The 64814-nt window shown below is 54.5% G+C and overlaps 3 protein-coding genes and 1 pseudogene across 3 annotated transcripts; 3 read left to right on the forward strand and 1 right to left on the reverse strand.

Annotated features, from left to right (window-relative positions):
* Positions 1-6395: 6395 nt before the first annotated feature.
* On the reverse strand, positions 6396-6989 carry LOC103081598 (60S ribosomal protein L13a pseudogene; annotated as a pseudogene).
* Positions 6990-8021: 1032 nt separating this feature from the next.
* On the forward strand, positions 8022-11254 carry CPLANE2 (ciliogenesis and planar polarity effector complex subunit 2). The gene is made up of 5 exons (XM_007459271.1): positions 8022-8133; positions 9446-9598; positions 10204-10328; positions 10629-10765; positions 11005-11254. Exons 1-5 carry the CDS (start codon positions 8022-8024, stop codon positions 11252-11254), a joined length of 777 nt encoding a protein of 258 aa, XP_007459333.1.
* Positions 11255-16943: 5689 nt separating this feature from the next.
* Positions 16944-30046, forward strand: LOC103076920 (anoctamin-7-like). Its single transcript, XM_082931140.1, is given in 18 exon segments — positions 16944-17095; positions 18008-18065; positions 18141-18251; positions 18348-18530; positions 19002-19038; positions 19041-19144; positions 21693-21830; positions 21940-22038; positions 23992-24054; positions 24600-24690; positions 24787-24891; positions 24894-24976; positions 25234-25335; positions 25380-25480; positions 25696-25786; positions 26295-26426; positions 29067-29184; positions 30018-30046. Coding segments are annotated over 18 exon segments (1797 nt in total).
* A 3307-nt stretch (positions 30047-33353) lies between these two features.
* Positions 33354-42696, forward strand: ARHGEF19 (Rho guanine nucleotide exchange factor 19). Its single transcript, XM_007459272.1, has 15 exons — positions 33354-33768; positions 34191-34472; positions 34647-34755; positions 34831-34907; positions 35226-35488; positions 36311-36471; positions 36576-36728; positions 36974-37103; positions 37249-37323; positions 37498-37587; positions 37763-37923; positions 39851-40009; positions 40329-40408; positions 42018-42122; positions 42539-42696. Exons 1-15 carry the CDS (start codon positions 33354-33356, stop codon positions 42694-42696), a joined length of 2418 nt encoding a protein of 805 aa, XP_007459334.1.
* Positions 42697-64814: the final 22118 nt, after the last annotated feature.

A 64814-nucleotide genomic window follows, 5' to 3' on the forward strand; every position in this document is an offset into this window, starting at 1 on the left:
AAAAAAAAAAAAAAAAAAAAAAAATGTCTGCATAGCAGAGACAGATTAAATTGAGTCCGAGGAAACAAAGCTCTATTTCTTAAATGTCTGAATCAGTGGAGATAAAAACTTGTACTTGCTCCAAATAGAAGGAGAGGAGTCAGATGAAGTGCCTGGGATCCACAAGAACCAAGGATGAGAGGGATTCTGGCAAGTGCTGGAGGAGGGAAAGAAAAAGGTCTTCCAGTAGAGGGAGCAGCCTGTGCGAAGTCACAGAGACCCGGGTGTGACTGGCCTCTCCAGAGCCTCGAGGTCAGTGTGACTGGAGTGGACAGAACTGGAGAATGAATTGGAGATGGGAGACGAGAGGCAGAGCCCAGGAATGGGTGCCCGAACCCAGACAGTGGCAACGACGAGAGATTGGAAACATAAAGGGAGAAAAATCAGCCTCTGGTGGCCAGCTGGATCTGGAGGTGGAGAAGGAGGTGTCTGGCCAGCGTGGGTTCCTGCATTAAGCAGATATATATTACCCACTGTAAGGGGCACTTCCAGGCCCTGCCCCTGCCCTGTGGAACTTACATGTCAGTGGAGGGGCAGGAGAAGGGGCAGACAAATGTGCAAACAACTAAGCAAGACTACTCCAGATGAATACTATGAAGAAAATAAAAATGGGATGTGACAGAATGTGATGGGGTTGGGCTCATCAGAGTGTCCTTTCTGAGGTGACATTTCAGCTGAGACGTGAATGTAAGAAACAGCAGCCACGCGAAGATGGGGGGAAGAGCATTCCATGCAGAGAGAACAACAGGAAGAAAGGCCCTGAGGTTGGTGTGAACTTGACAAGTTCAAGGAGGAGAAGCAAGGCCAGTGTGGCTGGCGTGTCGAAGTAGGGGCAGAGTGCACAGGTGGGCCTTGTAGGCCATGGTGAGGGAGGGGTGTGGACAGCAGGTGCAGTGGGAGGCTGTTAGAGGGTTTTAAGCAGGGGATTGACCCGAGGCTGTCCAGGTCAAGGACACCAGCCTTGCCACCAAGCACAAACCTGTCACATCCCAGCCTAAAAAGAACTCCCTGGCGATGATTTGGCAGCTCCAGCCCCAAATCCTGTATTTAAAGGTAATCTGGGGCTTCCCTGGTGGCGCAGTGGTTGAGAGTCCGCCTGCCGATGCAGGGGACGCGGGTTCGTGCCCCGGTCCGGGAAGATCCCACGTGGCGCGGAGCGGCTGGGCCCGTGAGCCGTGGCCGCTCAGCCTGCGCGTCCGGAGCCTGTGCTCCGCAACGGGAGAGGCCACAACAGTGAGAGGCCCGCGTACCGCAAAAAAAAAATACATAAAATAAAGGTAATCTGGACATTTTCAACCTGCCGACTAGAATCCTCTCTACCCTACTGTCCTGCTTACCAGTCTCTGTCAGAATGTGGAATGCACAAGGGCAAGGCTTGTATCTCTTTCACTGTTGTCTTCCCAGTGTCTGGCCTGGCACCCAGAGTGCTCATAAATATTTGACAGATACCTGTCCTCATCCACTCGTGCCTGGCATGTTTGCCCTGCTTCCTAACTGCTCCTTCAAGCCATTCTTCATGTTGTAGCCATAGCCAGGCAATCAGTCAACACATTTTTATTAATTTTTTACTATATTTCAGACATATTCTAAGCAATAGGGATTATTATGGGCTGAATTATGTCTCCGCCACCCTGGAAAAAGTTCATATGTTGAAGTTCTAAGCGCCAGTGCCTCAGAATGTGATATTTAGAAATAAGTTCTTTTTTTTTTGGCCACACGGCCTGCAGGATCTTAGTCCCCCAACCAGGGATCAAACCTGCAACCCCTGCAGTAAAAGGGCAGAGTCTTAACCACTGGGCTGCCAGGGAAGTCCTGGAGATAAGGTCTTTACGGAGAAGATTAAAGTAAAATGAGATCATTAAGGGTGGGCCCTAAACCAGTAGGACTGGTGTCCTTATAAGAAGAGGAAATTGGACAGGGACTTAACACGGAGGGAAGGTGACATGAAGACACTGGGAGAAGATGGTCACCGACAAGCCAAAGAGAGGGGCCTGGAATGGATCCTTCCCTCTCAGCCCTCCAACGCAGGGGTCCCCAACCCCAAGGCCACGGACTGGTACCGGTCCATGGCCTGTTAGGAACCGGACCACACAGCAGGAGGTGGCGGGCGAGGGAACGAAGCTTCATCTGTATTTACAGCCGCTCCCCATCGCTTGCATTTCCGCCTGAGCTCCACCTCCTGTCAGCATTATGGTGAGTGGTATAGTTATTTCATTATATATTACAACATAATAATGATAGAAATAAAGTGCACAATAAACGTAATGCACTTGAATCATCCCGAAGCCATCCCCTCCTCCCACCATCCGTGGAAAAATTGTCTTCCACGAAACTGCTCCCTGGTGCCAGAACGGTTGGGGACCACCGCGCCAAGGAACTGACCCTGCCAGCACCTTGATCACAGGTATTTAACCTCCAGAACTGAGAAAATACATTTCTGTTGTTTAAGCCACCCAGACTATGGTACTTTGTTACTGCAGCTCTAGGAAATTAATACAGGGATATAACAGAACAAAAAGACAAGGCCCCTATCCTAGCTTATGTCCTAGGTGAGGGAGACAGACAATACATTTTAAAATGTCAGGATCAAGAAAGGACGATGTGAAAGTGAGCCAGGGGTGTGGGGGCATATCCTTGAAAGTAGTGGAGGAAGGCTTCTGTGCAGGAGACCTGAGCCAGGGAGCAGTCATCCATGTGAGGCACTGGGGTGGTGCAGGGGGCTCCCGGGGTGGGGTGTAATGCAGAGGCCCTAAGTGGGAACAGGAAAAGGCCAGAGTCGCTGGAGTGCAGTAGGCCAGGGGAAGAGGGTGGCAGTTGAAATGAAAGCGAGAGGTAGGCAGGGGCCAGTCATGGAAGGCCTGGAAGGCATGGAGTCCGGATTTTATTCTGAGCGCAGTGAAAACTACTGGAAGACTGTAATCATGGGTGTGATAGTAGTGGATTTATGTTGCAAAAAGATCACTCTGGTGCCTGTGTGGCGTCCCCGGGGGCAAGCAGGGAAGCCCTGAAGGAAGCAGCTATAGCATCCGAGCAAGAGACAGGAAGCATGAAGCTGATGGTGTCCCTTCTCCACTTACACTCCCTGGGCGTCCCACCCACCCCCAGCCCTGCCCTCCAGGTCCTCAGGTTTGTGTGTGTGTCCTGCCCTCCTGGGCCACCTGCGTCCCTGCCTTGAAGATCTTCCTTTGGAGGCCTTGTGGAGCCTTGTCCAGGAGGTCCTGCATCTGGGGAGAAGACCAAACCATGAAAAAACGAGTGGATTAATCCGAAGGTTCTACACTAGAAGGGCCTTTAGATAGATGGCCCACCCGTTTCACTTGAGACCCAAAGAGGAGATCCTTATGGGGGCGCACAATTTAGTGGTCAAAGGAGAGAGGAACAGGAGAGAGGAACTCACTAGGCTTCTGAAACACAATTCCAACTACCCCACTCCCAGGCTGCAACCCCCGAGTGGCTTCCTGTCCCGAGCAGTGGTGACCATGTTCAGTGAGGTCTTTGGGCCTTGTTTCAGACTGAATTGCGTCACCCCCACTGCGTGTTAAAGCCTTAACCCCCAATGCAACTTATTTGGAGGTGGGGCCTTTAAGGAGGTAATTAAGGTTAAATGAGGTCATAAGTGTGGGGCCTTAACCTGATATTACTGGTGTCTTTATGAAAAGAGGAGACACCAAGGGTGTGTGTGAACAGAGAAAAGGCCTTGTGAGGCTGCAGCCGCCTGCAAACCAGGAAGAAAGTCTTCACCAGAAACCAACCCTGCTGGCACCTTGGTTTTGGACTTCCAGCTGCCAGAACTGTGAGAAGACACTTTCTGTAGTTTACACCACCCCGTCTGTGGTGCCCAAGCCGATTGATGCAGAGCCCAGCTTCTGAACTGCCCAGTGCTCTTGTTAAATGTTCAGGCTCACAGACCCATCCGACCCCCTGAAGCAGAATCCCTGGGGGTCGGGGCCCGAGAATCCATGTTTTGAACAGGCTCCTGACGCTCACTGAAGTGTCTTCTCCATGAGCTCCTGAGGGCAGTGAAGACTGATTCCCCCCAACCCTCCGGCCACTAGCTCCTCTGACCGCCAGCCTCCCTCTCTGTGCCCAAGAGGACTTCACATCTTATCTGGCCTCCAGGTTAACTAGTAAGCTCACTCTGTCGAGTTGCCCCCTTTCCTCATACTCTCCCTGAGCCCTCCACAAGCCAAGCCCGGGCAGGGCTGGATGTGAAGTCTGGAAACCCAGAGATAAATCAGACCTGAGGCCTGTGACTGAGGCACTCGGGGTCCACGGTGTGAACTCCACACAGCTGTGATTAACCCCAACTCTGGCGGATGCGCTAGGAACTGCAGGAAGGGGAACTGAGTGACCTGGGAGTACAGGCAATGGTTTCAAGCTGCAGAATCCTGTAGGAATGGTTATTAATTTGTTGTATTTCTGCCTAGCTGCAGTGCAGGCAAGTTGCGGGCAAGTGCCCTGTCTCCTCTACCCGCTTGGGGCCTCATAATGGACCTCAATGATTTGTAGGTTCATGGCCCTCTGGCTGCTTTCAGCTTTACTAGGAATGGCCCTCCTAGTGGCTGGGGTCAAAGTTTTAAAAACGCAAGACCCAATCTGGCAGAACAGAGACATCCTTCAGAGTCCAGGAACCCGAGGTTCTGAGCCTAGTTTTCCCACTGACCACCTGTATGGTGTGACTTCAGACAATCCCGTTGTCTCTGAGTTTCCTCATCTGTAAAAGAAAAGAAGGATAATAATATTTACTCCACAAGTTTGTTTATAGAAGTAAACAAGCTAACCTCTGAAAAGCCCCCACCGTCTGGCACTTAGTTGGCCTTCAATAAAAGTTAACTTACAGAGGACTTCTCTGGTGGCAGAGTGGTTAAGAATCCACCTGCCAATGCAGGGGACATGGGTTAGAGCCCTGGTCCAGGAAGATCCAACATGCCGCAGGGCAACTGAGACCGTGCGCCACAACTATGGAGCCTGTGCTCTAGAGCCCACGAGCCACAACTACTGAGCGCGCACGCCTAGAGCCTGTGCTCCGCAACAAGAGAAGCCACCGCAATGAGAAGCCCGCGCACTGCAACAAAGAGTAGCTCTTGCTCGCCGCAACTAGAGAAACCCTGCATGCAGCAACGAAGACACAACGCAGCCAAAAAAAAATAAAAAAAGAAAGTGTAATAGACAACCTGTCAGTAATGACCCACTTTGCGTCCTGTCCAACTAATGGGCATTTACTGAGCACCCATCTTCTGGGTAACAGGCCTGATGCCCAGTGTTGGAAATCTTCAGGGTAACAGGCCTGGTGCCCACTATTGGAACAGTGGAGAAGGGCTCATGGCCTCAGTGCTGAAACGTCAGATCCAGGAGGGCAGGGACTTCTTGTTGCCATTGTATTCCCAGCAGCTGGAACAGGCCAGGCATACAATAGGCGCTCAGTTATTATTTGTTGAATGAGTGACATCAATCAATCAATCAATCAATAAATGAGTGATTGGAGAGCCTCTGACTCATTTTTAAGACCTTGAGCAAGTCCGTTGACATCTCTCAGCAGCTTTTTCCCCATCTGTGAAGCCACTGGTGGTTTGTTTTTTTTTTCTTTAAAAATAATTTATTAGTTTTGGATCACAAGATATAGGGAAGACACAAGGGCAACGCCTGTGACCCCTTGGGCCGTACTTCCCTTCCATAAACACCTAAACTTTTTTGGTTTTGGGGGGGTTTTTTTTGCGGTACGCGGGCCTCTCACTGTTGAGGCCTCTCCCGTTGCGGAGCACAGGCTCCGGACGCGCAGGCCCAGTGGCCATGGCTCACGGGCCCAGCCGCTCCGCGGCATGTGGGATCCTCCCGGACCGGGGCACAAACCCGCGTCCCCTGCATCGGCAGGTGGACTCTCAACCACTGCGCCACCAGGGAAGCCCCATAAACACCTTTTAGAACCCCAGACTCGTGCTGCCCAAGCATTCTCTCACATCCTAACAGCTGCAGAGTAGAGTACTGACCATGTGGGACGCTTAAGCAGACCCCCCTGTAAGCCATGTGAGCAGCCCTTCCAGTTAGGTCTTCCAGCTCACCTTTGCCAGTATTGCAACAGCACTGGTTGTTCGAACTGTCCATGTCCTAAAACTCTCATGAATGAATAGGTCACAGGCAAATTCTGCCTGCACAGCCCTTGCAAATATCTACGCTTTTAAAAAGGCCTTTCTTAAACAGCAGTGGCTAAGGCGCCTTCGCTATACCCAGTCTTCTAAGCCCCAGGCTGCCTGTGGCACCTGGATGGCAGCCCCTGGGGTCCCCCACATCCTAGGGTGGCGATGGAGGAAGGGCAGGCCAGGCCAAGCATGAAGAAGAAACAGTCAATTTTATTGGGCTCAGACTAAGAATCCATGATGGGTCTTGAGGGCCTCTGTGAATCGGTCGATTTTCTTCTCTCTGTTCTTTTCGGCCTGCTTCCGAAGCCTCAGGAGCTGCTGCTTTTCCCGGTAGTGGATCTTGGCCTTCTCCTTTCTCTTCTCCAGTGTAGCAGTTACTGCCTGGTACTTCCAGCCAACCTCATGAGCCAGGCGCCCTAGGTAGGCAAACTTCCGTGTAGGCTTCAGACGCACAACCTTAAGGGCGGCAGGAACCACCATCCGCTTTTTCTTGTCATAGGGTGGCGGGATCCCATCAAACACCTTGAGGCGGTCCAGAGCGGCCTGGCCTCGCTTGGTCTTGTGGGGCAGCATGCCTCGCACTGTCCGCCAGAAGATGCGGCTGGGGGCTCGGAAGTGGTAGGGGCCACGGGAGGGGTTGGTGTTCATCCGCTTGCGGAGGAATGCCAGGTACTTCAACTTGTTTCTATAGAAATTGCCAGAAATGTTGATGCCCTCACAGCGCACAACCACCACCTTTCGACCCAGAAGCACCTGCTTAGCCACGATGGCCGCCAGGCGGCCCAGGAGATGGCCTCGGCCATCAAGAACCATGAAGATGCCCCTCCGCCATCTTCTCTTCGGCAGCCGCCTGGGAAAAAAAGCGCCAGTGGTGTTTAATTCATATCGAGTTCCTGCCGAGCGGGAATAAGTAACAACAATAATAAGTAAACTTACTGAGCACTGCTATGGACCAGGCAGTGTTGTAAAGAACCCTAGGAGGTAATAGTATTTTACCTCCACTTTATGGAAGAGGAAACTGAGGAGCAAAGAGGCAGGGAAGGCTCCTGGAGAAGGGGGATTTGATCAAGTTTTGGAGGAAAGACTGGGGCTGGGACTGAGCAAAGTGAAGAGGATCCATGGCCCAGAGGGCAAGTCCCTGTCCAGGGTGTCTCTGAGCCGGGGTGGCTGCACACATGGACCTACGTGAAACCCGGCAGCCCAACCCCGCCCCCCGCGTCTCCATGACAACAGCCTCCGCACATGCGCCTCAAGCACCGGCGCCTGGGCTGGCGGCTTGAGCCGAAGCCGGACGCAAGCAGGGCGGAAGCTGGCCCGGCGGGCTGGGCGGCGGGAGCGCTGGGCGGGCTTTTAAAGGGGCGGTCTCCACCCGGGCCCATTCGCCCGCGGGGACTGCTGATGGTGAGGGCTGGGTGGGCCTGGGAGTCAGGATCCAGGAGGCAGAGGAGAAGCAGGTCTGTGTGACTCCCCCACCCCCCGGAGGTGACAAGGGAGCTAGGGACTGTGTAAATGCCCTCTGGGGCAATAATGGGATGGCTGTCCCCAGGGAGCAATACGGAGAAGAAAGGACTATGGAATTGCACCTTCTGGGTGATAAGAAGGGGAGGGGGGTGTGTAACCCCTCAGGATGTTGAAAGGGAGTTTGGATTCCAAAAATGTTAGTCTTAATAATGAGAAGGGTAGGGCTCCATAGTTGCTCCATCCCCCAAGGAGGGAGCTGGGGCTCCAGGGGAGAGTCCGAGGGCAGGTTAAGAGGCCTCACAGGTACAGCTTAGAACAGTTACCCTTTCCCATCCCCTACTCTCAGCATTCTACCATCTCCCCTCCCCTTCAGGTTGCCCAGCCATGGCCAGACTACCCGCCCCAGGCTCAGTGATTGTCCCAGACTGGCACGAGAGCGCCGAGGGCAAGGAGTACCTGGCCTGTATCCTGCGCAAGAACCGCCGGCGGGTGTTTGGTAAGTGCCCCCCTCCCCCAGCCTGTCACCTGCCACTCCCTGGGGAGAATGGTGTCCCCTGTGGTGGGGGGGGCGTGGAGCAGAGAAGCAGGGCAGTGAGGGCCTTCTCCACTGCACTCCTCAACCTTGGGGACCCCAGAAGCCCTATCCTGGCGTCCCCACCCCCAAACCTCCTTAGCGTTAATTCTGTCATCAGAGCCATGGAAACAGCCAAAACCCTGCCAGGAACCACTGTCACCAGAGAGGCTGTTGATTGAGGCCTCACCTGGTGGCAGGCCCTCTGCCGGGCACTTTATACAATGGACTCCAATTTAACCTTCTCAACAGCACGTTGCAGACTTGTCCAAGATCCCCTAGTGAGTAGAGACAAGCCTCTTCCATATCCTGTTGTCTCCAGGATAAGGCACTCATGTTCCCCAGGGTGAAGCTAACCCACCCAGGCAAGGTCAGCTGACAGGCCAGCAGAGGGGCCTGGCATCGGCTGCAGGAGTCCAGCTCTGGCCGGGAGAGACAAAACACCAGAAGGCTTAAGACCAGAGAGTGACAGGCAACCCACAATTTAGGACTTTCAGGTCCTACACCTATAGACGGATCATAGCTTAGACTTTATTTTTTGCAAGTTTTAAATCAAAAATATTCAGGGCGGTCCAGTGGTTAGGACTCGGCACTTTCACTTCTGTGGGCCTGAGTTCAGTCTCTGGCCAGGGAACTAAGATCCCACACGCTGCACGGTGGGATCAAAAAACAAAAGAATAAATAAATAAACATTCATGAATATCTCACTGTATTGATTGTAAGGAGTTTATATTAATTAAGAATACTTTTGCTGATAATTCTTCACTGAGGAGAGAATTAGGAAAGACCTTTCTTTTACCTGTGGGAAATCAAGGATATGTGACAGTATTAATAAAAACCATCTCAGGGAATTCCCTGGTGGTCCAGTGGTTAGGACTCAGTGATTTCACTGCCGGGTCCTGGGTTCGATCCCCAGTCGGGGAACTAAGATCCTGCAAGCCGCGTGGTGCGGCCAAAAATAAAATAAAATAATAAAAATCATCTCATGCATCAAACTTTTTTGAAAAATGGTGTTATTTGGAGTAGGCACTGGCCCAGTTCACAGAACACAGGTGTTGCCAGCAGAGCTTCTCCTCCAGGGATGCTGCTTGTATCCCAGGCCTCTGTCATGAGTGCTGTATAGGGAATGGTTGGTTGGCACTGAGGAAGCCCTGAGAGATGAGGTTGTACACCCAAGGTATGACGGGGCAAGTGCACGTTGACTCCCTGACCCCACCTGGATCCCTCCTTGCCCCAGGGCTGCTCGAGCGACCAGTGCTGTCCCCGCCTGTGGCCATTGACACCGCCCGCTACAAGATCTTTGTGTCTGGGAAGAGTGGTGTGGGCAAGACAGCGCTGGTGGCCAAGCTGGCTGGCCTGGAGGTGCCCGTGGTGCACCACGAGACCACTGGTGAGTCCCTCCTTAGGAGGCCTTCCCTGGGGTGGAGAAAAGACTGGCCCTGGACCACATAAGCTGGGATTTGTAACCAGCCTTACCATTTACTCTGCAACCTTGGAAAGTCACTTCACCTCTCTGAGCCTACATTGGCTCCTTTGTCCAAAAGGGATAATAGTACCAACCCCTTGGTGTTGTGGTGGGGTTGGTACTAGCGATAGTGGTGGTAACATGCCTAGCATTGAGCTGGCACAGGGTAGGTGCTCAGAAAACACCGATCTTCCTTTCTTGTTTCCTTCTACTGGATGCTGATTGACCATCATGTTGCAATATCTGAGAGTATTCCGGGACCTTTGGCTTCCCCAGTGCACAAGAGGGAAACTACTTTGTCATGGCTAGGGCTAGGGCTGCCTCTCCCTGGTAGACTGGAGGCTGCTCTGGGGCAGGGCAGTTTCCCCCATCAGACTGAGAATTCTCCCACGTCAGGGACTATGCCTTCCCCATCAGACTGAGGACCCATTAAGGTAGGGACATATCTCCTCTTCCTGTTCCTTCTGGGCCCCCTACTCCTCTCCACCTCCACCTCTCCCATGCTGAGTGACTGACCCCGGCCTCCCCAGGCATCCAGACCACCGTGGTATTCTGGCCGGCCAAGCTGCAGGCCAGCGACCGTGTTGTCATGTTCCGCTTTGAGTTCTGGGACTGCGGGGAGTCTGCGCTCAAAAAGTTTGATCACATGCTGCCGGTGAGCAGGAACGTGGGCCTGGGTGGGTCCAGGAGGGGCTGGTTGCCTGAGGTGGGCTTCTGAGTACAGGCACCTGAGCCTGGCCTGCCTGGTCTGCAGGAGCCAGAAGTGGGCGTGAATGGACTGAGGATGCTGCCTGGGCTGGGAGACCTCTGCCCTGGGACCAGCCACTCCCTGCTCTGGGCCGCAGTTTCCCAGTCTGTGAAAGGAGGGATGGTGCTGAGACTTCTCAGGGCCCTGCAGCCGATAGGTTCTGGTTACAAGCCTCGCATCGGCCTCCAATCAGCCTTTCTATCCCAGGCTTGCCAGGAGAAAACAGATGCTTTCCTCTTCCTCTTCTCCTTCACTGACCGTGCCTCCTTTGAAGACCTCCCTGGACAGCTGGCCCGAGTAGCAGGCGAGGCCCCTGGTGTGGTCAGGATGGTTATCGGCTCCAAGTATCCTTTGGGTGGCCCCTAGGACTGTCAGAGGCCACACTTGGCAAGGCACGGAGCAAGAGTGTCAGGCAGCCTGCCTCTGCCCAGCTATGGGGTCCAGCCCCATGGGCTTTATCTTAAAGGCTGCAACAGGGCCTCCCCCAGACCCTGGGTGTTGGGGGCAAGGGAGGAGGGAGAAGGCTGGGTTTGATGGAGTGGTAAGCAGAGGTGCCCGGACAGGCTCCTTGACCCTCCTCCAGATTTGACCAGTATATGCACACGGACGTGCCTGAGCGTGACCTCACAGCCTTCCGGCAGGCCTGGGAGCTGCCCCTCCTGCGGGTGAAGAGTGTGCCAGGACGACGGCTGGCAGATGGACGCACGCTGGATGGGCGGGCTGGGCTGGCCGACATTGCCCACGTGCTCAACGGCCTGGCAGAGCAGTTGTGGTACCAGGACCAGGTGGCAGCTGGCCTGCTCCCCAACCCCCCAGAGGACCCCCCCAGCTGAGGGGTGGTGGCATGATGAGTGGGCACTCCCCACCCTCAGGTGACCCAGAGCAGGACCCACGGCCCAAGGCTGGGACAGGAATATTGATCTCATCCCGAGGACTGGCCGGAGGGTCCTAGTCAGGGAGAATGGGGGCCTGAGAAGGCTCCCGGCCCCAGAGCACTTTCCTTGTGGAATTCTTGGCAGTGAAGTGGGGCACAAGGCTCGGTAGGGCAGCCATCTGAGGGCATCTGGCTGTCCTCAGGCCTCCTCCCTCTGCCCTAGGAGTCTGGGTTTCTGGAAACTGAGATACTGTATGCGCAAGGCCTGAGGGCTCAAGCATCTCTCCAGCCTCCCCCTGCCCTTCCCCCTTCTGCAGCAACCATGGAGTGTGACTGGGGAGAGGGAGTGCCTCAGCTGGGCCCTGGACCTCAAGTGACTTCAGTCAGAGCTTGTACGTGTTAGTTGAGGTAACACCATCTGCTGTACCAGGTAAACCCTGAACTCTCAGTGGCTTAACTTAATAGAAGTTTTTTTCTTTCTATGTCTCACCTCAGGTGGAGGTGAAGGTGGGTGTGGAGGCCCTGCTCTATACACTGATTCAGAGACTCAGGCTCTGACATCTTCAATGAGTTTCTTCCCAGTTTGTCCTGGGGCATCAACATCCAGTCAGCAGATGGGATGACTGCAGGTGGAAGGTCCCCTAGCAGGTTTCTATGGACCTGGCCTAGGACAGTGTGCCTCATTTCTGCCCACATTCCATTGGCCAGCACCTAGTCACATGGTCACACAGAGCAGCAGGGGAAGTTGGGAAATGTAGTCCACCTGTGTGTCCAGGAAGCAAGCACCTCACTCTGGAATTCCTTTTTTTGACCATGAAGCTGTCAAGCTATGCTTAGGGCAGGGGCCCTGCCAGCCTGGGGGAACCAGAAAGTATCACTGGGCAGGGACTGGGCCAGGTGCGGGGTCAGGGTGTGAGCTGGCAGGAGGCCAGCAAGGACAGGAGCAGGAAGGTGAGTGACCTTGCGCCCTTGACCCATCAGCCAGACACTAGTGAATGCGGGCTAGAGTTGTAGGCACCTGTGGGCATGTGCCTACAAAGCTGGCCTTTATACTTTCTTTCCCTCTCTGGTGACACCCTCTGCAGCCCCATAGATGGACCCCTGGGCAGAGAGCCGGCCTGAGTCTGACCCAGCTGGAAGGGCCCTGGATGCCCAGGTCAGCCAGCTGACCCTCAGAGCCCCCCTCGAGAAAGCAGCTCTGAACACTCCACACTCACACGCATGATCATGTGCCCACACACACCAGTACTTGCCCTAAAATGCTGCCCCGCTTCTCCCTCCTGGCACACACAGGAGGCTCCTGCATGCTCTCCCTGGCTTACGCTCCTACGCTTACTGATGGCCTGCATGGCACTGCTTGTCAGTCTGTCCACCCTGTGCACTGCCTGTAGGTTTGTCAACCTTTCCAGGGCCTAAAGCATTGATTTTAGCACCTTCTTATCCCCAACTCAGGTTCAGAGCTGAGACCTGAGCTTAGCCCACGTCCCAGAGGAGGAATGTTGCTGGGCAGGACCCAGGCCTCACAGCCTGCACAGCCCACCGGCCGACCCCTGCTCCTGGGCCGCAGAGTGTCCCACTGCTGCTTTCAGCTCTGCCTTGGCCCATTTCCCTCTGGTCTTAGCTCCAGTAGACCTTACCCACCAGGCAGAGCAAGGCAGGACCCAGCAAAGGTGGCCTCTGGGCTGGAATGTGACCTTCCGGCTATGGATACCCGTGTGTGTTGTGGGCACCAGCTACCCCACATCCCAGCCAGTTATCTGAGGCCTTAAAGCTTCAGCATCCTTCTTGGGCACCAGCTCAGCCAAGAGCCAGAGGCTGCTCTAGAGAAGTAACCTAGATCCTCCCCACAGCAGAGCAGGGCACTGGTTGGCACTGGTTAGCACTGCTCCAGTCAGAGAATCGACCCCTCACCCACTTTCACCCCAAACCAAGAGGTAAACAATTCCCTTCTCCCTGAGTAAGAACAAAGTGGGGACCACAACGGTGCTAAGACTTGGAGCCGGCCACCTGCTGTCCCAGCGCTGCTTTCTCAGCCCCTCAGAGCCCAGGCCCAGTGCCACTTTAGTATTTTGTAGGCTACCCCCTTAGAGGCCTCCACCGAAGTGCAGAGAACTGGAAGCAGGAGGGAGGAGGGAGCTGCAGAGCCATAATTCTCCTAATAGCTGGTGGCTGTCCCTGCAGAGTGGACTCTGGGCAGGGTCGTGGAGAGCGAATGAGAAGAGAATGTGTGCACACACACACACACACACACACACACACGGACTCAGGCCAGCTTTGTGGGCCTGGCACCTGAGCAGTCCACAGGGCTCTGCACTGGGAGGCCCACACCTGGTTTAATGCTCTGCTGTTGCCATCGTGAAATCCTTAATTTTTCAATAGTTTTCCACTGGACACCACCAATCACGTGGTAGGTCCTGCACAGGAGAGGGTCCAGACTCCAGATAAAGTTCCTCTCTCAGGGCCTTGGAGACAGAGGCCATTCTGTGGCGTGTCCGGAGGCCACCGGAAGTTGGGGAGTTGCCTTCTCCCCATTTTGGTGCCAGAAATTCCACTGTTAGATTAAGCCTTACAACAGCGCAAAGGCAAATACCCTGCTGCTCCCTTTGTGGGCCCTGAGGCTACCTGGAGGGAAGGGGTGGTGACTGTGCCCCCAGGGTGGTTCAGGGGTGAGCCCTGACTTAGAGGGGATCCTTGGGAAGAGGGTAGCCACGTTTGCTCCTCCGCGCCCTGGAGCCCGCAGACTTCAGGGCTCTAGAGGGAAGCTGGTGGGAGGAGGGACTAGCTTCTCCAGGGGTGGGGGTGTGTACGTGCTGCAGCCCAGCCCTGGTGCTGTTTGTCAGGACATCCCAGACCCCTCTTCTTCCCTCCCCAAGCCCCTTTCCTACAGAGGGGGAGTGCTATGGACCGAATGGTTGTGTCCCCCCAGGATGGGTACACTGAAATCCTAGTCCACAGTGTGATGGTATTAGGGGCCTTTGGGAGCGGATTCGGTCATGAGGACAGAGCCCTCATGAATGGGATTAATGCTTTAATAAGAGAGACCCCACAGAGCTCCCTAGCCCCTTCCACCATCTGAGGACACAGAGAAAAAGTGCTGGCTGTGAACAAGGAAGAGGGCCCTCTCTAGAACTGGGCTGTGATGATGACTTGATCTTGGACTCCCAGCCTCCAGAGCCATGCGAAATAAATGTCTGTTGTCCATAAGCTACCCGGTTTGTGGTTTTTTGTTATAACAGTCCAATGGACTAAGACAGGGAGGCTGAGGCCAGAGAGGGTCAGGCGTTTCTCCAAGGTTGCAGAGCCATGGAGCAGCCCTGATGCCCTTAGCCTTCCATACCCCTCTCCCCTGGACTGTCCCTTCCCCTCATCCCCCAATGGTGTCTTCTGGGTCCAGCCCCTCACATGATCCCACCTGGTCTTGCTTTTCCAACCAGAAGCCTGGGGCTGCCTGTAGGAGGGGAAATACGGTACTGGTGCCTTGCTCCCTCCTCCCTCTCCTCTTTCTCTCCTTCCCCCATCCTTCCCAGGCCACAGTGAGCTGGTAAGTGAAGCTCCTGCCTGCTGCCAGCCACCAGCCAAGCCTGGCCTTGTGGACAACAAGGAGAACCCCAGGCAAGTTGCCTGCTCCCAGGATGAGAAAGGGGATGCAGGAGCCAGATCTGCAAAGGCTGCTGGGCAGACCTCCAGAGCCTTGGGTGAGTCCGGAATGGGGGTGGGACTCCCTGGTGCTGCCCTGGATCTCCTTACTCCCAGGGCAGCCTGGTGCCAGCCATGACACCACCCCCGGCCTCCACCCCGTGCCATGAAACAGACTTGGGGGAGCAGTGCCCAGAGGGTGGCATGGGGCTCAGGGCCCAAGACAAGTCAGAGCTGTGTGGAGGCAAATCCCCAGAGGCCCAAGCTGGGAGTAAGGGGGTGGGGGGGGGCCCTCCATCCCTGTGACCTCAGACCTAGAGGCTCGGCCAGTGGGGGCGAGGTGAAGTGGGGAGAGTTGGTGTTCAATGCTATTCTAGAAAGAAGGGGTGTTTCCTGGGAGCAAAGGGGACCGACTGAGGCTTGGGACCGTGGTCCAGAAGGAAGGTGAAGAGCTGTGACCTTGGATTGTTCACTGTAATTCCTTTGTGTCATCTGTAAAATGGAGATAACAAGAGCACCCACTCACTTCTTCTGAGTTGTAACAAGCAAATGCGTGTAAAATATTTAGCACTGGGCCAGGCACTGAATTAAGGGCCCAGCAAATGTTGGCTACCGACTTTGTCGCTGCTGTTACTTACGGTAGTGGTGGTGTTTCTGGGGCTGAGAGCGAGTGGAGGAGGGAGAAGGGTCGCAGATCGCGCCGACAGCGCCTCCATTGTTGCGCTTTATATTTAGCCAGAGGCGGGCGGGCGGGTGGGCGGAAGGAGGGGCGGCCCAGCTGGGCTGGTGAAGTTCCTGGCACCTGCACCTGCGCCGGGGACCTCTCACCCGCACTCGGGTCCTGTTGCGCCCAGGACGGCGATGGTGCCGAGGACAAGGACCGGAGGACGACCGTCTCTGCGCGTCCCGCGGCAGCATTTGTGTCCCAGACTCCGGAGGCAACTTTTACCGCGACTGGAAAACCGAAATCGGTGAGACTGGGGCCAGACAGGACTCTTACCCCCACTTCACCGCTTCACTCAGGCAGCCAGAGTAGCCAACCCACAGTCCCTCTCTTACAGGGAGGAAAGAGAGGTCTTACCTCCGCGAGGAATCCCGTGGCATCTCTGGTCCTTTTCTTGCAATGGGCAGTTCCTCCTTTGAGCTAAGCCCAGTCGCTCTTGCTGTGGCGCGAACTGTGTCCTTTTTTTTTTTTTTTTTTTAATTTATTTATTTGGCTGTGCCGGGTCTTAGTTGTGACACGCGGACCTTCGTTGTCTCCTGCGGGATCTTTAGTTGCGACACGCGGTATCGAACCCGCGCCCCCTCGTTGGGAGCGCGGAGTCTTAACCACTGACCGCTAGGGAAGTCCCACGAACTATTTCCTTTAATTTGGGCTTTAGTGGGGCTGATAAACCCAGCCCCCAACTCCCCACCCAGGGTGGAAGTCGGGTAGGGTGGGGCAGACCGTTCCTAACTGCCCTTCTGCCCCCGCGATGGGACAGACTTCCTGCTCTTGAGGGAGGAGAAGCTGCGACCCCCGCGGCGGGCGTGGTGGCAGCGACTCCTGCAGTGGAGCTGGCGCGATAAGTTCCAGAGGAACCTGCGCGCGGCCGGGCTGCTCCTGGAGGAGGTGAGCGCGGCGCGGACGGGCTGCGGGGGCTCAGTCCCCGAGGCCGAGCGCGGGCTCCCCTAACGAGCCCTGTGACCTGCGCAAGCGACTTCAGTACCTCATCTGTAAAATGGGCTTTACCGTAGCGGCAGCCCCATAGAGGGGCTGTGATGATTAAACTGGCGAGCGCGCAAATCAGCCCAGGGCCTGCTCATTGGAGGTGCTCAATAAATGGGAACCAGCAGCCACTACTGTATGACGCCGGCCTACTCAGCGTCTATCTCCACGTTTGTAAAATGAGGGTGTTAGTCCCCCCCCCCACCGTTTGAATTTCAAACGAGGAAACGCAAATCAAAGCGCTTCTGAAGGCGGCCAAGGGCCCGCGCGCGCGGAACGGGAACTGTCACTCCCAGGCGGGATCATGAGAGGAGGGGCTCCGGGCTCTGGCCCATCCGGAGACCCCGGCCCCCCAAAGAGTAGTGTCTCGCCAAGCGCCGCGCCCTCGCCGTGTACCTCGTCAAGCTGTGCGCTCTGGGAGCTGCTGGCGGAGGAACTGAGCCTGCGCGTGCCGCTGTAGGTGGGAGGGACGGGCCGGGGCGAGGTCAGCCCGGGGGCGGAGTCTTCCCAGATACCGGTGACCCTGACCTGGTCCCGCAGGACCGACGTAACCCGGACTCGGACGGGGGCGAGGGAGCTACTGCGGCGCCTTCGCCTGCTGCAACCTCTGCCGCAACACGTGCCCAGTAAGCCGCTGGACTTTCCGCCTTTCCAAGCTGGACTTGTCTCGGGTGGGCGGGGCCTCCCGCAGAGGGGAGGGGCGCCAGCCGCAGGCTTAGCCAAATCGAGGCTCCGTTGCTCCTCCTTGCATTGCCAGTGAGGCAACTCCTGCTTAACTCACTTTAGGTCTCAGGCTCGTCCTTTCTGCAGCCTGGGGTTCAGGCCGTGCCCGAGCGGCTCCCCGTCCCTAATTCCCACCCGTTCAATGCCCCTCAGATGCTCACCCGGCTGCAAAACACCCAGCCCAGGCTGAGCTTTGTGGGGAGAAGGGCTCTCCGGTTTTAGCAGCTGGCACATTTTTAAAAAATAAATTTATTTATTTTACTTATTTATCTTTGGCTGCGTTGGGTCTTCGTTGCTGCACGCGGGCTTTCTCTAGCAGCCGCCAGCGGGGGCTACTCTCCGTTGCGGTGCGCGGGCTTCTCATTGCGGTGGCATCTCTTGTTGCAGAGCACGGGCTCTAGGCGCGCGGGCTCAGTAGTTGTGACGCACGGGCTTAGTTGCTCCATGGCATGTGGGGTCTTCCGCGGCCAGGGATCCAACCCGTGTCCCGTGCATTTGGCAGGTGGATTCTTAACCACTGTGCCACCAGGGAAGTCCAGCTGGCACGTTTTATCCCTGTGTCCCCAGCCTAGAGACTGCGCTCCCATGGTGTTAGGTCTCGCATTCGGCGGAGGGTTCAGCTTCTGACCCCTGCTCTGCTCGCAGATCCCTGGGCAGGGCTTCCCATGACTCCTACTTCTCCAGCACCCAGAGGCACCAAGTGGTGAGACAACTGCCTGGGGAGGGTCCAGCTGGGACCTTACGGGGGCGGAGTTGATGCCAGAATTCTTTCTGGCAGGTGGCAGAGATCCTGGTCCGAACAATCTATGGGAAACAGAAACGTGCAGAGATGGTCATGGCCCGTCTGCTGACCGAGGGAGTCTACACTGCAGCCTTCCCACTGCGTGAGGTAGAGATGACACAAACCCAGCTTTCTTCCACTGCAGGGGCATCAGGAGAAAATTCTGGGACTTCCCTGCAGCCCTCCTGCCTTTCCTCTCCCTAGGGCCCCTGTGATCTTCCTGGGTATCAGGTGCCTGGTGCAGACCTCAACCCTCCACAATTGCTCTGTTCATACTGGGCCTGCTGGGGGTGCTGGCAAAAGTACCAGCCCCTGCACCGCATACAGGAGGACTTTGGGGACAAGGCAGCTATCTACTTTGCCTGGTTGGTGCATCTGGTGTTGGGGGTGAGGACTGGGAGCTGGGGTTGAGTACAGAGATAGAGGCTCATGAGCATTCTGTCCCCCCGCATTCTGTCACCTACGCAGCCTGGCTGCTGACTGCTGCTCTTGTGGGTACCCTGGTCTTTACCTCTGGCCTAGTTGCCATGGACACAAATGTACCAGCGTGATGACTGGGAGTGCTCGGGGGATGAGCTGCATGGGCTGGGTCAGCTGGCTGGTTGAGGATAGACCCTCCCAGCATGGGGTACCCTTTGCTCATAGGGAGGAGATGTGTGCGAGCAGGAGTTCCTTCCTCATGTGCTCACTCTGTGATACTTGTGCCACATGGAATATTTCCGAGATCTGCCCCATGGCCAAGGTGAGCCAGGGAAGAGAGCAAGGGAATGGGTAGGTGTTTGGGACCCAGCACCTTGGGCCTAGCTGCTGGGAAGGCAGTGTGCCCTCTGCAGTGTGCCCTCTCTCCCTCCTTTGCAGCTGGGCTATCTCTTTGACCATCTGGGAACTGTGTTCTTTAGATCTTCATGTCCTTCTGGGCCATGGCCTTCCTGGAGCACTGGAAGCACAAGAGTACCACCTTGGCCCACCACTGGGACTGCAGAGACTTCCAGGAAGAGGAGGTGACGCCCAGCTCAGCCCTCCAGGCCCAGAACTCTGCTTCCTGCAGTTCTCAGAGGCCATAAGGCATGCTGGGAACAGCTCAGACTCTGGAGTCCAGCATCCCAGGATCCAGATCTGACTCTTCCCTACAATTTTCCTGGGTCACTTTCCCCCCCTCCCCTGACATCAGGATGATATAAGGTTTGGTGGAGTTAACTACTGGAGGCTCAAAGAGAAACTCTTCCTGAAACAGGGAAGGAGAGAAGCGTTCCACTCATCTACCCATCTAGCCATCCACCTGTCCATCCAAACATCTAATCATTGATCCTGAATCTGTTTGCTTTTCTCCGTCTCCACTGCCACCCTCACTTTCCCCACCCCCTAGCCCCAGTCCAAGCCACAATTCTCTCTTACCTGAACCCCCGCAGTGGCCTCCCAATATATCTCTCTGCTCTTATGTTTGCCCCCATTCAATCCATTCCCAGCTGCCAGGGCGATCTTTTGAAGATACAAATCACATCCTGAATTATCCCACTCAAGGCGTTCTAGTGGGTTCTCATATGCACTTGGAAAACTACCCAAGCCCCTCACAGCAGCCCACAGCCCTGTGTGATCTGGCTTCTGCCTAGTTCTCCGCCTCCACTGGCTCCACTGGCTCCTTGCTGTTTCTTGAATATAGGACAGGGTTATTTCCACCCCAGAGCCTTGGCACTGGCTGTTCTCTGCTAGAATTCTCTTCTTCCAGACTTTGTATGGCCTACTTTTTGTCATTCATATCTTGACTTAAATGTCACCCTTTTAAAGAGGACTTTCTTGGGAATTCCCTGATGGCCAGTGGTTAGGACTCTGCACTCTCACTGCCAAGGGCCTGGGTTCACTCCCTGGTCGGGGAACTAAAACCCCACAAGCTGCGAGGGAGTGGCCAAAATAAATAAATAAATAAATAAAAATAAAGAGGCCTTCCTTGATCACCCAATCTAAAGAGGCTCCCTATCACTGTTTTAATCTCATCACAGCATTTATCACTACATTTTCTTGTTTATTGTTTTTTGTCTGTCCTCTGCCACTAGAACGTGAGCTCCAGAGACCTTGTATGTGATGTTGCTGTCTCCCTAGGGCCCAGAACAGTCCCTAGTATATAGAAAGTGCTCATTAAACATTTGATGGGTGAATCTATGAATCACAAATCTATCTCTCCACCTATCTATCTGTCCAGATATCCATAATGTAATCCATCCAACAGTTAGGGTTGACAAGAAGATAGAAACGAGACTAGTTATTTCAACAGAGAGGATTTAATATAAGGTATTGATTGGTTAAACAGGTTCTGGAGGACTGAAAAAGCAGGAAGGAAAAACTGAAGTAACAAAGTCATTGTGAATGGCACCTCTTTTTTTTTTTTTTTAAGAAGATGTTGGGGTAGGAGTTTATTAATTAATTAATTTATTTTTGCTGCGTTGCGTCTTTGTTTCTGTGCAAGGGCTTTCTCTAGCTGTGGCAAGCGGGGGCCACTCTTCATCGCGGTGCGCGGGCCTCTCACTGTCGTGGCCTCTCTTGTTGCAGAGCACAGGCTCCAGACGTGCAGGCTCAGTAGTTGTGGCTCACGGGCCTAGTTGCTCCGCGGCATGTGGGATCCTCCCAGACCAGGGCTTGAACCCGTGTCCCCTGCATTAGCAGGCAGATTCTCAACCACTGCACCACCAGGGAAGCCCCCGGCACCTCTTAGAGCAGTGAATTATACAACTCATGTGACTCAAAGAGTGGCCCTGCCTCTGCACACAGTCTCCTCCCCAACCCCTGCCATGCTTCCCCTTCATTTTCCCATTACTTAGCACCTGTTTATCTTTTAGGTCCTAGCTAAAATATCATTTCCTCTGAGTGACCATCCCTGAAGGCCAGTTTTCCTTCATGTGAGTTATTCACAAGTACATATTTGTGTCCATTTATCTAATGTCTGTCTCCCCAACTAGACTGTAAACTCTGTTAGGACTTAGATTTTGTCCAGTTTGTTCATCATGTCATATCCAGTATCTACTGCAGAGTGTATGTGGTCGGTTAATAGTTATTGAATAACTAATATATTATCTACTCATCCACACATCCATCCATCTACCCATCCATCCTCATGTCCATCATCCATCCAACCACACCCTCATGTCCTCCTCCACCTAGCCATCCATCCGTACATACGTCCATCTGCCCATCTACCCACACATTTGTGCACTCACTTATAGAGATTTGTCTGTCTAGTTTGCCCACCCACCTGTCCACCTACTGCCACCCATCCTTCAGACTATCCAGCCCTCTCCCACATGTGCATCCATTTGTTGTTTACTTCTCTGTCTACTCACCCACCCATCCAACCATCCATCCATCCATCCACAGGCTCTTAGCCAGGCCTTAGGGAAAAAAGGCCCTGCAGAAACAAAAAATGAATCAGACCTCATTCCTGCATTTCCAGAGCTCCCTGTGCAAACAGGAAAAGGCAGGAGGCTTCCCCCACCCCAGGGTCATGACACCCAGACCCTTGGGCCCTGAGAGGTACATTTCTGTTGCCCCCTGTGATAGGAGTGCCCACATCCAGAGTTTGCTGCCCTGGCCCCACAGATGGCCCAGAACCCAGTGACAGGCCTGAAGGAGCCCTACGTCCCACCGCGCACCCGTCTTCCCCGCCTACTCACCAGCTCTGCAGCCATCCTCATCACGGTGAGGGGGCGTTGGGCCCTTGCTCTGGAAGGGCTGTGCCCTCCAGGGTGGGCTGGTGCCCTGGTGGACCTGCCTTCCAGCTCTGACAGCTCTCCCTGCTGGCCCCCAGCTCTGTGTGGTGATGATTTTCCTGGTGTCTGTCATCATTTACTGTGGCATCATCAGCATTGCAGTGTTCCACACAGCCAACTCTGTGCTCATGACCCAAGTGAGTGCCCCTTGGAGCAATGGAGGGTGGGACCACTGTTCCAGACTCTGGGCACAACGGGGGCATCCTCAAGTTCCTTCTGCCTCTCCACGTGGCTGGGCTCAAGGTGATGGCCATCACTCTGCCTAGGCTGGTAACGTTGCCAACATCGGCAGCACTGTGCTCTACCTGGTACTGACCCTCCTCCTGGGCCAGGTCTACACCTCACTGGCTGAGCAACTCACCAGGTGGGATGAGTAAGGGCAGGGGATCGCAGGGGTGTCCTGGCATCACTTGGGAACTGTGAGCCCTGAGGCAGGGCTCCCTGCATCTCAGAGCCTGCAGCTCCCACCTTGGTGTCCCCAGCCTGCTCAGCCATCCTCAGATGAAGGTGGCCAGGGGGGCATGGTTGGCCTTAGGGGAAGGTGGATTGGGGACAGCATATGAGCTGACCCAATGGGCTGGGCCTGCCCGCTTACACTCAATAAAACTCTGACCAGCTCTGCCTTTTTCCCAGAGATGCACAGAGCCCAGACCCTCCATGGAGATGCCTTCACTTTTAAAGTCTTCATCTTCCAGTTTGTCAGTTTCTACTCCTCTCCTTTCTTTTTTTGTTTTTCTTGGCCACGCCACACAGCATGCGGGATCTTCCCCAACCAGGGATAGAACCCATATGCCCCCTGCACTGGGAGTGCAGAGCCTTAACCACTGGACCGCCAGGGGAGTCCATCTACTCCTCTCCCTTCTTTGTGGCATTCTTCAAAGGCAGGTGAGGACTCCCCCACCCACCCCCACCAAGGCTGTTGACTCTCAAATGATTTGCCAGCAGAGTGGCAGCATCCTTGAGCCTCTAGATTTGTCTCTACCAAGGTCTTGACCTTGAAGTTGGTCCTTGATTTCCCTGGACTTCAACTTTTTTTAAAAATATTTATTTATTTATTTTGGTTGTGCTGGGTCTTAGTTGCGGCAGGCAGGCTCCTTAGTTGTGGCTCACAGGCTCCTTAGTTGTAGCACGTGAACTCTTAGTTGTGGCATGCACGTGGGATCTAGTTTCCTGACCAGGGATCGAAACTGGGCCCTCTGCATTGGGAGCATGGAGTCTGAACCACTGCCCCAAGGAAATCCTTGGGCTTCAGTTTTCTCAACTGTAATATTCCAATGCATCACTGGGTAAATGTGAAACTCTAACACCTGCATTCATTCATTCACTCAACCTCCCACTGCTGACATTTGGCTTCATCACCATCTTTGTGGTAGCCTTTCCACTGGGCAGTCTGGACTGGATGCTGGGGACACAGACATGAACCAGAGTTGGGCCTTCCCTCTAGGAGCTTCCAGTTTTTAACAAGGATGGGTCAGGAGTCCTCAAGGGCTAGACTCCCAGGAGGTGGTGTTACTGTGTAATTGCCATTGTCATTTGGCAGGAATGGGAGGGAGAATCACCAAAAGAACCACCCCTCCCCCCACCAGCAGCATGACTCCCTCTTCCTGGGCCAGAAATACCCAATTGACTTCTCATGGGTTGAGCAGTAGATATGGGCCATGGTCCCAACAGGCCTTGGGAACATAGCCTAGTTGGGGGCAGTGGGACAAGGCCTCCCAGCAGCCTGGTCACCAGGGTTATCTCTCAGTGGGTGGGCAGGGAGAGAGGTCAGCCTCAGCATGGAGTTTAGCTGTGGCCTGGCTCCAGAAGGGGAGGGCACATTGCCAACAGATGCTGTGGGCCTACAGGTTTGTGGGATACCCTGGTGAGCATGGCAGGCTGCTTGGCATGTGGAATGAGGACGTGAGTATCCTTAGAGAGCCAGCTCTTGAGGGACGGTGGGGGGCATCACACCCTCAGGTCTGGCAGGGCAGGATCTGCCTCTGGGGCCTCCAAGGAGTAGGGGCCTGGCCCCTAAGCCCTGAGTAAGGTGCTGTGTGTCTGCCAATCACAGCGAGCCTGGAGGCTGACTTCTCGAGCTTGCTCAACAGCTCTTCATCATCACAGTGGGCAAACAGCTGGTCAGCAACGTGCAGGAGTTCATTGTGCTGCGAGTGCAGGGGATGATCTGGGGGTTGGGCCTAGTCAGGCTGGGGCAGGGGGCCTTTATGACAGCAAAGCAGAAACCACCCCCCACCATGGGGGTCAGGACCCCAGAACATAAGTCCTAGTTCTGCCTCCTGTAAGCTCTGGCTTTGCTTCTCTCTAAGCCTCAGTTTGCTCACCTGTACAATGGGGACAATAATACCTCTCCAAGAGAGTTGAGTGGATTAAATGATATGCTGAACAGGAAACAGGAGGGCTTTCTATTAGCATTTTAGATCGGGGAAGGGCTTTCAGAGACCAAGAATGGCCATGTAGGAGCACAGAGTTTGAGAGCCCTGGACTCTGGAGTCTAACAAACAGGACTTGAGCTCTGGTTGCACCATTTACAACTTGGGGAGCCTTGGGCCAGGTCTCTGAGTCTCCATTTCCTCATCTGTAAAGTGTGAATAATCATGGTGCCTATCTTTAAGGGAGTGGGAGGATAGAAATGGCATTGTCTGGTCCCAGGAAGCTGAAGACCTAGCAGCAGAAGAGACACCTGGCCGGGCTGCAGGACACCCAGATCAGGCAGGAGCAGCGGCGCTGGGAGGAGGACTGTGAGCTCATTGAGTTCAAGGGCCAGTTTGATGAATACCTGGAGATGGGTGAGCAGTGGCCCAGTAGTACCAGGCCCAGCAGGGTTCCTGGGGGCCTGGCCCAGCACGGGAGGTGACCCCAGTCCTGACACTCCCCAACTCCAGTGCTGCAGTCTAGGTTCATCACCATCTTCGTGGTAGCCTTCCCACCGGCACCCCTGTTTGCTCTGCTCAACAACTGGGTGGAGATCCGACTGGACACCCAGAAGTTCTGTGCGAGTACTGGCGGCTGGTGGCTGAGCGGACCCGGCTGCTCCTGCTTGAAGCCATTGCCTACCTTTCTGTCATCGTGAATGTGAGGAGAGGGGGTTAAGGAGGGAAATACAGGGTCAGGGGGGGAAATGAAGATCAGAGACTGGGAGGAGGCTCGGGAATAGGGAAATGGGGGCTGAGGGTGGAAATCAGGGTGAGAAATTGGGAAATAGGGGCAGAAGGCTAGGATACTCGGGCACAGGCTCCTGCCTGCGGCCGTGGGGCTGGACCTGGGCAGGGATGAGTTAGGAGACTGGGCCCTGAAAGGCGGGGCGGCCTTCCTGTGAAGCCCCCTTGCAGGCTATCCTCATTGCCTTCACCTCGGACTTCCTGCCACGTCTCCTGTACCAGTAAGAACACCACAGCCAGCTGTGCGGCTACGTCAACTTCAGGCTGGCGCCCGCACCCCCTGCTTACCTTGCCTAGGGCAACCACACGCCCTGCAGGTGGGAGAACCACCGGCCGGGGCTGAACGCGGCGGGCGGGGCCTGCTTGGGAGGGGCGGGGCCCTGAGTCTGCGGACCCGCTGGGCCTGGCTGGGGGCGGGGTGCTGAATCTGGAGGCGGGGCAGTGAGCTTGTGGGAGGGGTGGGGCGGGGCCTAACTGGGAGGGCAGGAAGCTGAGTCTAGGGGGCGGGCTAGAGGGCAGAGCTGGCCGAGTGTACTGCTAACCTGGCAGGGCCAGGCTCTAGGGTGGGGAGGGGTGGGAGTGCCGGTCGCGGAGTCGAGAACCTCGCGGGACCCCGCGCCCTCCTCAACCCAGGTACAAGGGCTTTCGCGACGCTCAGAGGAATCTCACCCTCTTGTACTGGAAGCTGCTGGCTGTTCGTCTGGGCTTCATCATCGCCTTGGAGGTAGGCTCAGCCATCTGTGCGTCGGACAGACCCGGGTCCAAGTTCAGGCTGTGCGGCTGACTGGCTGTAAACAGGGTATATTACAGAATAGGATCTACTTCATAGGGTCGCTATGAAGATTCAGTGGCAAGTACTTGCACAGCATAATGGGTGCTCAGTGAATTAATGTCACGACTACTACTACGATTATCGTCTCTTGGCAACAGCACTGGAGCTCCTTCCAGCTTTGCTCAAGATCCTCTTTCTCTAGCTCTGATTCTAACAGGGTCCCTAGTGTCAAGGGGTTCGAATTATACCTCTGTGTCTTTGGGCAAATGAGAACCTCTTTATGCTTCGGTTTCTTTACAGGTAAAACAGGGGAAGTAATTTACTCACCTCCTAGAGTTGTTGTGAGGATTAACTGAATGAATACCCGGAAACCCTCAGAATAGTGCCTTGCACTTAGTAAACGCTCTGCAGATTAAGATTGCTAAAGCAGTCATTCTCTTTGGCCCCTCCTTCTCCCCAGCACGTGGTGTTCTTCCTGGGCCTCATCGCCTGGCTCGTGCCCGACGTGCCAGCCGCCCTGGCTACCAAGATAAAGCGCGAGCGTTACCTGGCCAAGCAGGCGCTGGAGGACGACAGGGAAGCGCTACTTTCGGTTAGCGCCGCCCACGGACCCTGGCCCCACCCCTCTGACCACGCCCCTCTGCCTGCCCCCAGGCCTATGCTCTGCTTTCTTGCCCGGCTCTCTTCTTTGGCCTCGCCCAGGGGAAGGATTGGCCGTTTGCCCTCAAATTTTCGCCTGGCCTCCCTCTTCATCCAGCTCCGCGCACGCCACGCCCCTTCTTTTACACTGTTTCCACCACTGTCGCTTCTGCTCTGGAGGGCCCTCCTGCTCAGCCTGATCTGGCCTTGCTTTCCGTCCACTGCAGCAAGGGCGCTGTCCCCAGAGCCCAGGACGCAGGGTCGAGTGAGGAGAGACTGCCCTTCCAAGACCCTTAGTTCCCCCAGGTTCCTCCCTCCTTTGGGGTCCTCTGCTTCCAGCTAGGGGTCTGGGCAGTACCTTGGCCAGCGGCCCCAAGGTCGGCCCTGGAGTTGGGATGAGAGGGCTGGGGTTCTCTGAAGACCCCTAGTCCTGCATTGCCTCCCTATTCATGTTTCCAGTGTCCTGCTCTATGTGCAACGCTGACAACAATCCTCTCTGCGCCCCAGCGTGCCACCTCTCCATGGACATCTGGTCCCCAACCACTCTGTGCAGTGTCTCCTCATTATGTGACTGTGCTCTGGGGGGCGAAGTGGATATGAAGGAGTGAAGGGACCTAACCTCTCTGAACTGAATGGTCAGCAGTTGGTAAGGGAGAGCTCATTAGAGCCTGGGCGTGGACCTCCTGCCCTGTATGCTCATCAAGGCCTGTAGTGTGTCAATAATAATGACTCCCAATGGACTTTCACACACTTTTCACCAGATCCTCCCCAAAGCCTGGTGAGGCAGTACTGGGCAGTAGTTAAGGGCACAGATTGGTGGTGGAGTCACAGACCTGGGTCTGAATATTAATTCTGACTTTTATTTGCTGTGTGACCTTCGGCAAGTTCAATTTCATCATTTGTAAGATAGGGACTTCATAGAACTGATGAGAGATTTAAATGGGATAATGTACTTAACATGTACAAGTCTCATGTCCTCACCTGGTAAGTAGGAGCAGTAACAGTATCTATCTTGTAGGGTTGTGGTGGATATTAAATGATTATTTATGTGAAGTGCTCAGGACAGTGCCTGGCACACAGTGAGTGTACAATAAGAGTTGTTAAGCAACGTGAGTGTTAGTATTTGTATACATTTTCATATTAAGTGTCTGGCAATTACCAATTGCTCAAATAAATGGCATGCGAAGGGGATTCCCTGTGGTCCATTAGGACTCCGGCACTTTCACTGCCAGGGCTGGGGGTTCAATTGCTGGTCGGGGAACTAAGATTCCACAAGCCTCACTGCGTGGCCAAAAAAAAAAAAAGGCATGCGAAGATTGCATACCACTGGGCTATTTGAATTTTTTTTTTAACATCTTTATTGGAGTATAATTGCTTTACAATGGTGTGTTAGTTTCTGCTGTATCACAAAGTGAATCATCTATATGTATACACATATTCCCCTATCCCCTCCCTCTTGTGTCTGCCTCCCACCCTCCCTATCCCACCCCTCTAGGTGGTCACGAAGCACAGAGCTGATCTCCCTGTGCTATGCGGCTGCTTCCCACTAGCAATTTTACATTTGGTAGTGTATATATGTCCATGCCGCTCTCACTTCATCCCAGCTTACCCTTCCCCCTCCCCGTGTCCTCAAGTCCATTCTCTACATCTGCGTCTTTATTCCTGACCTGCCCCTAGATTTTTCAGAACCTCTTTTTTTTTTTTTTTTAGATTCCATATATATGTGTTAGCATACGGTATTTATTTTTCTCTTTCTGACTTACTTCACTCTGTATGACAGACTCTAAGTCCAACCACCTCACTACAAATAACTCAATTTCGTTTCTTTTTATGGCTGAGTAATATTCCATGGTATATATGTGCCACATTTTCTTTATCCATTCGGGACATTGAATTGGTTTTTTGAGGGCTCATTCAGTGTGGACTAGAGTCTGGGAAGCCTGGTGGAGGAGGTTGTTGGAGATGGTGAGGGTGGGTCACTACAGGTGGCAGGGGAGGATAGATCATTCATGAGGAGCTGTGATGCTGGGAGGATGGCCAGGATGGTGCCAGGTGTGTCACATCACTGGCTTTAACGATTTCCGTCTCCCAACCACAGAGATGAGGGATCCCTTCATAGATGCTGTAGCAGGCTCAGAGAAGATCAGCACACTGCAGAGTTCTCAGGATCCCTGAGGAGACCAAGGCTTGGGAGTTTCTCTGCAAAACTCCCAGGATGCTCCCAGCCCCAAGAAGCCCCCTGAGCACATCTCACATTTGGGAAGCTCCAGAAGAGGGATGACCTGTCTGTCCCCCGGGAGGAAAAACAGTGCCTCCCCCATCTTTAGGATGTCGGTCTGGGGTCCTTCAGAGCCTCTCCTGGGCATAGGACTCCCATTGTTCCAGCCCCCCTCTTGTACCTCAGACTGGCCAAACCGGTTCTGGGAAAGGGGGGCGGGGAGCAGGCACGTTGAGACAGCCGCCCGCCCGCCCGCGAGGTTCCCTCCGCCCTTGCCTCCCCTTCTCCCTGCCCCACACAATACCCGGGAGCTTGCATTGCCTGGCTCAGGGGCCATGCTGACATCGCCCCCTGAGGACCCGGCTGCAACCCCAGAGCTCCCAGGGTGTCCTGGAGCCCTGGACCGTGCTGGAGGCTGGACGGAGCTCCCTGGCTGAGGTAGGGCCCCACCTGGCTGCCAGCAACCCCATCCTGCTCCCGCCAGTCTTCCCAAGTGAGTCCTTTGTGCAGCCTGCCTGGCCTCTGATCCTGGCTCCCACACACTTAAGGCCTCTTGGGGCTCCACAGCCTGCTTGGCCTGGATTCCCTTTCCAGTCATGACCTCCCACTTGGCCTTGTCCCTTAAGGAAAAGAGGGGCCCTGGCAGAGCTCTACTCCTCAGGCAGCAGGGCAGGGGGCCCCAGGGAGGGGGAAGGGAAAAGCTGGGCACAGGAGGTCAGAGATACCTTCTCCAAACCATAGTAGTGTCCAGGGACCTTCCCTGCCAGCCTTGCCAAGTGGGCCCATTATCCATGTGATTAGCAGTGCCCACTGGATGGGACCCTTTCTGGCCCTGCCCATCCTTCTCAGCCTGCAGAGATACTCATGATGACCAAAGTTTCCTAGATGGGGTGGCTGAGAGGTGCCCTAGGGGCTGCTCTACAGATGGGCACACTCAGGCCCAGGCACAGGCTATGATTTGCCTAAGGCCAGTGTCAAAGCAGGGCCTTGAACGTTGGCAGGGGTTTTCCCCTGTGGGTTCCAGAATGACCCTTGCCTAGTGGGCACTAGAGTATCCTGTGACAATGTCTTGGGCAGGTAATGTCCTTCTGTTGCCTGGGGCCAGTCTCTTCCTGAGGTTTTTTTTTTTTTTCTTTTTTTTCTAGCAGAGATAAGCTATAAACACTATGAACATAGTTCTGCCCCTCCTTGGTCCCCAGCATTGAGGCTGAGTGGACCACATCCATGGAAGGCCACAGGGCTGGCATCCTGGCTAGATGGGTCATTTTCATTGTCCCTTGGCCTGGACGGAGGTGGAGGCTGACCCACTCCTGACTTCCTCCCTAGGGACCTGCCTCCAGCCTTGTGGCCCCTGAGGAAGCCTTACACACCCCCTCCATTTACCCAGCCTTCTCCTCTGAGGCTTTAATAGGGGGGGCTCCTTGGAATTCCCTGGTGGTCCAGTTGTTAGGACTCTGCGCTTCCACGGCAGGGGGCACAGGTTCGATCCCTGGTCAGGGACCTAAGGTCTCGCATGCCGCATGGCATGGCCAAAAAAAGAAACTTTTTTAAAAATTGGGGGTGCAGGCTTCCCTGGTGGCTCAGTGGTTGATAGTCCACCTGCCGACCCAGGGGACACGGGTTCGTGCCCCGGTCCGGGAAGATCCCACGTGCCGCGGAGCGGCTGGGCCAGTGAGCCATGGCCGCTGAGCCTGCGTGTCCGGAGCCTGTGCTCCGCAACGGGAGAGGCCACAACAGTGAGAGGCCCACGTACCGAAAAAAATAAAAAATAAAAAAATTGGGGGTGCTCCTGCCCCAAGGGTTCCATGTTTTGCTCATTTATCCTTGCAACTGACAAGGGCAGGGGGTTCCTCCCTGCCCTCTAGGGGCTTCCAGGACCCAAGTGGAGAGAATCTCCCAGAATACAAGGGAGCAGAGTGTGTATTCTTGCACATGTGTACCCACAGAAGCAAGTGGGACTTCTGTGTTAAGGACTTCTGATTCCAGCAGAGAAAGAGACCTGTCTGGTGGGCAGTGGTCCCCTGTGTCTCCTGCCACATGCTCCTACAAAATAGGGTGTGTCTCACCCTCAATGCCTCAGTTTCCCTAATTCTGTGATGGCTGAAGCCATCCATCTGACTAGAGAAAGACTAATAACACTCAGAGGAATGACTATCAACTGCAAAGCTCCCACTATGTGATAGGTGCTTGATATGCATTATTATTATTATTATTATTATTTTTTTTTTGCTGTGCCGTGAGGCATGCAGGATCTTAGTTCCCCGACTAGGGGTTGAACCTGTGCCCCGCTGCATTGGGAGCGAGGAGTCTTAACCATTGGACTGACAGGGAAGTCCCCCTGCATTATTCTTTTTTTTTTTTTTTTGCGGTACGCGGGCCTCTCACTGTTGTGGCCTCTCCCGCTGCGGAGCACAGGCTCCGGACGCGCAGGCTCAGCGGCCATGGCTCACAGGCCCAGTCGCTCCGCGGCACGTGGGACCCTCCCGGACCGGGGCACGAACCCGCGTCCCCTGTATCGGCAGGCGGACTCTCAACCACTGCGCCACCAGGGAAGCGCCCCCTGCATTATTCTTAATTCTCCTATTAGCGTTTTGAAGCATGACTGTCCCATTTACCAGATAAGGAGAGACTTGCTCCCTGTGGGGAGGGTCTGGAGGAGTAACTGTCCCTTAGGAGCAGCCACCCTACCTGTACTCCAGGCAGGGGATGAGAAAGCAGGGGGAAGCAGGTTGAGGGACTGCAGAGAGTGGGACCCAGTCACAGATCCAGCTGTCCTCTACTGGGTCCTTCCCTCTTTCCCCCTCTCCCAGGGTCACTGTGTCACTGTTTCTCTCATGCCGAGCCGAGGCTTCTATCTCTGTGGACCTGGGTCCTTGGGTATTTCAGCCAGAACAGTTCACTCTTACTTCCTCCAGGATGCCTTCCTGGAATGCCCGGGTTGAGTGGAGCCCAGCACCCTAATCTGATGGTTCCTCTAGGTTGGCTCTTGCCAACCTGGATTATAACTGTTTTCATTTCTGGCTTCCCCATGAGACTGGCAATCCTGCGGGGCATGAAACATTTGCCCATCTGTCTCCCCGAGTTTTTCCGGGCTTCACATCTGTCTCTGAATATCTGGTCTGTCTAAAATTTTCAGTGTCTCTGTCTCTGTGTCTCCATCTCTGGGTCCCTGAATGTCTCAGTGTCTGTGGTTTTCTGGTTTTGAGTGCTTTGGGGTCTTGGTTTCTGGGTTGCTGTCTAAAGGGTCTCAGTTTTCCAGGTCTCAGTCCCTCGGTCTCTCAGTCTCTGTCTCCTGGGTCTCCTGGCCCTGCGAGGCTGGGCACTGCCCCTTTGGCCTGAAGGGGCCTCTGGGGGTCCTTGCTGCCCAGCCTGCCCACAGCGAGGCCAGGCTAGGGTAGGCCCCCGCCCAGTCCGCTGCCTGTTCCCTCCCTCCCTACCCGCTTGCCTTACCACAGGGTTTGATGAATCAAACTCTTTGTCTGGGTGGGATCTCCCCCAGCCAGCTGGGCAGAGAGAGGGCTTCCCCTGCCGGAGCAGCCGCACAACATCAGCAGTGGGCCTTGGCTGGAGAGGTGAGGGGCTGCAGGAGGGCAGCCAGCAAAGGGCCACGGGGCAAGGGCTGGGGGGCTCAGACCCCTTGATCAGTAGACCTGTCCTGAGGCTCCGGCAGCCTCCCTCGGGATGACGTCCTGCCCAGAGAGGACCCATTCAGCCTGGCCCGATCCTGGGGCTGGGAGCTGGGGCAGGGAAGAACCCCTCCCTCACCCCAAGCTGAGGGGCTGAGGCACTTCCCTTCCCGTCTCTTGGGAGGGCCCAGTCTGATCTGCGTGGTGGCCCGCCTGCCAGTGTGTGACCCTCCCAGCCAGCTTGGCATGGGTGTGGGCACCACTCAGCGCTAAAGGCTACAACTCTGGGCACGGGAGGGGAGGTTGGGTAACACCAAAGCAAGGATTTCTGGGCCTGTGTGTTTGTATCTGCATCACAGTGTGTGAGTGTGAATGGAACAGGAGTGTGAGTAAACTTGAGTGGATATGGAAATATCTGATGGGTCATCATCATGTGTTTGTGAAAGTCTGAGTGAATATATGTACTTGTATAAAAAAGTGTGTGTGAATGTGTGAGCCTGCGAATTAGAAATGTCTGAGTATATCTGTGAAAGTATGTATGTCAATGTGTATACTTGGAAGAAAATGTGTGTGGATGTGAATGGAACAGACATGGGATTGTGTGACAATGTGTGTATCTGTATGTCTGATTGCATGTCAGTGAGAGTTAGGAAATGTGCAAGGTGCTTAAAAGCACAGACTCAGAAGCTAGACTGCCTGGGTTTGAATCCTGGCTCCATTATTCACCAAATAACAACTTCTGTGCCTCACTTTCGTCACCTATAAAAAGGGGCTAATAATAGTATCAACTCGGGGTTGTTGTGAGGATTAAATGAAATAAGATGTGTAAAGTACTTGGCCTGTCATTCAGTAAGTGCCAAGTAAGCATTAGCTATTACTATATAATAAGGTGTGTGTGTGCTTGTACAGATGTATGTACACAAGGCTTTGTCCAGGTCTCCAGGACATGGTGCTTACTGGCCAGCCCTGCTGTCCTGTGTCTCGCTCTGATGCCTTCTCCCCTGCAGGCCCAGGTGGGTGGCAGAGCAAAGGAGGAATGGACTGTGGGCCACCTCCCACCCTCCAGTCCCATCTGGCTGGGCCACCTGGCACTGCCCACCACCCAGTAGCTGTGTGCCAGCAGGAGAGTCTGTCCTTTGCGGAGTTGCCCACCCTGCAGCCCCCAAGCCCTGTGTGTCTGGATCTCTTCCCCGTCGCTCCAGAGGAGCTGCAGGCACCTGGCAGCCGCTGGTCTCTGGGGACCCCTGCTCCTTTCCAAGGGCTGCTATGGCCACCATCCCCAGGAGGCCCAGACACCGAGATCTCTACCAGTGGGGGAATGCGGCCCAGCAGGGCTGGCAGCTGGCCACACTGTCCTAGTGCCCAGTCCCCAGCTCTGGAGGGACCCTGGAGCTCCCAGCACCTACAGCCACAGCGCCGGGCCAGCCACGGCTCGGAAAAGAAGTCAGCCTGTGAGTCACTCAGGGTGAGGGGGGTGGTGGCCTGGTGGGGAGGACGGGGAAGAGGTTGCGTGGCTCTTTTAGGACCCGTAAGCCCCCAAATTCCCCAAGTAGGTGGGACAAGTGATAGATTTTAGTGATAAGGGAACTGGGGCTCAGGGGAAGCAAGTGACTTGTCTGAGGTTACACAGTGAGTGGCTGGCCTGGCCTCCCTGTTCCTTTGCCCACCCTTTGCCGACTGCAGTCAGGCACTTTGCTTCCTCTCTGCCCCTCTTGTTGATCCCATTACTCTGGGGAAAGAACCCGGCAAAAACATTGGCCTTTCTCATAGGCATGTCCCCCTGATGCTCAGGGCCACAGAGCGGTGGCAGGGATGAGAGGAGAGACCCCAGTGGATGCCAGCCTATGCTCTCTCACCGCACCTCCCTCTGCAGGGCGCAAGATGCGGGTGTACCAGCAAGAAGAGGCCCTTGGGAGCCCTGAGGCCCATGCTGTCTTCCTAGAGCCAAGCCAGGCGACAGAACAGGCCCTGAGCACAGCAGCGCCTAGGCCGCTGGAGCTGCCTGGGCCCACCCGAGTGGGCCTCGAGGGGCCTGAGCGGAGGCGCTTCTCAGCCTCTGAGCTGATGACCCGGTTGCACTCTTCCCTACGCCTGGGACGGAATTCAGCAGCCAGGGCACTGACCCCAGGGTCAGGCCCCGGAGCTGCCCGGGAAGGTACAGCCTCCTCCCCTGGGCCCTAAGAACAGCCCAAGAGCCAGACGCGGGGTGGGGCACAGCTCACGCTCACTGGATACCTGACACCGGGGCCTGGTCAACTGGAGTGTGGTGGTGCCCCAGTGCCCAGCGCCACTCTTGGGGCCACCCTCCCTCAGCTCTTGCCCCCTCCAGGGAAAGCATCTGGAAGAGAGTCGCGCACTGTAGAGATGCGGGTGGACGCTATGGCGATGCCGGCTCTTGTTGACCTGAGCGGGGGCCATGGTAGCTGGCCCGAGCCCAGGTACCACCTACCACTGCGGCCTTGGGTCCGAGGCGGGGTACGGGTGAAGAAGGGCCCTGACACTCCCTTTCTTAGGCTAGATGCGCAGGAAGAGCCGGCTCCGGGTTCCAGAAGCGCCAGCGAGCGGCGCCAGTCACGGTTCCTCCTTAACTGTACGTGGGAGGGGGTCACCGAGGAAGGGTCTGGGGGCTTTGGTGTACTGGGAAACTGGGGTTTGGAGAGTTGAGAGGTAGGGCTCTTGTGAGAGAGAGAGAATTGAACTCTCAGTATCCAGCACAGGGGCTAGCACGCAATTGGTGCTCAAGTAGTGTTTGTGGAATGAGTGAGTGAATTAATGAATTCACTGAGTCCCGCTATCCGAACCATCGGAAAGGCTGGTTAAGTGAGGCGGGCCCTCGGGGGAGCCTGGGAAGAGCCGGGCAGGGCTGGCGGGCGCCCCACGGCCCTCCCCCGCCCCTCTCCCCGCCCAGCGGTCCTCTACCAGGAATATAGCGACGTGGCCAGCGCCCGCGAACTGCGGCGGCAGCAGCGCGAGGAGGAGGGTCCGGGGGACGAGGCCGAGGGCGCGGAGGAGGGGCCCGGGCCGCCGCGCGCCAACCTCTCCCCGAGCAGCTCCTTCCGGGCGCAGCGCTCGGCGCGAGGCTCCACCTTCTCGCTGTGGCAAGACATCCCCGACGTGCGCGGCAGCGGCGTCCTGGCTACGCTGAGCCTGCGCGACTGTAAACTGCAGGAGGTGGGCGCCGGGACCCGGCGGGCGGGGCCGGCGGGACTGCCAGCCGTGGGAGGCGGTCCTGGGGCCCAAAGAGGCCGGGGCAACATAAGGGGCGGGGTCAGGAATAGGTGGTCCGCGGACTCTGCGGCGACCCGGGCCGCAGGGGTACCCGGCCAGCGGGACTACAAACTGCAGTAGGTGGGCATGGGATCCAGCGGGGAAAGAGGGGCCACAAAAGAGGGGCTGTCAATGGGGAAGATGGGTCTAGAACACGACAAGGTGAGGCTGGATGCAAGCGAGGACGCAGGAGCCCTGGAGCCAAAGGCGAGTGGGGAAGCTCGATGGAGGGGCGGTGTCAACGGGGCAAGGCCTAGGATAGGGCAGGGCCAGAGGAAGGGCGGAATCAGGCTGGGCCTTATGACAGAGAACACTGAAAGCAGGGACTGGGAGCAGGGAGCCATGCAGAGCGCAAAACGCAAGGTGCGCGCAGGCCCTAGCGAGAAGAAGAGCAGGGGCGGGGTCGGCGGGAGGGCGGGGCTAATGGGAGGCGCACCAGGGAGGGGCAGGGCCATCAGAAGACTAGGGCCCGGCTGGATGGGCGGAGCTAGGGGCGCAAACCAGGGCTGCAGTAGGCTTTGGACAATCGCAAGAAGCAGGAGGCGTGTCTCCGAACCCCATCTGGCGCCAGATCCTGGGTGAGGCTAGAGAAGGGGAGGCGACACGGGAGTGCAGCTACGTCTAAGGAGGTGGTGTCCAGGGCTTGGGGTGTGCGTGGTGGGCGAAGCGGTCGCATTCAGCGTGGGCTGGTTCCGCCTTTTCAATCCTGCGTCCGCCCTCACTCAGGCCAAATTTGAGCTGATTACGTCCGAGGCCTCATACATCCACAGCCTGTCGGTGGCCGTGGGACACTTCTTAGGCTCGACCGAGCTGAGTGAGTGTCTGGGGGTGCAGGACAAGCAGTGGCTGTTCTCCAAACTGCCCGAGGTCAAGAGCACCAGCGAGAGGTGAGGGAGTGGTCTGGCCTCGCCGGGAGTCAGGGACCGAGCCTGGGCTCCCATGTCTGGGGTCTCATCCTGGTGCTGGCCCTGACCCCTCTCTGACCTTTCAGGTTCCTACAGGACCTGGAGCAGCGGTTGGAGGCCGATGTTCTGCGCTTCAGCGTGTGCGATATTGTGTTGTACCACTGTCCGGCCTTCCGCCGCGTCTACCTGCCCTATGTCACCAACCAGGCCTATCAGGAGCGCACCTACCAGCGGCTGCTGTAGGGCTGGGGGCTCTGAAAGGGGAGGTGGGGGAGGATAGGGGAGTCTCAGGCAGCAGTAGGTGCAGAGGACTGGGTGAGGAAGGGTGACCTGGGAGGGGAGGGGTACCTGAAAAGGGCTCTCTGGCCAGGAGAAGGCTAGACCTGAGAACGCACCTCAAGGACAAATGGGGTGGCTGGAGTCGTGGATCCAGAAGTTCAGGATCACCTGTGATCTCAGACCCTCCCCTCTCCCCATTTTCCAGCCTGGAGAACCCCAAGTTCCCCAGCATCCTGGCTCGCCTGGAGGAGTCTCCCGTGTGCCAGCGTCTGCCCCTCACCTCCTTCCTCATCCTGCCGTTTCAGAGGATCACCCGCCTCAAGATGCTGGTGGAGGTACCTAGAGGGCACCAGGCTGTGGGGAGGGCTGGGTGGGGGAGATGCTGCTGTGCCCTCCACAGCCCCTTCCGGGCACCCACAGCTGGGCAGGGTCACTGGGAGAGGTCACAGCCTGCCTCATTGTGCTGACTCCACCCTCCAGAACATCCTGAAGCGGACAGCACAGGGTTCAGAAGACGAAGACATGGCCACCAAGGCCTTCAATGCACTCAAGGAGGTGAGCTCGGCAGGGCGGGGGATGTCTGGCTTCCAAGGGCCTCCCTGGAATCCCTGTGTGCCTCTAAAGGAGCCCCAGCCTTCAGAGTTTCTGGTCCCCAGGTGGGAGCCTGAGGCTGGGCTCTGGGAGCCGGGGTAGGGGGCGCTGCAGGTGACCCACCTCTGGTCTCCCCAGCTGGTGCAAGAGTGCAATGCCAGTGTGCAGTCCATGAAGAGGACAGAGGAGCTCATCCACCTGAGCAAGAAGATCCACTTTGAGGGCAAGGTGCATGACCTCAGCCGATAGGATGGGGCATGCAAAGGGGCAGCCCTGTCTCCTCCTTCCCTGGGGGCTGCAAGCCAGTTCATCATTGTCCAGCCCTCCCATCCCCTGCCCTGTGCTCTCTGCCCTGCTGCTCCTGGCTGACCTGGGCTCCCCCTTGCCTCCTCTATCCTCCCAGATCTTCCCGCTGATCTCGCAGGCCCGCTGGCTGGTTCGGCACGGGGAGCTGGTGGAGCTGGCCCCACTGCCCGCAGCACCCCCTGCCAAGCTGAAGCTGTCCAGCAAGGCGGTCTACCTGCACCTCTTCAATGACTGCCTGCTTCTCTCCCGGAGGAAGGAGTGAGTCGGGGTGGGGGTGGGTGTAGATGAGAGTGGAGCTCTCTTCTTCCCCACCAATGGGCTCACAATCAGTCCATCTGACAGGCTGTGCTGCCAGGGCACCCTGAGCCTTGGAGGTTCCCCTAGGAAAGGCAGAGCTAGGGCAAGTCCACCTTCTGGACCTGAGAATCAAGGGCTGAACTGTGTGCCAAGAACTTTGAAGCTGCTCTGAGCTTAAGCTAATTGGAGCAGAGATTAAAAGTGCAACCCTAGAGTCCCAATCTCCCCTGAGTTATAATGATAATAATCAACATTTACTGAGCGTGTATTCTGTTCCAGGCATGCTATGTGGATTGTTCCCTTTAATCCTCTAATCATCTTCCTGAGAAGTAATCTCCCTTGTTTTTCTCAAGATCATGGAGCTAGTAAGTGCAGGAGCCAGGAGGAGGCCAGGTCTGTCTGATGCCAGATCCCAGGCTCTTAACTATTGTACTATCCTGTCTTCCATATGTAAAATAGAAGGGAGATTCAATGTGATAATATGTGAAGAGTTTAGCAGAGTGCCTGGTACATAATGAACATTCACTCAGTATTAGCCTTGATGATTATAAGTTTGGGATGAGGGAGAGACTTCTGGAATGAAGTAAGCCTTAAGGCTGGATGGGACATCTTATGCCATGAAAAGGATGGACATCTTATGCCGTGAGAAGAGTTCATTGCTGATTTACTCATTCATTCAATGAAGCGTCACTGAATCCCTGTTCTGTACCGGGCCCTCCAAAGTGTGTAGGAGCTCTCAGACCCGTGAAAATACATCCTGATAACCACCTGTTCAGGGTTTGGATGGAAGGGGGTAGTATACTGTAGTATCTCCTGGTGTGGGGTAAGAATCAGTAAAGTTTCACAGAGGAAGGAACATCTGAGTTGGGTTTTGAAGGATAAGTAGGAGTTTTTCAGGTAGAGGAATTTGGGGGGATATAGCCAAGTCACAGAAGGGTACAAGAGCAGAGTATATTTGGGAGATGATGAAGCCTAGTATGGCTGGATTTATAGAGGGGAAGGGCAGGAGAAGGAAGGTGGGATGTTGAAAGTCATGGCAGGGAGGCTAGACTTTCTGAAGGCAGTAGGGAACATGGGGAGTTAAGCAGAGGAGTGATATTTACTCCTGGCCCATTTGGAGAATGAGCTGGAAGGGCAGAGACCAGAAGCTCTTGTAACTGCCCAAATGAGAGTAGATGCTCCAGAAGTGGTAATGGGCTTGGAGATAACTGGATTCTGGGGACAATAAGGAGATAGACAGATAGGACACAGCTACTGGTTGGGTGTCGGGGGAGAGGGAGGAAAGAGGTGAGAATGAGGACTGAGTCTCCTTTTGGGCAACTTGGTGGTGTCTTTCACTGGAATGGGGAACAGTGAAGGGACCTGGTTTGGGGTAGGAGATACTGGTTTTGTTTAGATGGGTTGAGATGAAGGAATTTATGGAACAGCCTTGACCCGCCCACCCACCCATCCTTCCCACAAGGGTTTATCAGACCCAAACAGTGGGCCCGGCAGTGTTGGGTGCTGGGATACAGCGGCAAACGAGACAAAGTTCAGCTTCTCTACCGGTTAGAGAGTCAGACACGAAACAGTCCGTAGATCTCATCAGGGGAGCTGCCCAGTTGGTTCTTTGGAGCAGAGCCTCCAGGAAGAGGTTCAGAGAGAAGTGGAAAGTGTGCCTGGGGGCCAGGGACTGGTCTCCATCACCTTCCACCTCTGTTAGTGAGCCAGCACGAATGGAGCCCCCATTCCTTCTAGGGACTTTGCTGGCTGCCAGGGAAGCGGTGCCCTGTGCAGCCAAGTTTCTTTGAGGGGGGTCCTAGAGGGACAGGTGACCCCTTCTCCTCTCTTGCAATCAGAACCCCTGAGGGTGGGGGCCAGGCTGACCTCGCCTCCTCTGGTCCTGCAGGCTGGGGAAATTCGCTGTCTTCGTCCACGCCAAGATGGCTGAGCTGCAGGTGAAGGACCTGAGCCTGAAGCCCCAGGGCATCCCTGGCCATGTGTTCCTCCTTCAGCTCCTCCATGGGCAGCACACGAAGCACCAGTTCCTATTGAGGGCCCGGACAGAGTGAGTAGGCTTGGGTATGGGGAGAGGAACCCCTGGCAGGCACAAGGCCTTTATCTCTGGCTTCAGGATGGTGGCATAAGGCTGGACATGGGCAGAGCTGGCATCCAGGGTGTCCTGCACCTGTTCTGTTCTTATGCTCAGAGCTGGGTGGGGCACCGGCTTGGGAACAGGGCCGTGGGTGGGCCCTGGGATAGAGAAGACCTGATTCTGGGTCCCAGGTCTGGACATCGTACCCAGTTTTCCCAGCTCCGGTTTCACCACCCTGGCCCTGGGAGACTGCACTTTGCATACTGTGACAACTCAGCCCCCCTTTCCCTAGAAGCGAGAAGCAGCGATGGATCTCAGCCATGTGCCCCTCTACCCCCCAGGAGGACAGGGAGGTCATCAGCGAGGGGGAAGGTAACAGCCTGTCCCCTACCCCGACTGGAGCCACATTCCCTGGGCTGGGTACCTCATTGCTCTCCCCTTTCCTCCAGCCCCGGGTGTCCTGTTGCCAGCGGGGCTAGTGCGAAGAGAGATCAACTGGCCTGGGGCAGGCAGGGGCAGCTCTGTGAAAGCTTGAAGGATGGGTAGGCTTGATATAGGACAGACCAACCTCCATGTGCACAGGTAGCACCCTGGAGATGACATAGCCTTTTACATCCTCCCATTTCGTCCCCATTTTACAAGTTAGAAAACAGATTCAGAAAGGTAAAGTGACTTGTCCAAGTTCAGCTAGTAAGTGGCAGAGGTGGGACTGGAACCCAGGTCTGTCTCTAGCGTTGCATCAGTTGCAAAAAGGATGGAAACCAGAGTGGCTGGGGCATGGGGGTGGGGGTGGTAGGATGAGGGATCTGCTCTGTTGAGCCAGAGGCTTCTCTGGGTATGAAATTAGGCTGGTAAGCTAGGGTGCAGCCCAATCAGAGAGCATCTTGGTGTAGTGGGTACCAGGTAGCTTTGGAAGGTTTCTGAGAGAGGATGTTAAGGCTAAGCTAATGAAGGGGAAGGTAGGGAACTCATTTCCACCCAGTCCCTTCCATGTGCCTGGGTGCTAGGGGCTTTGTATATGCCTTTATTTTGTTTAATCCTCATGACGATCCTATTAGTCACTAGTCAAAAATCCTATTCATTTTTCCCATCTGAGAAAACTGAGGCCCAGGAATGTTAGGTAACCTGCAAGGTCATACAGCCAATAGGCTGGTCTGGCCCCAAGGCCTGTGGTTTTCCCAATACTCCCAGCCCACCTAGTGTGGTAAAAGCGGCTGAGGGCCTGGACTGGAGCTGATTCTCTGACTTGAGCTAGAGGTCCTGTTTGGGTTGGAGGGTAAACTTCCCACTCCAAAGAGGTGGTCAGGGAAGGCCCCTGAAGGATGGTGAGGGGCAGCCATGAAAAGATCTGGGGAAAATCATTCCTGGGAGGCGGAACAGCCAGTGCAAAGGCCCTGAAGGAGGAGGGAGCCTAGAGTGTTTGAGGGACAGCAGGGTGACAAGTGCGGCTGAGCTTCATGAGCGAAGGAGAGAGGGGAAGATGAGGGAAGTGAGGAGGTTAGCAAGGGGGGCCACACCAGCCTGTGTTGGGCTTTGTAGGCTGTGGGGAGGACTTTGGATTTTATTCTAAGAGGAGCGGGAAGCCCTGGAGGATTATAAATGGGGGAGTGATGTGGCTTGAATCTCAGCTGAGAAGGAGGGACTGGAGGGAACATCAGAGTAGCATGAGGGGACATACAAAGGGACCATTACTGTTTTGTGGGGGCTTTCTGGGGGCAGTTAGACCAGGAAGTCAGGAACAAAGTATTGAATTGAGCTGGGAAGATGAGAGCCCAGGCACAGAAACAGTATTGAAGCCGGGAGAGACTGGATTCGCCTAGAACTTGTGTTTAGGGTCAGAGAAAAGAGTGGCTAGGTTGGACAGAGGAAAAGCAGCAGTAGAGACTACCCTCCCAGCCCTTATTTGCTCCTGCTGCCTCTCCCTGCCTCCCCCTGCCCCATTCTACCCTGGGGACTCCCTCACTCTCCCTTGGGCTCTCAGACCGCCCCCAGGTTCAGTGTGTCAGGACATACAAGGCACTGCAGCCAGACGAGCTGAACTTGGAGAAGACTGACATCCTGGCAGTGAGGACCCGGACCAGTGATGGTGAGAGGGGCCTCCTGGGAAGGCCGCCCTGATGGGGCTTCAGTGGGCAGGAAGTAGCTAGATAGCTAAGACTGCACAGGAAAGAGGTTATGCAAGGGTTGATCAACCACAGCATTCAAGAATCAAGTTAGACAAGAGGAGGGACTTCCTGCTTGCAAAGATTAGGATTGAGAGTAACTGATGAGGGAGAGTGGGAAATCCCTTCTCAGAGGATGTCAGGAAAAACAGGTCAGAAGCTCATCTACAAGTCTGCTAGAGGCATACTCCTTCCTGGATCTGGGGGATGCTGAGATGATGTCACCTCGGCCCCAGGGCTGCAGACGAGGCTTGTATCAGGGCCTAGGTGTTTCCTCGCAGACCTAGCCCAGATGTTCCTTTGATGCCACTGATGCAACTCCTGGCCTATGTGCCCTTAGGCTGGCTGGAGGGCGTCCGCCTGGCAGATGGTGAGAAAGGGTGGGTGCCCCAGGCCTACGTGGAAGAGATCAGCAGCCTCAGTGCCCGCCTCCGAAACCTCCGGGAAAATAAGCGGATCACAAGTGCCACCAGCAAACTGGGGGAGCCCCCCGTGTGATGGGCAGCCATGGCCTGGGACACCTGCTCCACGCCCGGCTCCTGGACAGGTCTGGAGGGGGCCTTCAGTGTCTCCATGCCCCAAGATGCTGGCACTGGGACTTCTGTTTCGAGACCTGGCGTTGAGAGTACAGGCTGGACACAGGAGGGGGTCTCCCCTGTCATACTACTCAGTGTCCATGATTCAGGGACGAGGGTAGTTTCTTCCTCTGGCTTGGGGGCCACAACTTGTGACCTCTGATATCTGGCAAGGGCTGGGGCCCTCTCCCTTTCCTGCCCTCAACACTGCCTGACTCTTGGTCCCTCTGGCAGGGACCTGGCTGGCAATGGCTCTGGTGCTGCTGGGTGCTGGGACCTGTACATGTATGTATATCTGGAGTCTTCTGGCCTGAGCCTGTGTGGGCCCTGGTTGCTGTGACCTGTCTGTAAATAAAGTCCCATACTGCCTTTGCTTGGAGTCTGTGAGCCTTTTGGTGCTGCCTCCACCCCAGCCCTATTTCACCAGCTAAAGATCAGGAGGGTCTCTGGCTACCTCCCACTGGGCATTGGCCCTTCTGTAGAGTTTACCTCTTAACCAGAGGAGGGTGAGAGAGGGGCTGTATACCAGTTAGACTGCTTTTGGCCGCAATTAACAAAATATCAGATTCAAATAGTCTTAAATATTAAAGAGAATATATTAGTTCTTGGATTTTTTTCTTACAGCTTCTTTAACAAATTATCACAAACTAGATGACTTAAAACAACAGAAATTTATTCTATCACAGTTCTGACCAGAAGTCTGAAATCAGTATCATTGAGCCAAAATCCAGGTGTCGGCCGGGCTGTGCTCTGTCTTGTAGAGGAGATGTGCTCTAGGGGAGAATTGTTCCTGGCCTCTTCCAGCTTCTGGTGGCTGCCAGCATTCTATGGCTTGTGGCCACATCACTCTACTCTCTGCCTCCGCGGTCACATTGCCTTCTTTGTGTGTCTGTCTAATCTCCCTCTGCCTCCCTCCTATAAGAATACATATGGTTGGGGCATCCCTGGTGGCGCAGTGGTTAAGAATCTGCCTGCCAATGCAGGGGACATGGCTTTGAGCCCCGGTCCGGGAAGATCCCACGTGCAGCTAAGCCCATGCGCCACAACTACTGAGGCTGTGCTCTAGAGCCCGCGAGACACAACTACTGAAGCCCATGAGCCTAGAGCCCGTGCTCGGCAACAAGAGAAGCCACTGCAATGAGAAGCCTGGTCACTGCAACGAAGAGTAGCCCCTGCTCGCCACAACTGGAGAAAACCCGTGCGCAGTGGCAAAGACCCAATGCAGCCAAAAATAAAATAAATTAATTAAAAAAAAAAAAAAAAGAATGCATGGGAGACACTCGTTGCTTTAAAAAGAAACTCTCTCCCTGTAGCCCATGTTGGCCTGCTTTGCTAAGAGATCAATAAGCCTTTAAACAGGCACCAGGAAAGAATCTGACTTGTTAGTGCTATCATATTTCTGATAGGAAATTTAAAAATATATATATATATACCTTCATAAAAGAAATTAATGTATGATGGTACTTGGGGGGGGGGGGGGGTGGTGGTGGCGGGGGGCGGGCATTTCTCAGCCAACTGAGAAGTGTAGTGGCAGGATGGGCTTCAGTCAAGGCTTGATCCAGTGGCTCATTGATGTCATTGACAACCCAGCTCTTTCCATTTCTCTACTCTGTTGTCCCTATAATTGGCTTCATCCTAAGGCTTCCAGGGGCTTTTCATTTACATCCAAAATGGAGGAAGAGAATTGTCTTTGTCCTAGCATTCCCTGTCAAAGTCCTGGGATGTTTTAGACCTGCTTGGGTCACATTGCTACCTCTGGGCTGATCAGGGTGGCCAAGGAATGGTGTGTGCTAATAGACCTAGCCTAAGTCATGTGCTTTATCTCCGGAACCAGGTTATATTCTCTGGAACCCCATGGATCCCCAAGTGGAATCTGATGGCTACTGCAAAGGAGGAGTAGGTGCTAGGGAGGCCAACATTCACTGACACCCAAGTCACCCAAGAGAGTGGAAGGACCTGGGGATAATGAGCTTGGAGATGTGTACACACCTGAGGGGGTAGGAGCATCCTTCATCTCTCAAGAGGAGGTCATGGGGCAAAGGAAACAAATGAGTTAGGGTGGGTCCGAGAGGGCGAACGTGGGCAGATGGGAAGAAGTTCAGACCCATGAAGAAGGCTTTGGGAATGACTTTCTAACATGAGGTGGTGCAGGGAAGGTGGAATGTATGGGCTAAGGGGACAGACATATTTGAATTTGAATGCTGGTTCATACGTTTATATCCTGTATGATTCTTTTTGGGGGGGCCACATTGGGAGTGCAGAGTCTTAACCACTGGACTGCCAGGGAAGTCCCCCATATGATTTTTTTTTATTAATTAATTTACTTTTGGCTGCATTGGGTCTTCGTGGCTGCGCGTGGGCTTTCTCTAGTTGCGGCGAGCAGGGGCAACTCTTTGTTGCGGCGCGCGGGCTTCTCATTGCGGTGGCTTCTCTTGTTGCAGAGCACGGGCTCTAGGCGCACGGGCTTCAGTAGTTGTGGCACGCGGGCTCAGTAGTTGTGGCTTGCAGGCTCTAGAGCGCAGGCTCAGTAGCTGTGGCGCACGGACTTAGTTGCTCCGGGGCACGTGGGATCTTCCTGGATCAGGGCTTGAACCCGTGTCCCCTGCCTCGGCAGGCGGATTCTTAACCACTGCACCACCAGGGAAGCCCCCCCGTATGAGTTTTTAAAATATAGCTTTTACTTTGGAATAATTTTAGGTTTACAGAAAAGTTGCAGGATTATACAGAGAGTTCTGTATACCCCTTATGCAGTTTCCCCTAATGGTAACATCTTACATGACCATGGAACAGTTGTCAAAACTAAGAAACCAACACTGGTACATGACTATTAACTGAACTCTAGATTTTCTTCCGATTTCAACAGTTTTTCCACTAATGTCCTTTTTTTTGTTCCACGAGCCAGTCCATGTTCCCACATTGCAGTCTGTGACAGTTTCTTAGTCTTTCCTTGTTTTTCATGACCTTGACAATTTTGAGGAGTTCTGGTCAGTATTTTGTTAGACTGTCCCTCTGTTTGGGTTTGTATGATGCTCGTGACTGGGCAGGAGTTGTGGGTTTGGGGGAAGAAGACCACAGAGGTGAAGCGCCCTTCTTGTCACATCATCCCAGGAGGCACATGATGTCCCCATGACTTATTACTGGTTGTGTTAACCTTGATTACATGGTTGAGTTGGTGTCTGCCAGCCTTTTCCACTGTGAAGTTACTATTTTCTCCTTTTCACAGTCTGTTATTTGAAGCAAGTGGAGCCCACATTCAAGTTGGGGGGGAAGCCATACTCCACCTCCTGGAAGCTATATCTACATATATTATTTTGAATTCTTCTGTTAGGAAGATTTTTCCTCCTCCCCCCTCCCCCTCCCCCCATTTATTTCTATCAGCATGGACCCATGCCTTTATCTATCTTATTCTTTGGGTTATAATTCAATACTAAGTTATTTATTTTATTGTTCAGACTGTTCCAGCTTTGGCCATTGGGAACTCTGTCAGATTAGCTCCTGTGTCTGTGATATCCCCCATCCTTCTTTTTTCTTTTTGAGCATTTCGTAACTTTCTGGCACACGATGCTCCAGGTTCATGTTGTATTTTCCCTTTCTCAGCACCAGAATCAGCCATTTCTCTAAGGAGCATGGTTCCTTTTACTGAAGGGTGGTGTTTAGAAACTAAGATCTGGGCACTGGGTGTGCTCATTGCTATTGAGGTGTCACTGTTTCTAGGCCCTTTCATCAGACAGAGGTAGGAAAAAATATATATATATATATATACACACACACACACACACAATGTGATTTTAGGCAAGATGCATAATGGCTCTAGACCTCAGTTTCCACCTCTGCAAAATGGGGATGGTGATAATAGTACCTACTTCACGGAGCCACTGTGAAATAAAGTATGTAAGGTTGACACAGTGCCTGGTCCATAAGAAATTGCAAAAAAATGTGGCTTTTATTGTCAGAGCTGCATAGCCAAAACATGGAAGCCCTTGTGAGGTGGTGAGGCCTCTGTTTCTTGAGGATTTAAGGAACTCGGAAAGTCCAGGAACGGGACTTCCCTGCACTGAGTAAAGACCAAATGGCCTCTCTGCTTCTTCCAGTGCTGAATCTGCACGGAGATAGCCAAGGTTGGCACCAGGTTGGCAAAGCATAGGAAACAAGCTCTCCTCATTCAACCTGCCCTGGCACATCTGGCTGACACCGGAGTCTGGGCTAGGCTGCTGGGGGCTGGCGGGGGCAGGGGGTGGCTCTCTTTGGGGCCGTGCTGCCAGGCAGAGAGGCAGGCTGCACAGGGTCCCATGGGGTCTACTTCAGGAGGTATATCCAGGCAAGGCATCTTGGGGGAGCCCCTCTCTCAGTGGTACCTCTGCCCAGTAGGCTCTGCCCTGGCATCTGGCCTTGGCCAAGGACCCAGGGCCCTGCCCCTGCCTGCTGCAGGAGACGGAGGGAGGTGGTGGTGCTATTGGGCGGGACAGGAGATGGGTGGGCATGTCTGGGGCAGGGGTTTTGGCCCCTGAGGCTGTCTGCTCAGCCAGTGTCCAAGCCATGGGCTTCCAGGAGCTCATCTCAAAGGCTTCCCGCCCAGTGCCAAGCCCCTTCTGCAGTCACTGAGGGGATCCTGCTGTTCTCTGCCCCCTCAATAGTTCCCAAACTCTGAACCTATTGTTTAGAAGACTTTATCCTGAAATGAATTGAGAAAGAAACTTATTCAATTGTTCATTTTTAGGGCACAATGAGGTTTCAGGGTGAACCAGGAGCCAAGCTTCAGCCCCAGCAGGTGCTTACCTCCGGGGCAGCCAGCATGGAGCCCACAGCACAGAGATATTCACCTTTCTTTGTTCATTCTCTCCCTCCCTCCTCTCTCTCCCTCTCTCCCTCTTTGTGCTTTTTTTTTTTTAAATATATTTTAACTTATTGCAGTCTATTTATTTATTTTTTTAAATTTTATTTATTTTGGGCTTCCCTGGTGGCGCAGTGGTTGAGAGTCCGCCTGCCGAGGCAGGGGACACAGGTTCGTGCCCCAGTCTGGGAAGATCCCACATGCCGCGGAGTGGCTGGGCCCGTGAGCCATGGCCGCTGGGCCTGCGCGTCCGGAACCTGTGCTCCGCAACGAGAGAGGCCACAACAGTGAGAGGCCTGCGTACCGCAAAATAAATAAATAAATAAATAAATAAATAAATAAATAAATAAATAAATTTTAAAATTTATTTTTGTCTGCATTGGGTCTTCGTTGCTGCGCGCGGGCTTTCTCCAGTTGTGACGAGTGGGGGCTACTCTTCATTGCAGTGTGCGGGCTTCTCATTGTGGTGGTTTCTCTTGTTGTGGAGCACGGGCTCTAGGCACGCAGGCTTCAGTAGTTGTGGCTCGTGGGCTCTAGAGCACAGGCTCTGTAGTTGTGGCACACGGGCTTAGTTGCTCCGCGGCATGTGAGATCTTCCCGGACCAGGGCTTGAACCCCTGTCCCCTGAATTAGCAGGCAGATTCTTAACCACTGTGCCACCAGGGAAGCCCTATTGCAGTCTGTTTAGAGTTAATTTTGCTGCAGTTTATTTTTTGGCCACACCATGTGGCTTGCGGGATCTTAGTTCCCCAACCAGGGATCGAACCCAGGCCCCCAGTAGTGGAAGTGCAGAGTCCTAACCACTGGACTGCCAGGGAAGTCCCCTTCTGTGCTTCGTTCTAATCCCCTTCATTCTCCTCTCTCTCATTTGTGTCTCCTGTGGGCCAGGTGGGCTCGGACAGCCTCCTCTTACCCTAATTGGTGAGACAGACAAGTGAACAGATGCAGTGTGGGGGCTACCAGACAGTTTTGAGAGTAGCCTAGGATGTGGGGCAGCAGGAACTCTCCTACTCTGCTGGCAGTGTGTAAACTGGCACAACTACTTTGGAAAGCAGTTTGGCTGCATCTGCTAACGCCAAGTACATGACCACCCTATGACCCAGTAATTTCACTTCTTTCTTTGTTGTTGTTGTTGTTGTTTTTTAATATATATATATGTTTGTTTATTTATTTTGGCTGCGCCAGGTCTTAGTTGCGGCATGTGGGATCTTCATTACGGTGTACGGGATCTTTTTTTTTAAGTTGCAGCATGCGGGATCTTTTTTAGTTGTGGCATGCAGTATCTAGTTCCCTGACCAGGGATCAAACCTGGGTCCCCTGCACTGGGAGCACAGAGTCCTACCCACTGGACCACCAGGGAAGTCCCTTGCTTCTTTCTTTGCATATACACCCAGCAGAAATCTGTACACATGTGCCCCCCAAAACACGAAGTATTTAAAATGTTCTTAGCAGTACTATTCATTAACTGGCAAAAATACTGGAAATTACCCAAATGCTCATCAATGGTAAAACGGATAAATTCTGGTCTAGTCACACATGGAAATGCTATGAGTATTACCGTTCACATTGGAACGGTAATGAGAATAAACCATCTGCAACTATGCGTAAAGAGAGAGAGAAGCCAGACACAAAAGGGGACTTCTTAGATAATTGTTTTTGCATAAAGTACAGAAACAGGCAAAACTAATTGAGGGTAGAGGTCAGGGTGGGGACGCCCTGGGCCAGGACTAGTAACTTTTGGGGGAGGAGTCTGATGATGCTGTTTATACAGGCTGTTCATTTGGGGACAATCCATTCAGCTAACCACTCAAGATCTGTGTACTTTATACCTGTGAGTAAAACTTCAACAGAAACTTAACCCTGGTGGGAAGAACCCTGGGGCTGTGGGTGGGCAAATAAGGGAGTAGCCAGCTCTTACAAGGGATCAGGCCAGGCTTCCTGGAGGTGGTGTCACCCAAGCTACAACTTGAAAAGCTGAAATGGAGGTGGCAGGACAAGGACACAGCAGAGCAGAGAGACCCAGGATTTGCCCTCCTCTGGGAACCAGCGGCTTGAGGAGAAGCTGTTTCCTGTCAGGAAGAGAGAAGGAGTCAGTGGCTCGAGTCCTTGACGTGACCTTGACTTTGGCCTGCTCCTGATTTGCTTCCATGTGAGAGGGTCCAAGGATCATTCTTGCTCCAGTATTTTTTCTGGGTTTACACGGAGGTTCAGCTTCTGATTCCAACAGAGCTTAGCTGTGATTCAGAACCTCCCAGGATTAGGAATCTATGTGGCTGGAAAATGATCCTTTCTGCAGATGAAGGAAGTTTGGTAAGAAAGGCCTTTGGAATTTGAAAGTTCATCATGGAGGCAGGAGTGTCAGGACCTGGACCTGAAATCCTTTGAGCACCTGCTGTGGGCCCGGGACAGACAGACACTCTGCCATCCAGTGACTCCAAAGATTTCCACAGCCACCTAACTCTGCAGGGCAATGGAAGGATGGGAGGAAATGCTTTATAAACTGTGAAGTGCAGTACACCTGGACAAGACCTAAAACACTTCAACACCTCACTGAATGGTTGAGCAGCCCGTGTGCATGGTGTGGATAATTTGGGGCTGGTGCATGGTGTTGAAATTAAACCTGAAGGATGCCACCCATGAACCTGTTATTAGAGCAATGATAAAATACCAGGTACCGGGCTTCCCTGGAGGCACAGTGGTTAAGAATCCGCCTGCCAATGCAGAGGGACACGGGTTCAAGCCCTGGTTTGGGAAGATCCCACATGCTGCGGAGCAACTAAGCCCGTGCACCACGGCTACTGAGCCTGCACTCTAGAGCCCATGAGCCACAGCTGCTGAGCCTGCGTGCCACAACTACTGAAGCCCGTGTGCCTAGAGCCTGAGCTCTGCAACACGAGAGGCCACGCAATGAGAAGCCTGTGCACCGCAACGAAACAGTAGACCCTGCTTGCCGCAACTGGAGAAAGCCCTCGCACAGCAATGAAGATCCAACGCGGCCAAAAATAAATAAATAAATAAATTTATTAAAAAAAAAACAAAAAACCAGGTACCATTTACTGACCACTTACCAAGCCCTGGGATAAGGCCTGTATGTCCATCTTCATGTTAAGCAGGTATTGTTGATCCCATTTTACAGAGAAGACTGACACTCAAAAAGGCACGTGGGACTTCCCTGGTGGTCCAGTGGCTAAGATTCCGCACTTCCACTGCAGGGGGCGTGGGTTTGATCCCTGGTCAGGGAACCAAAATCCCACATGCTGCGAGGTTTTGCCAAAAAAAAAAAAAAAAAAAGTCCTTTAAAAAAAAAGAGAGAGAGAGAAAGGCACCACGTGAGTCCAGAAATGAGAACCCCATGCAGTCTCGCTGCCCTGTCCATCTTTCTAGTTGGTCTTTAGATGACAAGCTCATTCCAACCTCGGGGCTTTTGCCCTGGCTGTTCACTCCTTCTGGCATGTTCTCCCTTCAGATATTCAGGTCTGGCCCCTTCTTGTTATTCAGGACTTGGCTCAAATGCCACCTCCTCAGGAGCCCTTCCATGATCACCGTGGCATACGTGGTCTCCCTACCTCCCTCTTGCCACTCTGGGATTCCCTGTTTATTTATCTATTGACTTGTTGACTGTCACTCCCCCATTGGACTGTGAACTCCAAGAGGGCAGGGACCCCGGCTGTGGCCACAGTGCCGCATGCAGCGTCTGGCACAGAGGAGACACTCAGCAAGTGTTTGTTGAGGGGCTTGAGGGGATTCGAACCCAGCTCCACGTGACTCCTGAGCCTGAGGTCTTTGTGTCCCCTCGCACCCGCTCCGCCCCTCGGTTCCCACACCACGCCCCTGCTAGGAGCCACATGGTGGCAGTGGGGCAGGGGGTGAGCACAGGTGTCCTCAGGCTGTGGATGAGGCTGCCCTGGGCACCAGGAGACCAGCTCAGCCACTGTTGCTGCCCTGACCTGGATTTGAACCTGGGCTCAGCTCTCACTTCCTGTCCCTGAGTGATCCTTCCCCATTCCAGGGTCCTTCTCTCTGGGCCTCAAGTGTCCGGCCAAGATTATATTTCTGACACTCCTCAGAGGAAGAACAAAAGGAAATGGGCCAAAACTGCAGCAGGAAGGACTCTGGTTAGACATAAAGTAGAACTTCCCAGCTGTGGGAACTGTAACAAACAGCTGGGTGGGTGGAGGAAGTGGAGTTATGGAATCTCCTCCCCTGAGCAGCGTGAAGAACAGGATGAACAGTCGTCTGCTGGGGTGGGTGCAGGAGTACGGACACCATGAACTTTGGAAGCTACTCTCAAGCTCTTGGCTCATGAGCTGCCTTGAGGGACAGGGACCTGGTCAGGAAGGAGAGAAGGGGTCAGCTGTTAGGCCCACCAGGCATTGGTGTGGGTGTGGGAGAAGGTGGAGAAAGAGGCTGAAGGGGGCAGAGGCTATGCTTATTTATTTAAATCAGGCAATAAGGACTCGGGAAATTTTAAGGTGCTTTAGGGTTTCCAAAGCAGGGTGTGGGGAAGTGAGCACTGGAGCTGGAGTCAGGCAGACCTGGCTTTGAGTCCTGTTTTACCACTTATAAGCCATGACACTCTAGGCAAGTTACTTCCTGTTTTTGATCAATTCCCTCCCCTGTTAAATTGGAATGATAATGCAGATTAAAGGAGGTGACAGTTTGAAAACGACTTTACAAAAAGCATTATGATATATGCAGGATATATGGCAGACTGGGCAAGTTTTATTATGATAACAATTATGGTGGTTTTGTTTTCAGTTCAAATTATGCACCAAGCATAATGTCATTTCATCCTAACAACAACACTAATTTTTTTTTTTTTTTTTTTTTTTTTGGTCATGTCCCGTGAACCCGGGTCCTTGGCAGTGAGAGTGCGGAGTCCTAACCACTGGACCGCCAGGGAATTCCCACAATAGCCCTATTTTTGTCACCCATTCTACAGAGTGAATGAGGCTCAGAGTGGTGACATGACTTGTCCAAGGTCACATAACCAGCTGGAACCTGACTCAGGACTTAAATCCCATATGATTTCAGTCCAGTGTCCTGCACCCTCCCCCTGCTGCCTATAATTGACTGAGAAGGTACTTTACAAATTGTAAAATGATGAATATCATCATCATCATTTAAAAAAAAAAGTGATTGCTGTTCATTAACTAGTTTCCTCTAGAGCAGGAGTCCCCAACCCCTGGGCCATGGACTAGTACCAGTCTGTGGCCTATTAGAAACTGGACCACACAGCAGGAGGTGAGTGGCAGGCCAGCGAGCGAAGCTTCATCTGTATTTACAGCCCTCCGCATCGCTCGTGTTACCGCCTGAGCTCCACCTCCTGTCAGATCAGCGGCGGCATTAGATTCTCATAGGAGCGTGAACCCTACTATGAACTGCACAGGCGAGGGATCTAGGTTGTGCACTTCCTATGAGAATCTAACGCCTGATGATCCGAGGTGGAGCTGAGGCAGTGATGCTAGCGCTGCGGAGTGGCTGCAAATACAGATTATCATTAGCTGAGAGGTTTGACTGCACAGAGACCATAATAAATCAATTGCTTGCAGACTCATATCAAAACCCTATCAGTGGGCTTCCCTGGTGGCACAGTGGTTGAGAATCTGCCTGCTAATGCACAGGACACGGGTTCAAGCCCTGGTCTGGGAAGATCCCACATGCAGCGGAACAACTAGGCCCGTGAGCCACAACTACTGAGCCTGCGCATCTGGAGCCTGTGCTCCGCAACAAGAGAGGCCGCGATAGTGAGAGGCCCGCACGCCGTGATGAAGAGTGGCCCCCGCTTGCCGCAACTAGAGAAAGCTCTCGCACAGAAACGAAGACCCAACACAGCCAGAAATAAAAATAAATAAATTAAAAGAAGGCTCAACATTAAAAAAAAAAAAAAACACCCTATCAGTGAGTGGCAAGTGACAATTAAGCTGCATCTTACCTAGTAGACTGGACATAAGCAACACACTTCGGGTGTCACTGTATCGCATCACCCCCCAGATGGCACCATCTAGATGCAGGAAAATAAGCTCAGGGCTCCCACTGATCTTGCATTATGGTGAGTTGTATAATTATTTCATTATATATTACACGTAATAATAATAGAAATAAAGTGAACAATAAATATAATGCGCTTGAATCATCCAGAAACCATCTCCCGCCACCCGCCATCCCCCGCGTCTGTGGAAAAATTGTCTTCCACGTAACCAGTCCCTGGTGCCAAAAAAGGTTAGGACCGCTGCTCTAGAGGGAGCAGAGTACTTCTCAGTCCTGCCACTAGAGGTCAGCAGAGCCCTGGACTGGGACCCAGAGGTCCTGAGGGTGGTGCCCTGCCCACTTCTCACATCCTTGGATCTTGAGCCCTCCTGATGCTTAGCTGTGTGCTGGAGGGTAGGCCCACAGAGCAGCGGGCTGGGCAGGGGGCAAGGGATGGCACAGCCTTTGGGAAATAGGAGCACATGCCCAGTCCTGACCTCAGCTCTGAGAGGAAAACGTCTGACAAGCAAGATGGTGGTTGGTCGTGACACCCTCCTCCAGGAAGCTCCCCACTGACTCCAGGGCTGGGTCAGGAGCCCTCTTCTTGCCCCCATAGCCCTGGAATCCACGGCATCAGCATCACAGGGTACATCTCCTTCTCTATGCTCCCTTTGGATGGTCAGCACCTTGAGGGCTGTGCACTCTGACTCCTTCAGGGGTCCCAGCATTGGCCGAGCACCCAGGGGTGCTTAAGGCTTATTGAATACATGTATGTGGGCAGCGGGTGTCTGAGCTGGGTTCAGAGCCCCTTCCTTCTGAGACTGCCCCGAAGGTGGAGTGAAGGGGAAGGGAGAATTCCTAAGATTGAAAGATGCTTATCTCCAGAGGCTCTGGAGACCACCCACTTGGCCCTGGGATGTCTGAATCTTTATGCCAAGGTCTTGGCTGCATAGTGTGACAATAAAATCACCACCACCAGGTACTAAATGTTGTTTGTCATTTCATCCACGTTGTTTACCTCCTTAACCCCTGTGACAACCTTCCAAACAGGTTCTATATATACCTTCCAGATTTTTCAAAGGAGGAAACAGAGGTTCAGAGAGAGGAAGTGAGGTCACAGAGCAAATAAGAAGCAGAGCCTCTTTGAATCCAGACCCACCTGACCCAGGGCCTACTCCCTGAAGCCCTTTGCTCTAACAATCACCCTCTCCCAGCTCTGCAGCAGTTCCCAACTCAGGAAGCCCATGCATGTCCACCAGTCACCACGGTGCTCACAGCAGCCCTGCAAGGTGGGCAGATGGGGATGGGAAGCATGGCGCAGTGTCGTACCACGGTTCACTCAGACGGGCACTCAGGAGCAGCCCTTCCCAGCTCTGCGTTCAGTGATGTCAGGCTTGTGCTGGAAATGAGCCATGCTGGGCGTATTTACACTACTGAAACCAGCTGCCCCCCATCCCTGTCACCACCCGACGTCAGAGCTGGTTGTTAATCCTTCATCAGCACACCCCTGGATGAATAGGAGCCCACCGAGCCTCAGAGAGAAGTGAAGATACTGAGATGCCCACAGGCCCTCTCTGCTTCCCAGCCAGGCTTCAGCCCCTCTGCCTGGCTCCCCTGGAGCCTCTGCCCTCCCTCTTTGCTCACATCCTGCCTGGGTGTGGGAATGATGCAGTTTCAGCAGCTGCACCCCTGATCCTATTATCCCCTCCAGGGCGTGACAAGTGCCTATGACTGGCCCTGCTGGGCCCCCTGCCCCTCCCTCCTCCTGCCTGTGGACTGGGGGTGCTCCTGGCCCCCCAGGTAAATCTTGTGCCCAGCGGGCAGTGGGATGCCTTGAACCCGACTTTGATGCCCCTCAAGATGTGACCCGCCAAGGAAGAGCGACACCAAATGGTGTCACATCCACCTTGCCTCAATGCCTGTCTACACCTGCCCCCCCGCAGGGTGGGGTGAAGGAAAGCTTTGCGAAGGCAGGGGTGGACATGTGCTGGAAAGCTGTGTTTCTCGGCTGAGGTAGTGGCCGGTGGCACTGGTCACTCAGGGCCCCAGTGGCACCCTGGATTCAGCCCTACAGCCACTTGGGCTGCTGGGGGTGGTTTGGGGGTCCAAGCGTGCAGTCAGCGCACCTGGAGGTGAGGACATGTGGACGGGCTCGGGAAGGAGCACAGGGAAGGACGGGGGGCCCACACCCCCTTTTCCCAAACAGGTGCCTCCCTGCTGGACACCCCCGCCGAGTCTGCTGGTTTCCAGGAAAAGGCCGATGCAATCGCTGAGTCAGCGGATTGAGGCTGGTATCACTCTGGCAGCTCTACGGGATGAACCTGTTGCTTCCAGGGCCCAGCAGGGCCCTCCCAGGATCCCCGGACCTGGCCAGGTTCCCACTACCCACCCTGCGCCATTGTTCCTACCTGGCAACCAGCCCTGCCTCTCTCGCTCTCCTTCTCTCCTGCCCCAACCTCTAGCCCAAACATCACGTCATGCCCCAAACCAGCCTCTCTCCAACTTCCCAGATGCCAGACATGCTCGCTCTGCAGAAGGAGGGGGTGTCAGGAGACCTGGGTTTGAATTCCGGGACCACACCTACCGGCTCTGTAACCTTGGGCAAGTCCCTTTACCTCTCTGAGCCTCAGTTTCCTCACTGATGAGATGCAGGTTGTCACCCCACTGGACCTTACTGTTCAAAGGATAGAAGGGGCCCAGAGGGTGCCAGCAGGCAAGAGGTATTCAGGGAATTAATGGCTTTTACAGACTCTCCCCCAGCATGACCTGTTTTCCCAGGGCCTGTGGGGGAGAAGGGAGCTGTGGAATCTTCTGCTCGCCCACCTCACATCCATCAGCATCAATCATCATGCTCATCATACAGCTCCATGGTTCACTGGTGAAATGGGTTCGAGCTTCCCACCTGAGTCTCCCACCTGAGCTGGCTCTGGGTTCCTGGCATTAGCAGAGCCTGAGGTGTGGGCAGGGAATGGGCACGGCCAGAGGCCACCATCTGGGCGAGGTCAGGACTTGGAAGAATCCAGCCTGTCCAAGAGGAGAGCGGACAAGACTGCCTTGTTGGGGGATTCGGGGGGGTGGCCTGGTCCTCTCCGGGGCAGCTCCAGGTGATGGCCCCCGGCCGAGGAGCCCATGCTGTAGGCTTAGTGCCCACACCCTGGTTCTGGTGTAGCACGGCTCCCCCGCTCCAGACAGCGTCTTCTTGTTTTTTTTGGGTTTGGGAGGAATTAGTGAAGTTGTTATGTAATTAGCAGCGTGGTGGGCACCATCCAGGGCTCGCAAGGGGGGCTGGGAAAGAAGGGGAGAGAGCCTGGGGACCAGGATTGCTCAACAAATGACCGGTGAAGCGGGAGGAGTGGGAAGGGAGTGGTGGACTGAATAGAGTGAATCAGTGAATGAATAAGTGAGTGAGTGAATTAATGAATAAGCTAATGCCTAAATAATATTAGCAAACACTTATGTAGCTCTCGCTACATGCCTGGCGTTGTTCTAAGCCCTTTCCTTGTCTGTACTAACTCAGTCTTCACAAAAGTAAGCTGTCTTACTACCTCCATTTCATGGAGGCACAGAGAAGTTAAGTAACTTACCCCAAGTCATACAGATGGTAAGTGACTGAGTTGGGATTGAACCCGTACAGGCTGGCTCCAGAGTCTCCTGATACCGAATGGGAGCACAGCCCCAGGACTAGGAGGAGAGTTCATAGCTGAGTGGTGGGAAGCTGGATTTTGCAGTCTGGACCTTGAGACTTCAGACTTCACATTATTTTGTGGGTCGTTCATTCATTCATTCCACATATCTGCTGGCCACTCACTCACTCACTCATCCATTCACTGAGTGCTAGCTCTGGGAAAAGGAGGGGTGAGAATAATGATTCTGTTCTGCCCTGGCAAAATGTGTCCTTCAGGGCTCAGCTCAGGTGCCACCTCCTCCAGGAAGCCTTCTCTGATTTCCTCTGCAGAGGGCCCACAGGCTCCTGGGCTTCCCTCAGTATTATCTTCCCCCTGCGCCTGCTTCCCTCTCTAGTAGGGCAGTGCTTTAGTCTCTGAATTCTTGGTATACCATGGGTCCTCAATAAAAGCTTGATGAGGCAACTTGCTGCTGGGCCTCCTCCTGGGTACTGCCAGCACCCTGCTCTCTGCTGCTTCCTCTCCTCACTCCAGCCAGGATGCTCCAGTGTCTGGGCACACCCCCCAAAAGACTTTCCCATCCTGCTGGTGAGTGGAAACTCCCCAGGCACTGGTTCCAGCCAGGAGCCATGATCAGCAGGGATGGGATTCACCCCTGCCTCGGGAGGGAGGGAACTGGGCCCGCCCTAGCTCAGCAACCAACAGCAGCCTCTTCCTTTGCTGGCTAAATGTTTGTTTTCAAATTCCTAAGGCCCGCATCACCTCTCACCCCTGTCCCCACTGGCCTCTGGCCTGGCTTTGCTTCCTTCCTCCCCTTACTTGACCAGGCTGGTTTGCCCTGGGGAGCTGGGCCAAGCCTGTCTCTCCTGCTGCCCACCAGCTAGGGCCCGAGCCTTGAACTGGCTGACTGGGGAACCCAGAGATTGGGGCATGAAACAGGGAGCTCAGGAGCCCTCCCCAGCTCCTCCGCAGAGAGTATGGAAAGGCCAAATCTTTTCGCTCTTCAGGGAATCACAGGCTGGTAGCCAGAACAAGTTACTGGGTTAGCCGGGTTGGGCAGGCCTAGGCCTGGCTGAGGAGGCCCTGCACAGTTCAGACCTAATTCAAACCCTCCCCAGCTGGGAGTCTTGAACAAGTAGTGTGGTGGGTCTCAAACTTGAACTCACCGAAGAACCTCGACAAAAATACAAACTCCTGGGCCCCATCCTCTGACTTTCTGATTCAGGGGATCTGAGGGAGAACCCGGGGATCTGAATTCGGAGCATGCTTCCCTGGTGATTCAGATGCAGGAGGCCCACACTACTGACACACAGTGGTGAAAAGCTTGAAGAAGACAAAGCCAGGTTAGACAGACAACCATGGGCTCTAACCCCATCTCTACCATTTACCTGTCCTACGACTGACCTTTGAGAACTGGACCTTCCAGTTCAGTCGGCACTAGCCACAGGTGGCTATTTACATTTAAATTAATTGAGATGAAATAAAATTAAAGCCAGTTCCTCGGGGGCATTGGCCACAATTCCAGTGCTCAGGAGCCCCACGTGGCTTAGTGGCCACCATATGGCACAGAGCAGATATAAAACACTGCCAACCAACCATCACTCCATCCACAGGAAGTTCTCTTGGACGGCACTGTTATAGAATGTCAGCTCCACGAGGGCAGAGATAATCATTTGCTTTGTTCCCTGGTGTCCAAGATATACAGCATAGTGCCTAGAACACAGTTGGAGATCCATAAATACTTTTTTAGTTGATTTTCTATTGTGTTAAAATATACCATATATAATGAAAAATTGACCATCTTACCCATCTTTAAGTATTCAGCTCTGTGGCATTAAGTATATTCACATCGTTGTGCAACCATCACCACTATTCATCTGCAGAACTTTGTCATCATCCCAAACTGAAACTCTGTCCCTATGAAACAATAAATCGCTATCAATAAATATTTTTTTAATAAATGGGTGATCTTGGTCACCTCCCTGCTCTGGGCTTCAGCTTCCTTACGTGCAGAATGGGTGTCATACGAGTTCCCATCTTGTGAGTCTGTAAAGGTTAAATGAGATCTATAGCGTGTGTTTAGCACAGACCCTGACGTAGACTAAGTACTCATTAAATGTTCGCTGTTGGGGTTTCCCTGGTAGCGCAGTGGTTGAGAGTCCGCCTGCCGATGCAGGGGACATGGGTTCATGCCCCGGTCCGGGAAGATCCTACATGCCGCGCAGAGCGGCTGGGCCCGTGAGCCATGGCCGCTGAGCCTGCGCGTCCGGAGCCTGTGCTCTGCAACGGGAGAGGCCACAACAGTGAGAGGCCAGCGTACCGCAAAAAAAAAAAAAAAAAAAAGTTCGCTGTTACTGTGTTATTGCCCCATTGGGCAGTCTTGCCTGAGTATCCCACAACTCCCTGCTCTCTGAACTCTCCATTCAAGTAGACAGAAATAGGGACCACTGTTGGTGTGAATGACGTGGGTGTATTGTCTCCAGGGCGTGAGCCGCTGTTGCCTTTGTGTCCTCAGCCAGGCTAGCTACCCTGATGACCCTCACTTCCAGATGCTTCACCAACAGCTGTCCTGGGACCCTGCAACACCCCCTGAAGTGCGGGGGGAGTTGGAATAAACCCTTACAGACGATGTCAAAGTACAGATGGGAAGGCTGAGGCCCAAGGTCACATAGGAAGGCAGGGGCAGAGCCACGGCTCAGAGCAGGAATACACTACCTGACTGGCACATGGGAGCCACTAACTGAATGAATGGATGGATGAATGAATGAATGTTGTCAGGTGGATAAGCCTCGTTCTGCAGCTGAAGAAACAGGCTCAGGGAGGTTAAGTGAGGTGCTTGGTAAATGTTTACGGAATTGATCGCATAGTGTCAGAGGGCAGGGCATACTGGCCAGGCACCTTGAACCCTGCAGTACCTTTTAATCGCTGCCCCCAAGGGACAGCCAGGACAGTCTGTTGATCTGGACAGGAAGTTATAATGGCAGAGTAGAAAGAGAAGCTATCTCTTGGCATCATGAAGGAAGGAAGGAATTTCTTTGGTTTTGGAGTCAGACAGGCTCAGATCTGTCACAGATCTTGAGACAAGGGAGCAGTATTGCTGAGCTCTCAAACTTTCTAAGCTTGGGACCCTCCTGAGACATTATAAAAGCTGTGGCCTCCAGCCAGTGGTGAGCTGGTAAATGTTTACCAACTGGCCCTCTCAAAGGAGAAAAAAAATGCTCTGGTTCTTGCCTCATTTGCTGATCGCTACGGTGTAGATACTCCACTCACGGTTATTTCCAGGTACCAATGAAAGCTGGCTCACAAAATTCATGAAATGTGAACAATGCACTCTCCCTGAGCCAGAGGAGCCACAGCTCCAGCACGTCAGGCCAGGCTCTTCCCCTTCCCGTGCCTCATCTTCCTCGGCTATAAAGTGGAGGTGCTGGTGGCTCCTACCTGCAGGGCTGTCGTGAGGATGAAATGGGTTGTTTCTACGCTCCAACCCAGAGGCCGGGAGATCAGCAAGTCTAGGGGGTACCGTGGAAGGTCCCACCTTCCAGCCCTGGCTGGGGCATGTTGAGGGGGCCCAGAGGGCATCCAGGAGCCTCAGCTGTGGGAGACCGGCACCTCATCCCCTTCCCACCCCTGGCCTCCTGGGCAGCCTATCCTTCCTTTCTGATTCCCGGCCCAAGGATTCCTTGGTTGCCCAGTGGAGGTGACCACGGAGCCCCCCGCCCTTCTGTTTGGGCCACTTCCGGAAGCGGGTGGAGCAAGGGGGTGGGCAAAGCAGCTCAGTGGTGACAACAGAGTTTGCCCAAACCTGGAAAGACAGGCTCATCTGCCCGAGTCTGGCTAATCCCCTCCTTTTACCCTGGCTTAATTCCTGTACCACGGGAGGGGGGAGGAATTACCCTCCGCCACCCATGCAGCCCCTCCTATCCCTACCTGAGTGCTGGCAGGACCCTGGGCACCCAAGGGAGCCCTCCTTTGACAATGGGGTACCAGATCACGGTGCCATGCCCCACTCTGCATCTCTCCTCTTGGTTTTGGCATCTAAGGCACCTGCATCCAGGGGCAGTGAGCCTGGCAGCTAAGGGGAGCTGATCATGTTGAGAAGGGTCCTTCTTACTTTGGGAGGGAAGACTGCATTCCTGGCCAGGTGTTCTAAAAGATTCTCTGCAAAGAACAGGAGAGCACAACAAAATATTAGGGCAGAAAGGGACTATGGCAAAGACAAGGCTTCTGCTGCAAAGATGGGGAAACTGAGGCCAGGGAAGGGAAAGGTCATGTTCATAGTCGCACAAGGACTCAGAGGCTGAGCTGGGACCTGGACCCAGTCCCTGGATGGCCAATCTCTTTTTTGCTACCTGGTGAGTGGCGGAAGGGGCTGGAAGGTAGTGGCGCAGGAACACGGCTGTGCTGGGGGGCAAGGGTGACCAGCCAAGGCCTACAATTTTCCTCTTGCTGGTGATCACCCTCCTACAAGCCCCAGGCCCTGAGAAGTGGAGTGAAGGTGAGTCTGGGGGTGGAACACTGCCCTTCCTGAGGTGTAGATGATGCTGCCTGCCGGTGGGGACCTGGGTCTGCCCAGCTTTGCCCTTAATTCCCTGTGTGGCCTTGGGCAATTCATGGTCCCTCCCACCCCCGCCCCCACCCCTTGACACCAGTCTCTCTGGCAGCAAAATTGGTGGTTCGGACCAGACCAGTGGTTGAAAACTTGTTTTAAGCTGCAGAATGATTGTCTAGATGCCTGGTATAGAAAACAGACACAAGAGGGACAGAGCTGGGGAAGCTGGGGTTTGAGGAGGGGCTGACAGCAGGAGGGTGGAGGATTGGGGTCCTGGAACCTCAGCTACTCAGACACCAGGGGAGGGGACTCAGCCCTCCATGGCACCCCCTGGGGATTACACCTGTAGGGAGGGGTGGGATGCTGGGTCTTGGGCCACACCCCAAGGGAGGGAGTCTGGTACCACCCTCGACCCCTGAAAGAGATGGAGAAAGACAGAGAAGTCAAGAGATAGAAAGACAGAGATAGACAGAGACAGAGACAGAGGCGGGGAGGCAGAGTGAAATAGAGCAAGACAGAGAAAAACAGAGAAAGGGAGGCCCCCAAAAGAGAAATATTCGAGAATGAAATGGAGAGAGAAGGAGAGGGGGAGGGGGAGAGGGGGAGACACATGTTTCCACTCAAAGTTCTTTTTTGTTTAAAATAAAACCGACCCAACAATCTCTGCCGCTGACGGTTGGCTGGAGCCCAGGCCCCAGGCAGAGTGGTGCCCACGGGCCTCCTGGGCTCCTGCCTGGGAAACTCAAGTCACAGCTGCCTGGGGCTCTGCTCTCAGCCACCTCTGACACAGAGCCTCGGCCCCTGGCACGGCTCAGGCCTGAGGGGCCCAGGAGGGACCCCGGAGCAGGCGGGAACCCTGAGGCTTCTCCCAGATATCCCCCCAAGGGGGCTGCCCCTGCCAGAGCTTCGCGGTCACTCTGGGCTGGGAGCAACCATCCACCATGAGGCCCAAGTCCGAGGGCCAAGCGGGGCACTGTGGCCAGGAGGAAGGGCCAGAGAAGGCACAGGTTCAGGCTCGGCATTAACTTGGGGCCTGGTCAGCAGGGGTCCCTGCAGCCCTGGGTCGAGGGCACCTGGCTGGGAGTGACCCGTGTGCCATGGGGACCATGGAGGTTATTATGCGAGGAAGAGCAGGCGGGGTGGGTCGGGGGCCGTGTCTCCCAGCACACCTGGCCAGGCTTGCTCAGAGCCCCTCCATCTCACACGCACATATTTTGCACTCAGACCCCAAATTTTGATCTGGCCTAAGCCCCAGGGACCCAGGCAGGAGTGAAGCTAGTCTGATAGCAGCTAGCGTTTGTAGGGCACCTAAGGGGCCCCAGAAACTGCCAAGCGCTGAATGCAGCATCTCATTTAATCCTCACACCCCATGAGGTTGGAGCCATTATAACGTCCGTCCACTTTACAGATCACGAAACCGAGGCTCAGAGGAGTTAACACGCTTACCCAAATCTCTTAAGGAGTAAAATGTGGGATTTGAACCCAGATTTGCTCACCCACCACAGCCCCACACCCTGGGACAGTGGGCAGCTTCTGGGGTGTGGAGCCACCCCCTGGCATCCCAGGGCCCGTGGAGGGGGCACCCTCCACCCTCAGGCCCAGGCTCCCGTCCCTTCCGGAGCTGAGAGAGGCAGGTCTGAGAACAACTGATCCCTGGGGTTTTGTTCTTGGCACAAAGGCATCCGGATCCAGGCTTAGTGGTGAATGGCGAGGGGCCCGCAGCCCCTCCCGTGGGCAGGCCTGGCAGGCTGTGCTCCTGCCTGCTTCCCCACAGCCTGGGAGCCCTCAGCTTCCTATTCAGAACCTGGCTCAGCCACTGACAGGAGTATCAAAGGCAGGCAGATCTGGGGGGATTAAAGGAGGCAGTGAGAGGCTGGGGGTGCTGGGGAGGAGCTGGGGACACTCACATGGGACTCCGTACTATGTGCTGGGCACCCCCTGATCTCACGTAGTCCTCATGGCCACGGGCAGTGTAGGTAACGATGGGAATTGGAAGGCCAGAGAGGGAAGGGAGTTGCCCAAGTTCACACAGCAAGTCGGAGGCAGAGCCAAGCTTCAAATCCAGGTGACCCACCTCCCACTCAGGGCTTTTTTCATGAAACAAGTTTCCTCTGTGCTTAAGACACCCCTGTCCTGTGGCCTCTTCCAGAGACAGAGAAAAGGACAAAGGCAGGCAGAGAGAGGAGGACACACCAGCTGGCAGAAGGGAGGAGAGAGGGGTCTCCTAGGGGAAGCTTCCCCTCCTGAGCACCTGAGGGGGGCGCTGGGGAACCAGGGCTGCGGTGCCGCCTGGACTGTGCCGAGGACTGGGAGGGACAGGGGACCACATGAGGCCGGAGTGCAGGACGAGGGGAGATGAAAGCCCAGGGCTTCCCCACCCAGAGCCTCCTGTACCCGGGCTGCCCCCCCGGCCAGTGTGAGGAGTGGGGCCTGGGGGTCCTCACTGACCTGGGACCCAGACTCACCTGGGAGAGAAGGGAGTGCAGGTCTCAATAGTGAGGGCTCTGGGTGGGTGTAGAGAATGAGGGGAGCAGTTGGGCCCTGAGGTTCTGCCCTGCCGTGTGACGTCAGGGAGGGAAAAATCCCTCTCTGGGCCTCATTCTCCTTCTAGGGCCCCAGAGCCAGAAGACCTCCTCATTCTGTCATGGCGACGTGGACTTGATGCCTGAGGGCCCCCTTCACTGAATCCTTCGGTGAGGCAGGCTTGTGCTAAGGCCTGGACCTGCGTTCTTTCATCCAATCCTCACAGCAATTGCACCAGAATCATTTTCCCCCCACTTGACAGATGAGGAAACTGAGGCTCAGAGAGGCCTTGTCCAAGGTCACACAGCTCGTAAAAATTTCAGAGCCTCGCGACCTCACTTTGGCCCCCGGTCTCAGATGCCAAGCTGTGGGCTGGGATCCCAGCAGGCTGGCCCCAGGGCCTGGGCGGTTGTAAGGCCCTGCGCCTCTGTCTGAGGCCCCCTCCTCCCTCCCGGTGCCAAGGTGGCAGAGCAAGGTGCCGACCTGCCCCCCAGTTGCAGGCACCCCCAGGCATGCAGCTGCATTCCTTTGGGGCGGGTGTGGGA

The sequence above is a fragment of the Lipotes vexillifer genome, unplaced genomic scaffold (assembly GCF_000442215.2).
Source record: "Lipotes vexillifer unplaced genomic scaffold, Lipotes_vexillifer_v1.1 scaffold496, whole genome shotgun sequence".
Classification (NCBI taxonomy): domain Eukaryota; kingdom Metazoa; phylum Chordata; class Mammalia; order Artiodactyla; family Lipotidae; genus Lipotes; species Lipotes vexillifer.

Excerpts from the sequence above, each read along its gene's own strand:
- CPLANE2 (XM_007459271.1), top strand. The coding sequence starts at position 8,022 with ATGGCCAGACTACCCGCCCCAGGCTCAGTGATTGTCCCAGACTGGCAC. Across the intron at positions 8,134-9,445 it reads GAACCGCCGGCGGGTGTTTG|GGCTGCTCGAGCGACCAGTG; the intron begins GTAAGTGCCCCC and ends TCCTTGCCCCAG. Across the intron at positions 10,766-11,004 it reads AGGATGGTTATCGGCTCCAA|ATTTGACCAGTATATGCACA; the intron begins GTATCCTTTGGG and ends ACCCTCCTCCAG.
- ARHGEF19 (XM_007459272.1), top strand. The coding sequence starts at position 33,354 with ATGGACTGTGGGCCACCTCCCACCCTCCAGTCCCATCTGGCTGGGCCA. Across the intron at positions 33,769-34,190 it reads CTCGGAAAAGAAGTCAGCCT|GGCGCAAGATGCGGGTGTAC; the intron begins GTGAGTCACTCA and ends CTCCCTCTGCAG. Across the intron at positions 37,588-37,762 it reads AGATCCACTTTGAGGGCAAG|ATCTTCCCGCTGATCTCGCA; the intron begins GTGCATGACCTC and ends CTATCCTCCCAG.